This window comes from Rhinopithecus roxellana, chromosome 20 (assembly GCF_007565055.1).
Source record: "Rhinopithecus roxellana isolate Shanxi Qingling chromosome 20, ASM756505v1, whole genome shotgun sequence".
In the NCBI taxonomy this organism is placed as follows: Eukaryota; Metazoa; Chordata; class Mammalia; order Primates; family Cercopithecidae; genus Rhinopithecus; species Rhinopithecus roxellana.
In genome coordinates this window covers 69,918,888-69,988,379 of record NC_044568.1, presented here as the reverse complement: position 1 = coordinate 69,988,379, position 69,492 = coordinate 69,918,888, and the positions used below count along the sequence as shown (strand labels likewise).

Here is a 69,492-nt window from a genome sequence, read left to right as displayed (position 1 = left end):
CCAGCACCTGTCCCTGATTCTGGACAGTGGCAACCCAGCACCTCCCAGGCAGTCTCCCACTACCAGATGGAGAAAGGATGAGACTGTGCAGTGACGCTGTGGGTGCTGTGTGAACCCATCTTGACTAGTCAGAAAACTCCTCGGAACTGAGACCAAATCCCCATGACAGAATTGGGCAGGGTATGATACTTTCTGGTCTAAAGCAGGATATTTTGCAATTGTGATGACACGTTTTGCAACAGAGGCTGTTCTGAGGCAGGACTTCTGGAAGGCAGTGTTTTGATGCCACTTTGGACTTTCTAGGGCAAGGCAGGCTCACAAAGCTTTTGTTTGGAGGGGTTCCAGTAATTTCTCAGAGTGAAAATAGAATTATTGCCCTTGTAATGTCATTTAAGTGTTTAATAATCAAAGTGGAATGGTCATGGGCTCTCTTGTGTGCCCCTGCCATTGGATGTGTGACCTTATTTGGGGGGACATGGCAAATCTAAACACTACGAAGCTGCTGCAAAGGGTCCACTCTCTGCTGTTATTCCTGGAAAATGTGTGGCTCGGATGCCACGATCTTCACTCCATTCCTGGTCACCAGGGGTTTCACTTTCTATGGCATTCACTTCTGCACATTTTGGGATTTCAAAAAATGAAGATTGTATTACATTCGTAATAAGCAGAAAAGATAGCTTTAAAAACTGTTTCAGGCCGGGTGCGGTGGCTCACGCCTGTAATTTCAACACTTTGGGAGGCCGAGGCGGGTGGATCACTTGAAGTCAGGAGTTCAAGACCAGCCTGGCCAACGTGGCAAAACCTCATCTCTATGAAAATACAAAAGTTAGCCAGGCAAGGTGGCACGCACCTGTAATCCCAGGTACTCGGGAGGCTGAGGCAGGAGAATTGCTTGAACCCGGGAGGCAGAAGTTTCAGTGAGCCGAGATTGCACCACTGAACTCCAGCCTAGGCAACAGAGCATGATTCTGTATTTACAAAAAAAAAAAAAGTCTTTCAGAATTAGCTTAACTTCTAAGGGAGTATCAGTCCTGTGCCCGTAAACCATCATGATAAAGAAGGTATATAGTATGTATGCATTTATTTATTTATTTTATTTATTTTGAGATGGAGTCTCACTCTATCACCTGGGCTGGAGTGCAGTGGGAAGATCACGGCTCACTGCAACCTCCGCCTCCTGGGTTCAAGCGATTCTCCTGCCTCAGCCTCCCGAGTAGCTGGGATTACAGGCGCCCGCCATTACGCCCAGGTAATTTTTTTGTATTTTTAGTAGAGACAGAATTTCACCATGTTGGCCAGGCTGGTCTTGAACTCCTGACCTTGTGATTCACCTGCCTCAGCCTCCCAAAGTTCTGGGATTACAGGCGTGAGCCACAGTGACCAGCCAACTATTTTCTTCAAGATGATGAAATGTAGGCTTAGAGGTAGGGTAACCAACACGTTTTGCTTAGGAGCAAAACCCAATTTGCCCAGTCTTAGCACTGAAAGCCTAGTTCTGGGAACCTCAGTCCTGGGAAATTGGGACAATTGCCCACCCTGTATAGATGGGTTACTTGACATACTGAACACGTGTCTAGCTAGGTAGAGGCACCACAGGGCCATTAATTTACTCATAGAGCACCTGCTGTATGCCAGATGCTCTTCTAGGTGCTATGGATACAGAACTGAACAGAAAAACACTACTCGCAGAGCTCACATGCTTTTCTTGCTGATATAAATGCCCTTCAGAAGAAGCCACATTTTTTTTTTTTTTTTTTTTTGTGATGGAATTTCACTTTGTCACCCAGGCTAGAGGGCAGTGGCGCAATCTCACCACTGTAACCTCTGCCTTCAGTGTTCCAGCGATCCTCCTGCCTCAGCGTCCCAAGCGGTTGGGATTATAGCCACCCACAACCACGCCTGGATAATTTTTGCATTTTTAGTAGAGACTAAAATGTACCATGTTGGCCAGGCCGGTTTCGAACTCCCAGCCTCAAGTGATCTATCCACTTCAGCCTCCCAAAGTGCTGGGATTACAGGTGTGAGCTACCGCGCCTAGCCAAGAGCCCACATTCTTATAGGAAAGTGTGAATTGATATAAACAAACAAATACACAATGTATCAGGGAGTGATAAATTGGGGGAAAAACAGCAGAATAATAGTGAGTACAGGGGATTGGTTTCATATTTTATTTTTTATTTATTTATTTTGAGACAGAGTCTCACTCTGTCACTCACGCTGGAGTGCAGTGGCGCGATCTTGGCCCACTACAACCTCTGCTTCCCAGATTCAAGTGATTCTCCTGTCTTAGCCTCCCAAGTAGTTGGGATTACAGGCGCACACCACCATGCCTGGCTAATTTCTGTATTTTTAGTAAAGACAGGGTTTCACCATGTTGGCCAGGCTGGTTTCGAACTCCTGACCTCAAGTGATCCACCTGCCTTGGCTTCCCAAAGTGCTGGGATTACAGGCATGAGCCACTGTGCCCCCGGTTTCATATTTTAATAGGGCACTTGAAGAAGGCTTTTGTGCTTGAACAGAGACCCAAAGGAAGAGGAGTAAGCCAGGTATTCATTTTGAGGATGAGCAGTCTTTGCCTATTTACAGAGTGCAAAAGGGGTAACTTTGTATTTAGTGTTTGAGGAAGAGTGGTGGCTGGAGCAGAAGCAGGGAGGAGGAGTGGATGGAGGGGTTAGAGAGGGAAATGGGGTCGCCTATCAAGTAGGAGGGCTCCCAGGACACAGCAAGGACTTGGCTTACTCTGAGATGAGGGGACACTGGAGAGTTTGAGCAAAGCAGTGACATGACTGGAGTTACGCTTTAAGAAAAACACTCTGGGCCGGACGCGGTGGCTCACACATGTAATCCAGCACGTTGGGAAGCTGAGGCAGGTGGATCACCTGAGGTCAGAAGTTCGAGATCAGCCTGGCCAACATGGTGAAACCCCATCTCTACTGAAGATACAAAAATTTGCTGAGTGTGGCGGCGATGCACCTGTAGTCCCAGCTACTCGGCAGGCCGAGGCAGGAGAATCACTTGAACCTGCGAGGCGGAGGTTGCAGTGACCCGTGATCACACCACTGCAGTCCGGCCTGGGTGAAAGAGCGAGAATCTTGTTTCCGGGGAGGCGAGGGGCTCTGGCTTCCATAAGAGACAAGAGAGGAGAAACGTGAAAACAGGAGAAAGCAATCTATTGTCAAAATGCAGGAAAACGACTGCAGGGCCCTGAGCCAGTGTGGAGGCAAAAGGGTCAGATTCTGGGTAATTTTGAAAGCCAGGCTGACATGATATGGATACATTGTATACTGAAGGGTGTGAACAGGCATCTAGGACACCTGTTTCTGGCCAGATTTTACAAAGGGCCCTTGTTGCTACCTTAAGGAGTTCGTGTTCAATCCTGCAGGCAGCTAAGAGTTTCTGTAGGATCTCCTTCTTAATTTGGACCAACCCACCTGCCTATCCCAGCGCAGATTAATGAGATCTGCTGCCCAGGCCCCTACGCACAGATAACCATATTTGTAACTGATCTTTCTGAGGGCATCTCCTGAGCAGGATGGAAACGGAGGGAGAGGAAGCCAGCTTCCCAAAGTGGGGTGTGGCAGGTGGCCTTTCCTCTGCTGAAGGGCTGCAGTCATGGGGCTCTGAATAGATCCCCACACCACTCACCAATGAGTTTCATTTGGAATGCGGTAACGTTAAACAAGAGGGTTTGTAAAAAATAAAGGCCTACACAGATTATATATTCAGATTATTAAATCTAGGTGGAGAGTACGTGGGTACTCATGTTACTCCTTCAACTTTACTATGCTTAAAAATCTTATAAAGGCCGGGCGCGGTGGCTCACGCCTGTAATCCCAGCACTTTGGGAGGCCGAGGCGGGCGGATCACGAGGTCAGGAGATCGAGACCATCCTGGCTAACATGGTGAAACCCCGTCTCTACTAAAAAAAAAAATACAAAAAATTAGCTGGGCGTGGTGGCGGGCGCCTGTAGTGCCCAGCTACTTGGGAGGCTAAGGCAGGAGAACGGCGTGAACCCGGGAGGCGGAGCTTGCAGTGAGCAGAGATCGTGCGCCACTGCACTCCAGCCTGGACGACAGGGCGAGACTCTGTCTCAAAAAAAAAAAAAAAAAAAAACTTACAAAAACTTTAAAACGCTCTGTCCTACCAATACATTTATAGGGACATGACTAGCAGCCAGGCTTTAGACACGCAGTCCCCGGCCACCAGAGGGCTGACAGGCTAACAAAAGGGACAGAAAAATAACAAAACTGTGTCAGGAAGGCAACTACCCCCCTTGTTTTTCCTATTCTTTTGTTTGGTTTTTGAGACGCAGTCTCACTCTGTCGCCCAGGCTGGAGCGCAGTGGCACGATCTTAGCTCACTGTAACATCTGCCTCCTGGGTTCAAGCGATTCTCCTGCCTCAGCCTCCTGAGTTTAAGCGATTCTCCTGCCTCAGCCTCCTGAGTAGCTGGGACTACAGGCGCCTACCACCACGCCCGACTAATTTTTGTAATTTTTAGTAGAGACGGGGTTTCACCATATTAGTCAGGCTGGTCTCTTAACTCCTGACCTCGTGATCCGTCCGCCTCGGCCTCCCAAAGTGCTGAGATTACAGGCGTGAGCCACCGCGCCCGGCCCTGTGTTCTCTTACCAAGAAGCAGCACTGACACTCTCTCCTTTGAGGCTCCATTTGCTGAATCCTGGCGTCTAAGGCGCTTCCCACTTCCCCTCCCTGCCCCCTGCTGCTGTCATTCCCACGCATCACCCTGTTTTGCAACTGCTTGTTTATGAGTCTGGAAGCCACGAAGTGGTGGGAAATACGAGATTCAAATATCTGGTGGCCGTGTGACGTGGGTAAGTTACTCGATTTTTCTCAGCTTCCGTTTCCTATCAAATGGGTTGTTCTGGGAATTCGGGGAAGTAACAGTGCCGGGCACCGCGGGAGGAACCGCCAGCTGCGTCCCTGGACGTCCCCAGAGCCCGGGGCGGCGCCTGGCACGACTGTCAGGGACGCCTCTGTGGAGAGAACAGTGAGTCCCGACCCGGCACAGCCGACCCCTCCCGCCGACGCCCCGCGGACCCCACGCCTGAGCGGAAGCGGGCGCCACTCCGGGAGTCTCCGGCCCGGCAGCTCCTCCCTGGCCCGGCGCCCCAAGGGGAAGCGGCCTGGGGGAGGAGACGTGCGGGAAGAGCGGCCGAGGATAAAGAGGAAGTGTCCGCAGTGCGCCCGGACGCGGAGAGGCGCTGCGGTCTAGCGAGACCCGACCCGCGCGCAGTTCCCGCCGGGGTCTCGGGCTGCCTGCAGGACGGAAGGGACCCACGGCGGTTTCTGCCGAAAGCGTGTCTTCTGCCGAGGGGCCCACAGAAGGCGCGACAGACACTCCACTCAGACCCCGGCGCCCCGCCCTCACGCACGCACATGCGCGGAACTCTCCCAGAAACACATATCCCAGACTGCCCCGGGAGCACGCGAGCCAATTGGAGGGCGGATAAGCGGGGGCCCACGTCTCCCAGAAGTCTCCGGGTCGCGGCTCTGTTGGTCTGATTGGCAGCCGCGACAGCCTATAGCGGCTTTTCGCCGGAGGGGCCGAGCGCCCTTTACCGGGAAAGAGTAGCTGCGGTTGCTGGTATCCCGGGAGCGGCGCCGGGAAGTGGAGTCGTCGTATTTTCGGGCGGCCCGCGGCCCACGGGGATGGGACGTCCTGGGGCTATGCTGACCTCAAAATCCTTCCACCCCTTATTAGCCTGTCGCCCTTTTTCGTTCACGTTTACAGCAAATATTTTACAAGCGCCTACTGTGTCCCTCTTACCGTGCCACGTGCGAGGATGCACGTGTCAGGCAAGATCCCTGTTCCAAAGCGGCCTACAACAGATAAATGGTAATTACTAGTTATAACAAAGCTGTGAAAGGAACAGATATTTCAGCCTAACAGCAGCACTGCCGTTTTCTCATTTATAATTAGCAGAGGCGGGCTAGAGCAAGGATTCTCAAGCTCTGCCCCCTCAGAACCCTAGAGTACAGTTTCTGAAACTTGTTTTTTTTTTTTGCTTTTGAACAAATCTAGTAACATGCTATGAGCCGGAGAGGTAATGGTTTGGCTCAAAGAAGTCACATGTATCTGGTTTCTTATTTCAGGAGCTTCTTAGGCATAGACCTCCCTCCTTCCCTTCCCTCCCCACCAACTAATGCCAGATCAGCCACTACTTTTTAACTGTTTTACATATTGAACCGTCAAGAAAGAGTTCCTTTGATCCAAGTGTATTGCAGCCCACAAAAAAAGCTTGGAAACCCAGCTAGATGGTCTGTTTTTCTAATTCCTACATTCGATTTAAGTCCTACCCATCAAGATTACTGTCTTCAGGTAAGCATATCGAGGCCGTATTCACCTTCATGGTAGTCTCAGGGGCACTTTCTTACACAAATGATGGTAATCATCCTAGATCATTTCCCTGCCTGCCACACGTGCCAGTTAGTTAGAAACTGTAAACCACTTAAATGTCTGTTACCAGGGCACTGGCTGAATAAGTTTTGGTGAATCCATTCCTTGGACTACACAGCATCCTCTGAAAACTGCGGTGAATTTCTTTTGTTGTTGTTTTTGTGTTTTTTGAGACGGAGTCTCACTCTGTCGCCCAGGCTGGAGTACAGTGGCGTGATCTCGGCTCACTGCAAGCTCCACCTCCTGGGTTCACGCCATTCTGTCACCTCAGCCTCCCCAGCAGCTGGGACTACAGGCGCCCGTCACCGCGCCCGGCTCCTTTTTTGTATTTTTAGTAGAGACAGGGTTTCACCATGCTAACCAGGATGGTCTCCATCTCCTGACGTGTGATGCTCTTGCCTCGGCCCCCCAAAGTGCTGGGATGACAGGCGTGAGCCACCACGCCCGGCCCCAGTGCGGTGAATTTCTGTGTTCTAATGTGCAAAGATGGTCTACGTATTATTCAGTGGAAAAAGCACGTTTGCAGTAAAGTTCAGATAGTATGATCCAATGTTTGTAAATAAGAGAAAAAATATTGTTAAAATTTAAGTATCTGGAGCGAAATGCAAGAAATAAACATGACTATCTCTCAAGAGTAGAATTGGGGGTAGGAGTTGGCCTTTTCCGTCTATGTCGTCTATAAGTTTTAATTTTGTTTTTTTTTGAGACAGAGTCTCACGGTGTCACCCAGGCTGGAGTGCAGTGGCGCATTCTCGGCTTACTGCAACCTCTGCCTCCTGAGTTCAAGCAATTCTCTGCCTCAGCCTCCCAAGTAGCTGGGATTACAGGTATGTGCCACCACGCCCAGCTAATTTGTTGTATTTTTAGTAGAGACAGGGTTTCACCATGTTGGCCAGGCTGATCTTGAACTCCTGACCTCGTGATCCACCTGCCTCAGCCTCCCAAAGTGCTGGGATTATAAGCATGAACCACTGCACCCGGCCCAGATAATTTAAAGAAATACAAAGTGTAACATCTGTAAATTTGTTTAAAGTTTGCAGTGAGGAAGATCTTTCTAACCAAGACAAAAAAGCTGAAAAAGTTAAAAAATTCAAGTAAATAGAAAAATTAGAAAACTTCAGTATGACAAAAACAGCCATGAATATAGTTAAAAGACCACAATGTAGGGAGACCCCATATCTACCCTCCACCACAAAATTAACTGGCCATGGTGGCGTGCGCCTGTGGTCCCAGCTACTCAGGAGGCTGAATTGGAAAGATCGCTTGAGCCCAGGAGGTCAAGGCTGCAGTGAGCTGTGATTGCACCACTGTACTCCAGTCTGGGTGATGGAGCAAAACCCTGTCTCAAAAAATAAAAATTAAAAAGGTGACAGAGAAAGTATTTGTACATACAATAATACCTGAAATGTTAAAGTACTACAATTTTTTTAATGCTCAAAGGCTTAAATAGGCAACTCATGGCCGGGCGTGGTGGCTCATGCCTGTAATCCTAGCACTTTGGGAAGCCGAGGCAGGTGGATCATGAGGTCAGGAGATCGAGACCATCCTGGCTAACACAGTGAAACCCCGTCTCTACTAAAAATACACAAAATTAGCCAGGCATAGTGGCATGTGCCTGTAGTCCCAGTTACTTGAGAGGCTGAGGCAGGAGAATTGCTTGAACCCAGGAGGTGGAGGTTGCAATGAGCTGAGATCCTGACACTGCACTATAGCCTGGGCAACAGAGTGAGACTCTGTCTCAAAAAAAAAAAAAAAAAAAAAAAATAGGCAACTCAGAGAGGAAATACAAAGTACCACGTGAAAAGATGCTCAATCTCCTAGTAATCAGAAACATGACAAGCAACAAGGGGATATTTACTTTTTTTTTTTTTTTTTTTTGAGACGGAGTCTCGCTCTGTCGCCCAGGCTGGAGTGCAGTGGCCGGATCTCAGCTCACTGCAAGCTCCGCCTCCCGGGTTCACGCCATTCTCCTGCCTCAGCCTCCCGAGTAGCTGGGACTACAGGTGCCCGCCAGGTCGCCCGGCTAGTTTTTTGTATTTTTAGTAGAGACGGGGTTTCACCATGTTAGCCAGGATGGTCTCGATCTCTTGACCTCGTGATCCACCCGTCTCGGCCTCCCAAAGTGCTGGGATTACAGGCTTGAGCCACCGCGCCCGGCCGGGATATTTACTTTTTTAAAAATAGAGGTAGAGTTGTTATGTTGCCAAGGCTGGTTTAGAACTCCTGGGCTCAAGCAGTCCTCCTGCCTTGGCCTTCCAAAAGTGCTGGGATTACAGGCCTAAGCCACCACCCCTGGATGAGGGGACATGATTTTTCACCCACTATACTGTCACAAATCAATATGATTGCCACAGTTACCTTTAATGAGCATGCAGACATAGAAGCACTTTCACATCTCAAGTTAGGAGTTAAATTTGTGAAGCTTTTTTTTTTTTTTTTTTTTTTTTTGTGACGGAGTCTCACTCTGTCACCCAGGCTGAAATGCAGTGGCGCAATCTCCACTCCCTGCAACCTCCACCTGTGAGGTTCAAGCGATTCTCCTGCCTCAGTCTCCCGAGTAGCTGGGATTACAGGCACCCGCCACCATGCCTGGCTAATTTTTGTATTTTTAGTAGAGATGGGGTTTCACCACGTTGGCCAGGCTGGTGTCAAACCCCTGACTTTAGGTGATCTGCCCGCCTTGGCCTCCCAAAGTGCAGGGATTACAGGTGTCAGCCACCACTCCTGGCCTGTGAAGCTGTTTTGGAAGGCAATTTGATGCAAGTTTTCAAAATTAAAAATGCACAAGCCTAGGCTAGGCACGGTGGCTCATGCCTGTTAATCACAGTACTTTGGGAGGCCGAGGTGAGCAAATCACTTCATCCCAGGAGTTTGAGAACAGCCTGGGCAACAAAGAGAGGCCTCGTTGCTATAAGAAATAAAAAAATTAGCTGGGTGCCACATGACTGTGGTCCCAGCTACTCTGAAGGCTGAGGTGGGAGGACTGCTTGAGCTTAGGAGGTCAAGGATGCAGTGAGCCAAGATTATGGCACTGCACTCCAGCCTGGGTGACAGAGCGAGAACCTGTCTCAAAAAAAAAAAAAAAAAAGAAAAAAAAGAAAGCACAAGTCTTTTGCTTCAGTGATTCCATTTCTAAGACTATATCCAGTGTACACAAATATGCATGTTTGAAATGTTCATTGGAGTACTGGTTGTTAAAGGAAGCAATTGGAGACAATCTAATGGGGAGATAGTCAATACAGCTGTGGCATATGCATAGTATGCATGCTCTACAGTTGTTAAGAGTGGCAATGGCCTATTCATCTGGACCTAGATAGATATCAAAGGCACACTGCTAATATGTAAAAAGAAGATCTGCAAAATATGTATAGCATGATATGTACATATAATTAATCCATATAGGTACATGAAGTTCCTTAGGAGGCTGGGAGGATGCACAGCATGGAGACATTAGGTGGGGGTGATGGAAAAGTCCCTCTTTTTTTTTTTTTTTTTTTGAGACAGAGTCTCGCTTTGTTGTCCAGGCTGGAGTGCGGTGGCGTGATCTCAGCTCACTGCAACCTTCACTTCCTAGGTTCAAGCGATTCTCCTGCCTCAACCTGCCAAGTAGCTGGGATTTCAGGCGCCCACCACCACACCCAGCTAATTTTGGTAGTTTTAGTAGAGACGGGGTTTCACCATGTTGGCCAGCTGGTCTCGAACTCCTGACCTAAAGTGATCCTCCCCCGTTGGCCTCCCAAAGTGCTGGGATTACAGGCATGAACCACTGTGCCCAGGCCCTCATTTTGTTTGCATACATCTATATTCATTGAATCTTCTACGAGGTTTATTCATGCATGCCTATTGTTCCACTTATCTATTGTTGCATGAAAAACACCCCAAAACTTAATAGTGTGAAAGAGCAGCCCTTTTATTATGCTCACAACTTGGTGGTCTGATTTCAAGCAAGACACAGAGGCACAACTCATCTCGTTCCACAATGGCTGAATCTTCAGCTAAGGTGGCTCCAATGGCTGGAGAACACTGGAATAGTTAAACTGGGGTTGTATATCTGGTGTTTCGATACTTGCTGTCTATACTTGGATTTCTTTTTATTTTTCTTTTCTCTAATTAAGACTGAGTTTGACTCTGTCATTCAGGCTGGAGTGCAGTGGTGCGATCTTGGCTCACTGCAATCTCCGCCTCCTGGGTTCAAGCGATTCTCCTACCTCAGCCTCCTGAGTAGCTAGGATTACAGGTACATGCCACCACACCCAGCTAATTTTCTGTGTTTTTTGTTTGTTTTGTTTTTTTTTAGATGGAGTGTCGTTCTGTCGCCCAGGCTGGAGTGCAGTGGCACGATCTCGGCTCACTGCGAGCTCCACCTCCCGGGTTCACGCCATTCTCCTGCCTCAGCCTCCCGAGTAGCTGGGACTACAGGTACCCGCCACCATGCCGAGCTAATTTTTTGTATTTTTTAGTAGAGACAGAGTTTCACTGTGTTACCCAGAATGCTCTTGATCTCTTGACCTCTTGATCCACCCGCCTCAGCCTCCCAAAGTGCTGGGATTACAGGCGTGAGCCACCACGCCCGGCCAGTTTTCTGTATTTTTAGTAGAGATGGGGTTTCACCATGTTGGCCAGGCTGGTCTGGAACTCCTGACCTCAGGTGATCCACATGCCTTGGCCTCCCAAAGTGCTGGCCCTAATTTTCGTATTTTTAGTAGATATGGGGTTTTGCCACATTGGCCAGGCTGGTCTTGAACCCCTCACCTCAAGCGATCAGTCCTCCTCAGCCCCCCAAAGTGCTGGGATTACAGGCGTGAGCCACCGTGCCTGGTGTATAGATGGATTCCTTGATTCTTCTTCCCTTTGCCTCTGCTGGGGCTGGAGTGTCCCAAATTGCTTCTTCACTCATTTGTCTAGTGCTTACGCTGGGATGGCAGAAACAGCTGATGACTGAACATCTGTTTCACTCCATGTGGACAGCTTGGGCTTCCTCACAGCATGGCAGTTTCAAGTTAGGCTTTTTATGTAATGTTAAAAAATGAAGACTTTTTAACAAGAAATCCAGCCTGACCTATGATTTATAACAACATTCACTGAAATAGAGCACACTATCCTTCATTTATTTTACCAGTCAAGAAAAATGTGCCACCTATTTGGAAATCCTCTATCAGGCCTGTTTTTTCCTTCCAAGTTTCTTATGCCATTACTCAAATTAATATATAGAGCACTAGTTCTCAATTTTGGCTGCATATTAGAATTAATGGGGAGCTTTAAATAGCTGGACTGTGGCCCAGACCACAACTGTAATCCCAGCACTTTGGGAGGCTGAGGTGGGCGGATTGCTTGAGTTCAGGAGTTCGAGACCAGCCTGAGCAACATGGCAAAACCTGTCCCTAACAAAAATACAGAAGTTACCCAAGTGTGATAGCATGTGCCTGTGGTCCCAGCTACGCAGGAGGATTACTTTAGCCCAGGAATTCAAGGCTGCCGTGAGCCGTGATTGTGCTACTGCGCTCTAGCCTGGTGACAGAGCGAGACCCAGTCTCAAATAAATAAATAAAAAGCTTGGCCTGAGGCCCAGACGAAACACATTAGAATTTCTAGGAGATGTGGTAACCAAGAATTGGAATTTTATTTTATTGAGACAGATTTTGCTCTTGTTGCCCAGGCTGGAGTGCAATGGCGCAGTCTCAGCTCACTACAACCTCTGCCGCCTAGGTTCAAGCAATTCTCATCCCTCACCCTCCCAAGTAGCTGGGATTACAGGTGCCCGCCACCACACCCGGCTAATTTTTCTATTTTTAGTAGAGACGGGGTTTCACCGTGTTGGCCAGGATGGTCTCGAACTCCTGACCTCAGGCGATCCACCCACCTCGTTCTCCCAAAGTGCTGGGATTACAGATGTGAGCCACTGCGCTCGGCCAGGAATTGGAATTTTAGAAAGGTCCCCAGGTGATTCTAATGTTGACCAAGGTTCAGACCCTCTGATATAGATGGTGAGTAACTCTTCCATCACCAGCAGCTTCCAGGAGTGTCTCATTAGTGCACAACTGCCAAAAGTGACTATGGGCCAAGTAACTGGTTGGCCATGTAAGCCAGGTCACGGAATTGTAGGAAACCTTGACTGATGGTGAAAGACTGCCTCCTGTCTTTCCCGGGCTGACTCCTGTTCCCCATGGCACCCTCTTCTGTTTTGAAAGTCGCAAGACCACTGAAGAACCTGCAGCCTTCACTCCCTTGTTACAGCCAGAACGATACATCTTTGCATACAGCAGCTGTGGCCAGTGCTAGGTCTGACTCCTACCCTGCCAGTCCTTTCCTCGTTAAGCAAAATGGCTTAAAGGACAGAAAACATGGCACTTTGAGGAATAACATAAACAAATCGTCTGCTCGCTTCCTAGGGGAAGCTCTGAGACCCTACCCACAATCCTTACCCCATTGGAGCTATTTGCTTCAAAGCTTTTCTCTTTAAGAGCAATGAGGGTCCAACATAAGCAGAGCACTTAGGGAAATTTGGCAAACCCTGAATTTCTGGGAGGAAGAAACAGAGGGGTACCCTCAGGAAGGAGGAGGATTGTGGGAGTGTCTGTCTTCACAAGCTCTTGACAAATAGTACAAGTGACTAGGGATTTCTCCTAGCACATTAGAGCAGGCAGGACAGACGGGAGGACCCACCCCTTATGCTCCCAGCCAACCTCCCTGCAGCAGAACCTACAACCTCCTTCTTCCCCTTTCTGGATAAGATTTGTTTCTGAGGCTGGAGTCAGTGCCTTCAAACCACAGCCAGAGGTAACCTTGCTAATTATGCCCCTTTCCTTGATCTTTTTTTGAAATGAAATGGTTCTGTTACCAGTAGAGGGTCTTGACACAAATTTTCCAGGTTCTTGGCGTTTTGAACAAAGAACTGGACAAAATGCACAGCAAAGCAAGGTAAGAATGAAGCAACAAAAGCAGAGATTTATTGAAAATACATGCCACAGTGTGGGAGCCGGCCAAGCAGCAGCTTAAGGGCCTGGATGTAGAATCTTCTTGGATCCTAACACTCCCTATAGGTTTCCCATTGGCCACTTTGTGTTCACTCCACATAAATTAAGTGGAGGCCCACAAAAGTGAAGTTACAAAGTTTCACTTCAGTGGTTGCTTTTTGCAACCAATCAGAGGTACTTTCAATTTACCATCTGCCCGTCAGAAAGGGTGGGCATTGGCAAAGGGAGTAGCCTCTGATCCTTTTGTTACTTATGTGTGGAAAAGTTGGGGTTTTTCTTTTGATTTAGTTCTAGGAAGTCAGGGTGAATTGGCTTTCAGTTCCCTGCCTCCAGACCCTATTCTGCCTCAGTTCAAATACACAAAACCTAACAAATACCTATATGACCACCATCCACAACTAATCAATGGCAGTGTCTATTTGTTTGACTTTTTTTCCTATTTTACAAGAAGCAAAAGCACCTCTGGACTCTCCACCAGACAGCTATGTGCAGCCACTCCAGCATGGTGTTCTCAGGGTAACTAGACTTCTTACACCGGCTCCACGTGCAAGTTCTCCTAGCAAACAAGATAGAGATTTCAAGGCCTTTTATGACCTCACCCTGGAGGCCACACCACATCTGTATTTCATTGTATTTCATTATATTTCATTGGTAGCAGTCACAAGCTGCCCAGATACAAGGCAGAGGGACAGACGCCCCACTTCTTGATGGGATGAGTGGCAAAAAACATCTGTGACCATGTTTAAAACCCAGATTTGGCTGTTACAGGTTTGTGAATTTTTTTTTTTTTATTTTTATTTTTTTTGAGACAGAGTCTCGCTCTGCTGCCCAGGCTGGAGTGCAGTGGCCGGATCTCAGCTCACTGCAAGCTCCGCCTCCCGGGTTTATGCCATTCTCCTGCCTCAGCCTCCTGAGTATCTGGGACTACAGGCACCTGCCGCGTCGCCCGGCTACATTTTTGTATTTTTTAGTAGAGACGGGATTTCACCGTGTTAGCCAGGATGGTCTCGATCTCCTGACCTCGTGATCCGCCCGTCTCGGCCTCCCAAAGTGCTGGGATTACAGGCTTGAGCCACCACGCCCGGCGTTAAATTTTTAAACGTTAAAAATTATTAAAAAAAAAAATGGCCGGGCGCGGTGGCTCAAACCTGTAATCCCAGCACTTTGGGAGGCCGAGACGGGCGGATCACGAGGTCAGGAGATCGAGACCATCCTGGCTAACACAGTGAAACCCCGTCTCTACTAAAAACTACAAAAAACTAGCCGGGCGACGTGGCGGCGCCTGTAGTCCCAGCTACTCGGGAGGCTGAGACAGGAGAATGGCGTGAACCCGGGAGGCGGAGCTTGCAGTGAGCTGAGATCCGGCCACAGCACTCCAGCCTGGGTGACAGAGCGAGACTCCGTCTCAAAAAAAAAAAAAAAAAAAAACCCAGGAGACAAGGTCATGGAAGTGTGTCCCTCCCATTCACTGACCAAGGCGAGGGGCCTCTAGTCCTTCGCTGCTGACCTTCAGCTTCCCTTCCTCTTAAAAACGGGTCCTAATTGGGGAGAGATGGCTGAAGAGTTATCATAAAAATACCAAGTAGGAGCCAGGTGCAGTGGCTCACATCTTTAATCCTAGCAGTTTGGGAGGACAAGGTGGGAGGATTGCATGAGCCCAGGAGTTCAAGACAAACCTGGGCAACATAGCAAGGCTCTGTCTCTACAAAAAAGGAAAAGAGTACAAAGTAGGGCCATTTAGTATGGTTTCATGTTTATTAAAGGTCTTCAGTTTTAGATTTTTGAAGTTATCACCAGTAAAATATCCAGTTGTGGTCTTGTGTTGAGTGTTGAAGATGTTATTTAAATGCAGATATGTAAAATATACCACAATTTTTGTGCTATTTTAATTTTCTAGGAGTCTTAAAAAAATGTGTGGCTACTGAAACTGTGCCCCAAAGAGTTAAAGAAATGAGTAACTAACAGAAATTCTTGAGTCTGCAGGATGGCAGATGAGAAACAACTTGCTGGCCAGGTGCAGTGGCTTACGCCTGTAATCCCAGCACTTCGGGAGGCTGAGGTGGGTGGATGACTTGAGGTCAGGAATTCGAGGCCCGGCATGTTGGTGGGCGCCTGTAGTCCCAGCTGCTTGGGAGGCTGAGGCAGGAAAATCACTTGAACCTGGGAAGCGGAGGTTGTAGGGAGCCTGTATCATGCTATTGCACTCCAGCCTGGGCGTTGCAGCTAAACTCCTTCTCAAAAAAAAAAAAAAAAAAAATTGGAAAAGAGAAGAAACAACTTGCTGAAATGCTGACGAAATGCTGAAATTCCTTCCTTATGAGATAGAAGAACAACAAGCAGAAATCTGTTGGAGCCAATAAGGCTGACTGGAGTCTGCACAGAACGAGCTTGCTGACAGCACAGCCTGAATTTTCACCACAGGTTTCATGCTGTTCCTGAATTCGCACGAGACCCATTGCATAGCCTGAAGAGATAACTGTGAAAGCCCAAGGACTTTCCAGATGTCCTCTTTCCTTCCACTAATCACCTACTAATCTCAGAATCCACCACCTGAACCTTTTCTAATAAAAATAACTGCCTTAAAGCCAACACGGGACAGCTTTGAGCTTGATATTCTTGTCTCCTTGTGAGTCGACTTGCAATACAAAGCTTTTCTTTTTTCAGAAACCCAGTGTCATAGTATTAGCTTCTAGGGTATCAGGCTGGAATGCAGTGGTGCGATCATGGCTCACTGTAGCCTCGATCTCCTGGGCTCATGCGGTCCTCCCACCTCAGCCTCCCAAGCAACTAGGACCACAGGCATTTGCCACCATACTTGGCTAATTTTTGTATTTTTTTTGTAGAAATGGTATCTCACTATGTTGTCCTGGCTGGTCCCATGCTCTTGGGCTCAAGTGATTGTTCTGCCTATGCCTTCCAAAGTGCTGGGAAATGCCTCCCAGACTGGAAATATGGGATGGCTTCCCAGTTGTTAAAACACCCTGATTTGGGAGCTGATTGCTTCTCAACACTAAGGAAAAGCTAAGAGCTGAGTTTGCCTTCCCGTTCTGTTCTCAGGTTTCTCTCCTTATAGAGAGGTTCTGATCATCTACAAGTTTGGCTAAATCTGGGGTGTTTCCACTGATTTCCTAAATGTTTATAGTCTTTTTTTGGTAAAATTGATGATTCAATTTTATTCTCCTCTGAAGTAACAATAGATGCAGAGTTGGACATTTCTTCTGCTTTGAAGAATCTGCATTTTCTCTCCTGATCTCAAAACCTGTAAGAAGAAAAAGAAATTGCAGATATCACCTTGTCCAAGGAGAAAGAGAGAGGCGGAAAATAGAGTTGTATTAAAGTAGTAGAGAAAAAATAGAAACTGCTAAATAGAATCCCAAAGGCTTTTATTCCAAGTAAGGCTGAATTTTTCTTTTCTTTCTTCCTGTTTCTTTCCAGTGAACACTCACCTCTCCTGGAGTCAAGTCATTGTTTCTTTCCTTTGGAATCCTCCTATTCCTGCACCCATGGCACTTCTCTATGCTCCAATGGGAAGTACAGGTCAGGGTTTGGGACTGGATATACTGGTCATAAGAAATACAGGGAACATGATAGTCTGGGTCACACTGATTTTTCCTGAGTTCAGGCTTATTTCCAGGACATATGGCCTCTCCATATTCATTTCCTTCTAAATTAGGATTATTTCACCTGGAGCCTCTAACAGGCAGTTGGCTTTTTTTGAGACAGGGTCTTGCAGTGTCTCCCAGGCTGGACTGCAGTGGCACAAGCTCAACTCACTGCAGCCCAGGCTTAAGGGCTCCTCCCACCTTAGCCTCTGGAGTAGCTGGGACCACAGACATGTGCTACCATGTCCTGATAATTTTTTAAAAATTCTGTAGAGAGAAGGGCTCTCTCTGTTGCCCAGGCTGGTCTTGAACTCCTGGCTCAAGCAATCCTCTTGCCTCGGCCTCCCAAAGTGCTAGGATTACAGGTGTGAGCCACTGTGCCTAGCATAACAGGCAGTTTTTCAACATTAGAACAAAATCTAGGAGTGCAAAAGGCTTACTGCAAAAATAATAAAACAAACATTAGAACAAAAACAAAATAGGGGGAAGATCCTTTTGTGCTCAATTCAAAGCTATTTTCCAATCGCTGGGAAGAGGAGTGAATTAATTCTGCTAACGTCAATGCACTGATTTAGTTTTACCTCATTTTTTGAATATTTTGATAATAAAATTATTTAAGTTAGAACCAAAATATCAAGTTAATCGTCCTAAAATTCTGACTATATTAAAACTGAGAACTATTCTCTTATTGAATCCAAGAGAAGAGAGAGGTAAATGTGGTAAACTATGTCCTGGATTAATTTCAGTTAAGAGACTTTCAAATAAGAATTGGTATCTGAGGCCGGGCGCGGTGGCTCAAGCCTGTAATCCCAGCACTTTGGGAGGCCGAGAGGCGCGGATCACGAGGTCAGAAGATCGAGACCATCCTGGCTAACACGGTGAAACCCCATCTCTACTAAAAAATACAAAAAAAAAACTAGTCAGGCGAGGTGGCAGGCACCTGTAGTCCCAGCTACTCGGGAGGCTGAGGCAGGAGAATGGCGTAAACCTGGGAGGCAGAGCTTGCAGTGAGCTGAGATCCGGGTGGGCGACAGAGCGAGACTCCATCTCAAAAAAAAAAAGAATTGGTATCTGAACTGGTTTGGTTGGCAACCAGCAAAAACAATCTTTACACGTTTGTTTTAGCTGAAGCCTAGAATTAGATTGTCTTGATATTAACCAAAAAAAATATCTAAGAGTGTTTCCATCAATCCAGAAAATTAGTAAAATGTTCCCCAGTGTGGTCTCCCATGTGTCCTGCCATGCCTTCTCTGGCAAAAGTTTGGGTTGTACCCTTTTTCCAAGTTCTTTCTTCTCCCTCCTCATCTCTGACAGTTTACTGGTCTGAAAAAAAAAAAAACAAAACAAAAAACGCCGGGCATGGTGGCTTATGCCTGTAATCCCAGCACTTTGGGAGGCTGAGGCGGGCGGATCACCTAAGGTCGGGAGTTCGAGACCAGCCTGACCAACATGGAGAAACCCTGTCTCTACTAAAACTACAAAATTACCTGGGCATGGTGGCACATGCCTGTAATCCCAGCTACTAGGGAGGCTGAGGCAAGAGATTCGCTTGAACCTGGGAGGTGGAGGTTGTGGTGGGCCGAGATCCGTGCCATTGCCCTCCAGCCTGGGCAACAAGAGCAAAACTCCGTCTCAAAACAAAACAAAACAAAAATAGGTTGGTAAATAGTGATCTAATATGCAAATAGAGGAATACGTCTAAATGCTAACATTATCAAACAATATTAGTAAGACAGTTTGGTTAACGTTAATCCAAAGGAAAATTTAAACTCCAGAACATTTAATCAAAATATAAGTGGAGTAAAATGCGTCATATACCTTTTCATGAAGAAAAGTAATATATTTCATATTAATAAAAATAAAATGCATTTCAAATGAAATGCCATTTAAATTTGCTATTTTTTTATGATCAGATTTCAAAGCTAGGAATAGGATCAAAGAGCATGTGGTACAAGTAAAAGAAAACCCTAAGTCCAGTGCTTTGGGAGGCTGAGGCGGGTGGGTCACCTGAGGTCAAGAGTTCGAGACCAGGCTGGCCAACATGGCAAAACCCTGTCTCTACTAAAAATACAAAAATTAGCTGGTGTGGGGGTGTGGTGCCTATAATCCCAGCTACTCAGGAGGCTGAGGCAGGAGAATCACTTGAACCCAAGAGGCGGAGGTTGCAGTGAGCTGAGATCCTGCCATTGCACTCCAGCCTGGGTGACAGGGCGATACTCCAGGTACTGTTCTAAGCATCCTGTGTAGCTCAGCTCATTTCTTCCTAACCCAGTGATATGAGGTGAGGTGCGTATAGTATTCCCTCAAAATAGATGAGGAAACTGAGGTTTGGTGAAATTACATAATTTGCCTGAGATTACATAGTAAATGTCAGAAAAAAGTGGTTTTGAGGCTACAGTCTAGAATCTATGTCTCTTGAAATAGGAATGTCTAATGATCGTGCCACTGCACTTCAGCCTGGGCAACAGAGCAAGACCCTATCTCAAAAACAAAAAACCAGGAATGCCTAAAACCACCAGAATGGTCCTAGGGAGCAAACAAGATTTTCCAAACTGGACCTTGAGTGCTATCGGGTCGCTGGCTCTGCATTTGCCACGACAGCCTGTGGATCTGTCATCTTCCCTGGAATAAAATAAGAAAAAAAAGGCAGGGCGTGATGGTTCACGCCTGTAATCCTAGCACAGTGGGAGGCTGAGGCGGGCAAATCACTCGAGGTCAGGAATTCAAGACCAGCGTGGCCAACATGGTGAAACCCCGTCTCTACTAAAAATACAAAAATTAGCCGGGCGTAGTGGCGGACACCTGTAATCCCGGCTACTCAGGAGGCTGAGGCAGGAGAATCGCTTGAACCCAGGAGGGGTAGGTTGCAGTGAGCTGAGACTGCGCCATTGAACTCCAGCCTGGGCAACAAGAGCAAAACTCCGTCTCGGAAAAAAAATAATAATAAAATAAAATAAAATATCAGTACTCTTTTCACCTAGTCATCCCAAAGCGACCTCTTCAATCCCATATTACCCTCTACTATCATGGTAACCTCACCTTTGGTGACAGACTAGCTGTGTGACCCCAGGCAAATGACTTATCTCAGTGCCACCACCTGTTGGAAGGGGCTGGTAATAGCATCTGCTTCATACAAACGTGTTTTCTGGATCGATCTGCATATAAGCGCTCAACACACGGTAACTGGTTGTCAGATTCAATCCCAGGACGCTTCCATTTGCGGATCTCACGGCCCGGAGGACCTGGGCTGCCTCACAACTGGGCAGCCCCGCTCACCGACACACACACAAAAAGCCCACAACCGCGCCCAATAGGGAATCGGCCCTGCGGCCCTCCTGCCACTCGCCCCCAACTATCAAAGTCCACGGCGGAGCTGGAGGCAGATCCTGCCCTTGCTGGGCTGGGCAAGAGACTGAAACTTGGAGAATGGCCTGCAGACGCCGCACGTCTCGGGCAGGTTTAAAATCCGGTCTAAAATCGGAAGCAGGTGCCGCGAGCCCGGCCCTGAGCACTCCTCTGGGACGTCCAGCCGCAGAAGAGAGCCCAAAGCCCAGCAGGGGGTCTCCGAGGGACTCGGGGCTTCAGAATCGCCGGGCTCTTGGGCCCTCGCCCAGGGCGCACGCGCAGTCGCGAGGCCGCGCCGCGGACTGCATCTCCCAGCAGGCCCCGCGCCGCAGGCCACGCAGCGCTACTAATTGGCGGGCGGCTACCTCCCTAGCCTCCCCGAGATGCCGAGGAGGCCGCAGGGGCGAGTGGCACCATCTTTAGCCAGCCCAGAGTAGCCGAAGCGGGTGGGGCCTGGCTTGGGGAAGGATTCATAGGGGGAAGCTTATTAACAATTCAGATATCCAGGCCTCGCCCCGACACGGACGCACTGGAGAGCGCGTGGCCCTGGGATCTCCGTTTTCCCAAGGCCTCCGGAGTAATTCTAACCCAAGGTGCCCGCCAGTCACAACCGCCTCGGGCTTTTCTTCGGTTGGATCCAGCGGCCCTGCCCCCAGCCACTCCCAGAATCTCAGGACGCGGCCGGTGGCCACGCTTCTCGTCTCCAATTGGTCCCTCGCTCGTCCCGCCCCCGCTGGCAAATCTTCCCTTCTCATTGGTAGATGGTGAGTGTGTGGCGAAACCTGACCCAGTGGGCGCTGTAGGTCGCAAAACGTGACCCGGAAGTTGGTCACGAGCAGGCGCTGTGGGCTTGTGGACGCCTAACTCCCGCGCTGAGACTTCCGGCGTGGGAGCAGAGGTCTGAGTGCTGCGTGGGTCCCCTGTGGGGTGAGAAGCGCGGCGCTCGGTTCTTGTCTCGGGGAAGTCCTGGCACGGACGGGCTACGGGGCCGGCGTGGCGGCGCCTGGGACCGACTGAGGCCTAGGCGCCGGAGCCGGCCGCGCCTGGGCTGGAGCGGGGCTCCTTGGCGTGGACTGGGAGCCTCCGGCCCTGGGCTGCAGCCGGCGCCGTCTATCCTTACACGGGTTCAGGGCGCCTTCGTAGGCGGGCACGGCTGGTTTCGGGCTAAGGCGCTCTGGAGACCCGACGATGGCGTCGGGCCCGAGCTCCCAGGAACGGGAAGGGCTCCTGATAGTGAAGCTGGAGGAGGACTGCGCCTGGAGCCAGGAGCTGCCCCCGCCTGACCCAGGGCCGAGCCCTGAGGCCTCCCACTTGCGCTTCAGACGGTTCCGCTTCCAAGAGGCAGCCGGTCCTCGCGAAGCCCTCAGCCGGCTCCAAGAGCTTTGCCATGGGTGGCTTCGGCCTGAGATGCGCACAAAAGAGCAGATCTTGGAGCTGCTGGTGCTGGAGCAGTTCCTGACCATCCTGCCCCAGGAGATCCAGAGCAGGGTGCAGGAGCTGCATCCGGAGAGCGGCGAAGAAGCGGTGACCCTTGTGGAGGATATGCAGAGAGAGCTTGGGAGACTGAGACAACAGGTGAGAGAGAGAGATAGCTGTTTTATCTGTGGTTTTGTTTAGCCCCGAGGACTGGGACATTGCGCCCCCGGTCGAATTCAAGTAAATTGCCCTGAGTAGACCTTACATGGGGAAGAACATCCCCAAATGAACAGAAAGCAGTGAAGAGTGCCCTGTTTCCACGCGGAGGCAGTGTCCCTGCAACAGTTAGTGTTAGCCGGGGAGTTAGATCGCCAGCATTCAAATCCTCAATCTGCTAGTACTAGCTTTGTTACTTTGGCAAGTTACTTGATGTCTTTCGGCCTGTTTTCCTATTCGTAAAATGAGAATATTAACATACTTTATAGGGCTTAGAGGGAGAGCAGCGTGTAAAGTTGTGATAACACTACTAGCTTATAATGAGTGCTTAGTACTTGTTAGCTGTTGTTATATTAGGGTCTACGGTCTGGTCTTCTGCAAAGCTGGGCCTCCGTTAATTGTGAACTTTGAAAGATAATTTGGCACCGAGGCGCTGAGGTCATTGGCCCCCAGGGCTACGCCAATTTAGCTTATCCTGTAGTGAGGAATAGAAGCAAGCACCTAGGAAAGGTGGGGAGAGCAGAAGGGAGTGAGGTGTATCTTAAGAGCTGTGTGGGGAAGATGTGCTCTGGGAGTGGGCCCTTTCCCTAATCTCTCCCCCTGCACATGGGATCAAAAAAGCCTTTAGTGTGAACCATTTTTCTGTTTCCTGGGCCCTAAGGGATGGCCTGAGTTCTCTGTTGAAGGCTTGCTCTCAGTATCCTGTACTAATTTCCCTTCCCCTTGGGCCCTGTTGTGATGATGAGTGATGTGGGTTGGTTCCCAGGTCACAAGCCATGGGCGGGGAACAGAAGTGCTTTTGGAGGAGCCTTTGCCTCTGGAAACAGCACGAGAGTCACCGAGCTTCAAGCTGGAGCCAATGGAGACTGAGCGAAGCCCTGGCCCCAGGCTGCAGGAGCTGCTAGGCCCCAGCCCCCAAAGGGACCCCCAGACTGTAAAGGAGAGGGGTGAGGCACAGTTATCTGGGCAGGTGGGAGGGAGGAGGGGCTTGGGGGTTGCCCCCCACACAAGCAGGAAGTCGCACTGGTGCGAAGGAGAAGGAATTTCTGGTTAAGGTTCACACATGTGGAATGAAAGACCTGCAGTTGGTGGTGTGGGTTCTCCTGGGGCTGGGGGAAGGGAAGGGAGTCTCAGTAGAGCCCTTTTTTATGCAGAACAGAGGCAATTTAGAACCACTTGAATGATGAGGGGTTTGGAGTGCTACTCTTGGTATTCCTTCCCTCTAACCCTGTCATTTTGGATATCAGTTTATTAGGCCTCTGGGCAGTTTAGTGTCATCCCCAAAAGCAGAGACTGGGTGTTGGGGAATGGATACTGTGTTTTAATAATCCTTGGGTTGCCAAGAGTTAGGAATGCCATTCTCATTATAATTTCTGTCACCTTCAGCATTATCTGCTCCCTGGCTTTCTCTTTTTCCTCCTGAAGGGAACGTGGAAGACAAGGAGATGACTGGGCCCCAGGTGATGTGGAAGTTTCCATTGTCTTCCCCCAGCACCCTTCCTCTGCTGAGTGTTGGGGGTGGGGGGTTCTCCACATGGAAGGTCCTTTCTCCCTTACCACAGTGTCTGCCCCACTGCTTTGGCTCTTTCACACCTCACTTGTAGACCTGACACCCTTCTTCCCCTATGACGTGTGCTTGGCATCCCTGAATTTTGCCCCTTTAACCCATGATTCTGCTTGAATTGTTCTTGGTGCATCAGGGGCTAAAGGAGATCTTGTGCTGTTTCAGTTGCCTGAGAGCTTAGAGGACGTGGCAATGTACATCTCCCAGGAGGAGTGGGGGCATCAGGATCCTAGTAAGAGGGCCCTCTCCAGGGACACGGTGCAGGAGAGTTATGAGAATGTGGACTCACTGGGTAAGGACTTCTTTTCCAGGGATGATGACTGCGCCATTTCTGACCAGGGTTCTGCCCCTTATTCATTCACCTCCTGGACACAGACTCTGAGTTTTGCCAAGAAGCCTCCACAGGAGACTTCCCTTTGTCTAAAGTTCCCTGTATGAGAGTCATGTATCTGCCAAGTGGCACAGTTGGCACAGGCAGCCCTGGACTGGAATCCCAGCTGCCAGAGCCTAAGGCGAGTCTGAGCCATATGGACTTCCCAGGGCAGAGCAAATCCAGTGCAGTGACAACCTGCCAGCGTCACACACATGCAGTGTCCCAGGATGCTGGGGGGGCTCTAAATGGTTAATTCCTTGCAATTTTGAGATGCTTATTCTTCTGAGCTTGCCAGTGTTTCCTGTGCTCCATTACTGTTTCTGGGCTTATCCCCAAAGACAAAAATTTCAGGCGTAGTGGGATCAACATTCCAGCCTATCGTCTCTCACAGACCATAAAAATTCAGAAAGCGGGGAGGGTCTTCTGGAAATTTGGAAACAATGTATAGCTCTAAATCATAAATTAGGATGCACCTATGTCTTGTACTGTTACTCAGAGTTTTAAAATTATGCCTGCGGAATATGACACACTGACATATGGTTGGATTTAGGTGGAGGATATGCTGATACGTATTGTACAGTTCCCTCAACTTTTCTGTATGTATGAGAAATTCTTTTAATGAAAAGTTTGGGGAAGTCTTAAGACTGTGTGTACATTATGATTATACCTATGTTGAAACACACCAGTAGAAAGACTCACTGCAGGCTGGGAATGGTGGCACCTGTAATCCCAGCACTTAGGGAGGCTGAGATGGAAGGAGTGCTTGATCCCAGCCGTTCAAGACCAGCCTGGGCAATATAGGGAGACCCTGTATCTTTAAAAAAAAAAAAAAAAAAGTATCCTGGTGTGGTAGTGTATACTTTTGTAGTCCCAGTTACTCAGGAGGCTGAGGGAAAAATCTCCTGAGCCAGGTAGATCAAGACTGCAGTGAACTATGATGATACCACTGCACCTCAGCCTAGGTGAGAGTGAGACTCTGTTTCAAAACAAACAAAAAAGACACACTGCACATTGTTTCCATATATCAGGTTTGCCTAAAAAGTATCACGATTATACATTTGTTGACACTAATTCTGCAAACGTAGTCTCGGCTCACCATAACCTCTGCCTCCCAGGTTCAAGTGATTCTCCTGCCTCAGCCTCCCAAGTAGCTGGGATTACAGGCATGCGCCACCATGCCTGGCTAATGTTTTGTATTTTTAGTAGAGACAGTTTCTCCATGTTGGTCAGGCTGGTCTTGAACTCCTGACCTCAGGTGATCCACCCACCTCGGCCTCCCAAAGTGCTGGGATTACAGGCGTAAGCCACCGCACCCGGCCTTTTATTTTTTTCTGCTGTGATGTCCAAAGTTGAACATGGCCCTTTTAGTGAGAGATTGCTAAATAGCAGAAGATCAGATTACAGCTTGTTGGAATTAAACTTCTGTTGGAGTCCATGTTTGCTGGAGGTGGAGGTTTTTGTTTTTCTTTTTGGCACAGCACAGAAATGGCACTTGTGGGTTTTAATCTCATGGTCGTCTTAGAGCCCTGGGTCCTTTTCTGATTGTCTGTTATATTTTCTTTCCTTGGAGTTGCCCAGTCAAATTAGTTCTATTTTGTATTTATGTGTAGAGACAAGGTTCTTTTATGATATTAAATGGATTATTCAAGGAACTGACCATGTTCATTTTATAGTTGTTTTAATTACAGTAGTGTACATTCTCATTGCAAGAAAACATTCCAGCCGGGCGCGGTGGCTCACGCCTGTAATCCCAGCACTTTGGGAGGCCGAGGCGGGCGGATCGAGAGGTCAGGAGATCGAGACCATCCTGGCTAACATGGTGAAACCCCGTCTCTACTAAAAATACAAAAAACTAGCCGGGCGAGGTGGCGGGCGCCTGTAGTCCCAGCTACTCGGGAGGCTGAGGCAGGAGAATGGCGTGAACCCGGGAGGCGGAGCTTGCAGTGAGCTGAGATCCGGCCACTGCACTCCAGCCTGGGCGACAGAGCAAGACTCCGTCTCAAAAAAAAAAAAATTAGCCGAGCTTGATAGCAGGCGCCTGTATTCCCAGCTACTCGGGAGGCTGAGGCAGGAGAATGGCATGAACCCAGAAGGTGGAGCTTGCAGTGAGCCAAGATCGTGCCACTGCACTCCAGCCTGGGTGACAGAGCGAGACTGCGTCTCAAAAAAAGAAAAAAAAAAATCTGGCCGGGCTCAGTGGCTCACGCCTGTAATCTCAGCATTTTGGGAGGCTGAGGCAGGCAGATCACTTGAAGTCAGGAGTTCGAGACCAGCCAGGCCAACATGGTGAAACTCCGTCTCTACTAAAAATACAAAAATTAGCTGTGTGTGGTGGTGCATGCCTGTAATCCCAGCTACTTGGGAGGCTGAGGCAGGAGAATTGCTTGAACCCGGGAGGCAGAGGTTGCAGTGAGCTGAGATGATGCCACTGCACTCCCGCTTGGGCGACAGAGTGAGACTCTTGTCTCAAAAAAAATTGTCTCCCTCCCCTAATTTCTTTCTCTAGAGGTATCCACTGGGGACAGTTTGTGTATATTCCAAGCAACTGCTGTCAGATTTATGGAGCATTCTGTATCTATCCACTGAGAGCAGGGAACAAGACTATCTTTGTTTCCCTACCCTGGTAGAGGAAAGTGGCAATACAGAAATCTGTTTCTTTCATTGTGAACAGAGTCTCACATTCCCAGTCAGGACGTCCCAGGCACCCAGGTGGGACAAGGAGGAAAGCTATGGGATCCCAGTGTCCAGAGCTGCAAGGAGGGCCTGAGCCCCAGAGGCCCAGCTCCAGGTAAGGAATGAAGACGAGTGGCCTGCCCAGCAAGCAGCAAGGTTCTCACAGTTAAGAGTGAGGCATGATTTTGTTTTGTTTTGTTTTGAGATGGAGTTTCATTTTTGTTGCCCAGGCTGGAGTGCAGTAGTGCGATCTTGGCTCACCACAACCTCCGCTTCCCGGGTTCAAGCGATTCTCCTGCCTCAGCCTCCCAAGTAGCTGGGATTACAGGCATGCACCACCACGCCCTGCTAATTTTTTGTATTTTTAGTAGAGTCGGGGTTTCTCCATGTTGGTCAGGCTGGTCTCCAACTCCTGACCTCAGGTGATCCACCCGCCTCAGCCTCCGAAAGTGCTGGGATTACAAGCGTGAGCCACTGTGCCCAGCAGAGTGAGGCATTTGAGGATTTGGGTGCAGGGCCAGCCCACCACAGCTGCCAGAGAGGTACATTATGTCCTTTCCCCCCTGCCATTCTCCATCCCAGTGAGGCAAGTAAGGATCCCAGGGTGCAGAGTTCAAGGAGGCCCTTACTCTTGAGCTCACTTGTCCCACCCTAGTCTCAGCCCTGCTCCATCCCACCAATTCCTGAGGGGCAGAAGCGAGAGGCTCAGCTGGAAAGGAAAATTGTAAGACTGGTCTCGGCTCTGATTCCTTGACCAGTGGCCCCACCCTTTATTCTGATGCTTCTCCAGAGTGTTTTACCTTTAGGAGAGGATGGGAGACTGAGGTAGAAGCAGCCCTTCTGGGCCGCTGACCTAACAGGCAGCAGCAGACAGGTGGGATTTTCTTTTCTCCAGCATAGAAATAATATACGGGTTTGGTGTCTCTCTTTCTACCAGGAGAAGAGAAATTTGAGAACCTGGAAGAAGGTGTTCCGTCTGTGTCCTCTGAGAACACCCACCCTCAGGTGCTGCTTCCTGACCAGGCCAGAGGAGAGGTGCCCTGGAGTCCTGAGCTGGGAAGACTTCGTGACCGGCAGCAAGGGGATTGGGCGCCTCCCCCAGAGGGTGGAATGGAGCAGGCCTTGGCAGGAGCCTCAAGTGCCAGAGAACTGGGGCGACCGAAGGAACTGCAGCCGAAGAAACTCCATTTATGTCCCTTGTGTGGCAAAAATTTCTCTAACAACTCAAACCTAATTAGGCACCAGAGAATCCATGCAGCTGAAAGGCTGTGTATGGGCGTGGACTGCAGTGAAATCTTTGGTGGGAACCCACGTTTCCTGTCACTACACAGAGCACACCTGGGAGAGGAGGCCCACAAGTGCCTTGAATGTGGGAAATGCTTCAGTCAGAACACCCATCTGACTCGCCACCAGCGCACCCACACGGGCGAGAAGCCCTATCAGTGCAACATTTGCGGAAAATGTTTCTCCTGCAACTCCAACCTCCACAGGCACCAGAGAACACACACAGGGGAGAAGCCCTACAAGTGCCCTGAGTGTGGGGAGATCTTTGCTCACAGTTCCAACCTCCTTCGGCACCAGAGAATTCACACCGGAGAGCGACCTTATAAGTGTCCCGAGTGTGGGAAAAGTTTCTCTCGGAGTTCACACCTCGTCATTCACGAAAGAACTCATGAGAGAGAGAGACTTTACCCCTTCTCTGAGTGTGGGGAAGCCGTGAGTGATAGCACCCCCTTTCTTACAAACCATGGAGCCCACAAGGCAGAGAAGAAGCTCTTTGAATGTTTGACTTGTGGGAAAAGCTTCCGGCAGGGCATGCACCTCACCAGACATCAGAGAACACACACAGGAGAGAAACCGTATAAATGTACCCTTTGTGGGGAAAACTTCTCTCATAGATCCAACTTGATCAGGCACCAGAGAATCCACACAGGAGAAAAACCCTATACCTGTCATGAGTGTGGAGACAGTTTTTCACACAGCTCCAATCGGATTCGCCACCTGAGAACACATACAGGCGAGAGACCCTATAAATGTTCTGAATGTGGAGAAAGCTTCTCTCGGAGTTCCCGTCTTATGAGTCATCAGAGAACTCACACGGGTTAGTAACAGTGGGGTTTCTCTTTGGCCCCAGGTGAGGTCGCATATTCAGAGGAGCCTGTTGGCAAGAGCTGGTATTCCCTGCCCAGCCAACCAAATGACCTCTGCATTCTTCAGGTAATTGGGGCTCGTTGAGAGGGAGGTGCAGAGGCAGCAGAGGATTGGCACAAAACTGAAAAGGAATTCCGTCTGCATGAGAAAGAATAGCAAGTCTCTGAGGTGACCTCAGGGTGGAATTCTCTGTTAAGTCCACCCTGCCCCAGGGTGCTCCTGCCCTCTTGGTCTTTTTAGCCAAGGTGTGATTTGGGCACCTGATGTCCAGTTTACCTTAACAACTTTGAGAGTCCATGTCATGATTTTGATACTTCTTCTTCATTTGGGACATTCAGCAGGAGCATTTGGGCTTCTGGGGCCCCTGAGACCAAAGAAGAGGGGCCAAGTGCCCTGGGAAATCAGCTGAAGGTCAACAAAAGACTGGTTGTGAGTTGCAGCTATCCTGAAGGCCCCAGTTGGGAAGCCATGGGCAGTCCAGATGAAGCCACCAAATGCCCTACGATGGCCTAACAGGAGTGCCCATTGGCAGATCACATATGTAAATGTGACCTCAGACAAAAAGGAACCAGAGGACCAAGGGCAATAATAAGGTGGAATTTGCAGGTCAGCCCAGGAATTGGCAGAGGAAGTGGGTGTCCGATAACCCCTTGTCGAGAATGAGATTCCCCCACCCATGTGAGAAAAATAAACAGCTCTGGAGTCTTGTTCCTGACTCCAGAGGAACAAGAGCGTTCCAGGAAAGAGAGATTCCCTGGAGAATTGAAAACGTGGATCCTAGGGGGGAAATTAGGGATTGTGTCTTTCCCTGTTGAAAATGTTTGGATAGGAATAAATATCTTCAGGAAACATACATGTGTGTGAGTCTTCATTGAAAGCCTCTGTCTGGAACCCCAAGTGTTGATCTGTCTCCCCTCTGCCTTGGTCAGAGGCCCTGCTTTCTCAAAGAATTACTGGGTTGGTCAGGAAGATTCTGACAAGGCAGCAGACAGGGAGAGGCAGGTGAGGGCCTGGCAACCTCCAGGCTGGGACTGCCGTATGGTAACAAAAGATCAAGCCAAATGGCTGCTGGGGTGATGCTGTCATAGGGTCTCTAGAAAGTATTCATTCCTTCTGCAGTCTATAGCAGTAAAATGTTTCCAATTCTTTGTTTAGAATGTTTCCATTCTTGTTCGGTAGCTGAGGAAGATCTGACTCTTGGAGGACAGGATATTCTGGTCTTGCAGCTGGTTTCCAGGGTGGACTCTAAGATAGTCCCAGTATAATTGAGTTATTGATTATTAATGGTGGGAAGATATAGGGGATGGCAAAATTATTAAGGGAAAACATTTATTTTTTGGTAGAGATGGGGTCTCACTATTTGCCCAGGCTGGTCTTGAGTTCCTGAGCTCAAGCACTCTTCCCATCTTGGCCTCAAAGTGCTGCGATTACTAGCATTACATTTTAGAATGGCATATCAGAAATAGCAATTCTAGTAGTGCGTATCTGTGGGAAATGGGGGAGTATTCTAATAGCAGGAAATCAGATGCCAGGAAAACACCTCAGGATACGGCTCTGGAGGAAGATATCCAGCTGTTCTTTGGGTGAAAAAGATGAAGAAACAGTCCTTTGGCAATAGGTTGATGGATATAGCAACTGGAAGTCATGGAAACAGCACTCCATTGCTCCTCCTCTCAGCCCTGCCTTAGTTTGAGTTTTTCTTTGGTTGTCTGAGCCAGTTTTTAAATATCTCAGTATTTCTCATTTCTGTAACTTCCTCTTAATCAGCTTGTTCACAGGAGGGGGGCAGTGGTGGTGTGGGGGTAGGGCAGGGAAGTGGAGGCTTAGGATTAGATCAGTGTAGGATCAACAGTGGTGGGAGCAGGAACATACTCCAGTGGAGCAGTGCAGAGTCAGCCAGGCTGCTGATGCCATGAACTGGGTGGAATGTAAAGCTGGTTTTCCTACAAAGCACTCTGGTTAAGATGGCAGTTTATGTGGACAGACTGGAAAGCGCCCCTTCCATCTACTCTCCCTCCCTTGGTAACATCACCCACACAGATCTTATGATGTGGTCCAACTGATGCTTCTCATACTTCGAACACTGCAGCTTGAAGCTAGAAAATGACTCGCAGGTATTTGCCCTAAAAAGGCGTTCCAGTGGAACCCTTCACTCAATCTTCAGTCTAGTTCCCCTTCCAGCAAACTTCACATGTGTAGCTGTTCTTGGCTTGTTTTAATGAGATGGCATCACAGAAAATAAATACATAAAGCAACACCATGCCTGGCATGTAAGAAATTTGTGCCAACTGTCGACAGATGATCCAAAAGATTTCCTTCTAAGCACCTAACACTGACTGAGGTCACTAAGAACACACTGGCAGGAATTTCAGGGACTGATGACATCTCCTTCCCTTGTACTCGTTTCAGAGAGCAGGTCTGATTCCCTTACTGCAGGCCCCCATGAAGTCTGATACGGTTTGACTCTGTGTCCCAAATCTCATCTCTAATTGTTATCCCCACGTGTCAAGGGAGGGACCTGGTGGGAAGTGCTTGGATCATGGGGACGGTTTTCCCCCATGCTATTCTCGTGATACTGAATTCTCCCGAGAGCTGATGGTTTTAAAAATGTGGCAGTTCCCCTTCACTTGCGTGCTTGCTTCCCCTTTGCCTTCCGCCATGATTGTAAGTTTCTTAAGGCCTCCCCAGCCACAGAGAACTGAGTCAATTAAACCTCGTTTATAAATTACGCAGTCTCTGTATCTTCATAGCAGTGTGAGAACTAGGTCACTGCAAGAGATGTCCAAGTTAGTGCTTTTTCATACATACTTTTTTACATTAATACTTTACCCACTAGCGGTCTTGTAAAAGAAGCCAAAACAGTTTGAGTGGCATTTATATCAAAGGGAGACTAGCCCTGGGACAATAAGGACCTCTAGCCCCTAAGTCCAAATGGGTACAAAGGGGTCTTGGGAGATGTGGAGTGACCGTGAGCAGCAGCCACACATCCTTAGCAAAGGTAGCACATGAAACCAGCAGGAAGACTGGTGGGTGAGAAGCAGTGCCACATCTAAGCAGTGTGAAAAGGCCTGGCAGGGTCAGGCTGGGGAACAATACCGACAAAGCCAGAGGTGGGACAGACTGGAAGAGTTTTAAAAGCACTGAATTTTTCAGAAAAACCCATCAGAAGTCACTTTAAGAGTTTTGATTGCTGTAATGAAAGAACTTTTGGGTCTCAGCACCATAATCTGAAATTTGAGGGCTTAGACGCAGCATTTTTGTTTTGTTTGAGATGGAGTCTTGCTCTGTCCCCCAGGCTGGAGTGCACCGCAAGCTTCCGCTCACCGCAAGCTTCGCCTCCCGGGTTCACACCATTCTGCTTCAGCCTCCCGAGTAGCTGGGACTACAGGTGCCTGCCACCACGCCCCACTGTTTTTGTATTTTTAGTATACACTGGGGTTTCACCACGTTAGCCAGGATGGTCTTGATCTCCTGACTTCGTGATCCGCCCACCTCGGCCTCCCAAAGTGGTGGGATTACAGGCGTGAGCCACCGCGCCTGGCCTAGACTCAGCACTTTTTAAAGAAGAGTTTACTGTAGATTCATTACATTAACCAATACAATTTAGGAATGTGCAAAATCATCACTGCTTTAAAACTTGTAATTGTTGTAAATGTTTCACATGCATTTGAAACAACTAAGTATTTTAAGTGTCTTTGTGTTACAGGAAAACCAACTAGCACATTTCTTAGCACTAGGAGACTTAATTTTGGGGGTCAGGAACTCAGGAATAGGTAGATGAATTCAAGCAAAATGCATTTATTTGAAATATTTTCTTTTACTCTTCAGTCTAGCTTGCGAGCATTCCCAATTAAAAATTGACTTCTGTTCTTAAAAGGGCAGTTAATATTTCCTTCTCATCATACACTTATATTTAATAAGAGCAGCTAAACCTTGCCTGAGTGGTACAGTGTAGAGGTACTGGGATGATCTAGGTGAAGTTCAACAACGACAAAATGGTTGAGGAAAAACGACTCAGATCACAAAAAAATTCTGATTTTCCAGTTAATGTTACTGTTCTCAATTAGCTACAGAGACACCTTAAATGTCTCAAAAGATTCCGTCAGAAATCTGGTGGCTCTCAAGCATCCCCAACCTGCTCCAAGGAGAGTAGTATTTCTCCAGGCAGCGAGAAAGGGAAAGAAAAACATTAAGGAGTATCGTTCTGAAGTCCAGGCTATGCTTTTGGACATCATGAGGAATTGCTTGCCCTCCATTCCGTCCAGGGTGGCCAGTTCCCTACTCCTGAGGTGCTGCTGCCCTTGAGGGAGTTCTCGGCTCTGCTGGGCTTCCCGGGAGGAGCCCAGCCCCAGCACCCGGTACAAGGGTGAGTGCCTGGGCTTCTTGGAGAAGTTCCAATCCCCAGGAGTGATTTGCAGAACCAGAGACTCCCTTTTCAGGCTTGGGCAAAGCGGACGACTCCTGCTCCGCATCGGCTCACATGCGGCCGGGCCCACGAGCCTCCTCCAACCGCCGCCCCGGACCTCGGGGCTGCCGTTTCGGCTTCGGCTGTGCCCCCAGAGGCGAAGGCCGCCCTGCGCCCGGTCCCAGCCTTTCCCTCCCCTCTGGCCGGTCCTCTTCCCGCGGACGTCCCGGGACCTGTGCCCAGACCCCTGGGGCCACGATCACGCCCCTCCCCTTCCTTCCCGCGTTCCCGCCCGGGTGGTGTACGGTGGTTCCGGGCCGCACGCACAGCCGCAGGGGTTTCCTCTCCTAGACTCGAGGCGGTGGCGCACCTGCAACCTCTAAAACTCCCCTGCCGGCCCTCGCGGTCTAGTGGGAGGCGCGGAGGGCCGAGCAAGGCGATGGGAGAGCCGAGCGGGCGCCGGGAAAGCGCGGGGCCGCCCTAGGGGCTGGGCCTTTCTTTAAACAGTGGGAAGCCCACAAAGCGTCTAAAGCCCGAGGCTCCTCTTTTTGTTTGAGTTCGCTCTCTTCTGGTACAGGGTCGGGAAAGAACGGAGGGGACAGAAAAGGAAGGCAGGGCAACTGAAGAGGCAGAGTCGAGGCAGAGCGTCAAGCGGCCCTGGACTAGGGCAGGGCAGGGAGGAGGAAGAGTAGAGACGAGAGATCCAGGAAGTGTAGCGGTCAAGACGACGTGGGCCGAGACCCGTCTAATATCGTAGGATGTCCCCCAAGGACCCTGGCCTTGACCTGTCTTTCCTGCTCTTCTCCGCCAGAGGCCCCCAAGGCAACAGTCCAGGGACCTTTCAGCTTGCCTGGGACATCGCAGAGACTGAGCCCCTGCCTCACAAATTTAAAGCCCATCACAAAAGTCACGCACCGTCCTCTCAGACACCTCCCCTGCTATCCAAGTCTCAAAGGCCTTCCCTATGCTCACTTTGGCTCCCGCCCTTACACATCCCATGGTGGTTTGTTCTCATTTTCTTGGTTATTCAGAGCTGAATCTCCAACAACATGCTTATTGTCTAGTACATGAAACAGTTAACAGGAAGTTTCCAGAATCAATGAGTACTTTTGAAAACTGGGGTGACTTTCGGTCACTCTAGGAATTTATTATCACTAAAAAGAATGATGATGTTTGATGCAAAGACCCAAACTAAAAGGAACTGGAGAACTGCCCAGAGTCCTCATCTGCCATTCCCCTCCACTTCCACAGTCCATCCTGTCCCAGGCTTGTAAGGTCTTTCAAAAGAGTTTTGCAAAACAACAAGCAAAGAGAAATTACTGTCCTCGCCCGCACCCAACCCCAGCGTGCGGTCATTATGGGCTAATCTGAAAAAAAAGAAAAAAGCTGCTTGATGTGAAAGGTCTCCCACCTTCCACCAGGCTGCAGACTGAATAAGCCAAGGAAGCACAAATCAAGCCAAAACTGAATGTAAAAAGGATGCCCAGTGGCAATGTGGATACATTTTGTCTATAAGTTCTGGGTAATAAGACAAAAAAGAGATAACTACTGAATTTACAAGGTGAAAATATCAGCAATCACTACTAATAAAAAAGGATCCCACTTACAGCAACAACAAACCTACCTAGGAACAATAAAAAATATGAGAACTCCATTAAATGAAAACTGCACTTACAATTTGAAAGGAGAAAAAAGGAATGTAAATTCTTCCCAATTTTACTTAATTTATGAATAAATTCCCAGAGGGAGTTGGTGTCTGGAGGAGGCTTGAGTAAATTTTATGCTGAAGTTGACTCAGGATAGTAAGAATAGCTTGTATATTTTCAAACATGGAAAGTGGGCATTTGCTTTTTATTAAAATTCACAGGTTGGGCACGGTGGCTCACGCCTGTAATCCCAGCACTTTGGGAGGCTGAGGCAGGCGGATCGCGAGATCAGGAGTTCAAGACCAACCTGACCAACATGGTGAAACCTCATCTCTACTAAAAATACAAAAATTAGTTGGGTGTGGTGGCACATGCCTGTAATCCCAGCTACTCAGGAGGCTGAGACAGGAGCATTGCTTGAACCCGGGAGGCGGGGGTTGCAGTGAGCCGAGATCGTGCACTGCACTCCAGCTTAAGCGACAGAGTGAGACTCCATCTTAAAAAACAAAGAAAAAAAAAGAAAAATTCACATTAACCAGTAATGAAAACAGCAAGATACTAGAGCAAGAGTAGACACCAGTAGTACTGTATTTAGTCACTAATTTTATACTATATTGCCTAGTATTCACCAGTGTAATAGAATATGCATCTCGGAAACAGATTCTTGAATATATGAGAAAGGAAACACTGAAAGCCAATAACTAATTATCCAAAGCAAGCTTATTATTTGCAAATATCAACTCACCTGACACCTTATATTATACTAAATAGGGAACAGCCATAAAGATACCATTCTTTTGGTTACAAAATTAGCAAAAACTAACAGCATAACAATATTCAATGTTGGGATTGGTGCATAGGGAGAAGTACTTTCAAAATAATGGCGGGAATGTGAAAGCAATTTAACAGTGTGTATCGAAGTTTTTTCAAAAGTTCATTCTCTTTGACCTGGTAGTTCAACTGATATGTTACATCCCCTGGTGGAGTATTCAAAAACCATCAAATGTGAGGTTAAGAAATTTTAATGACCTAGGCCGGGCGCGGTCGCTCAAGCCTGTAATCCCAGCACTTTGGGAGGCCGAGACGGGCGGATCACGAGGTCAGGAGATCGAGACCATCCTGGCTAACACGGTGAAACCCCGTCTCTACTAAAAAAAATACAAAAAACTAGCCGTGCGAGGTGGCAGGCGCCTGTAGTCCCAGTTACTCGGGAGGCTGAGGCAGGAGAATGGCGTGAACCCAGGAGGCGGAGCTTGCAGTGAGCTGAGATCCGGCCACTGCACTCCAGCCTGGGCGACAGAGCGAGACTCCGTCTCAAAAAAAAAAAGAAATTTCAATGACCTAAGGGAAACTCGAAGAAATAGTGCACCATGAATGATGGTTAAAAGCCTGAGATTTGGCATTAAATAGAATTTAAGTCTCATGTCTGCTATTTACTAGTTTATGTGACCTTTGTTACTTAATCTCTCTAAATCTGTTTCCTTATGTATTTGAAAAGGGAAGGCATTATTATGAAGACTAACATATATATACAATCCTATACACTCAATAAATGCTAACTTATTAACAAACCATAAAATATGTTAAGACAGTAAGAGGTAGGGTTTTATTTACAATGTAATCTGCCTATTTAAAAAATATATGGTATACACCAAAGTGCTGAGGATATCGTTAGTCAATAGAATTGAGTGCTTTTTATCTTTTTTATATATCCCTATAATCAGCATGTTACTTTCACAATAAGAGGAAAACAAACACTAAATAGGTAGTAACAGAGTTAAGAAAGCAGAGTGTGTTTTATCATTAAATTGAAAACCTAATCTATCCTTATCTTAAAGCTAACTAGAACTAGTCAGCACAGTTTCCTTGTGGTAGGCTATGATTACAAACTAATGCTTTTCGCAAAGGCATTCTACCTTAGATAATCTGGGACAATACTTCATTATTCAGATCCTTGTGTAAAATTTTAAAAAATGAATTTATGAAACAAATTTATTTAAATAAATTTAAAGAAACAAATGTGTTATTTTCAAATTGTAAATTTTATAACCATTATATAAATGGGCACTGATATACAAAATAATGTCAGTTGCTAAAACATGACAATTCACAGCAGGCCTACATCATATAATGGCAGAAATCTTTAAACACAAAATCTAATGATTAGAACCAGAAGTTGAAGGCCCACTGAAGGAGTCCTTAATATTACGAGGCCTAGGTTTCAAAAAGCTACCAGTTCTAGAATGGATTTTACTCTGGAACTGTTTCTTGACTATTTCTTGTTGCATCTCTTTCAGCGTGAAGTGGAATCTCTGAAACTCAGGTGTGGCATCAACAAAGTCAAGAAGGTAGTCCAAACTCTCTCTTACAGCAGATAATTTAAATTCAGCAGTCTGCTTCTCTGTTTCTCCTCCTTTTTGAACAACTTTCTTTATTATTTCACCTTTGGTTTTTAGGAGACAACCCTTTTGTTCATCTCCATTTAACCACACCCTATCATCATCCAACTTAGTTTCCAACTCTCCACATTTTTCAAGAATTTCTCTATAATCCCCATCTTCTAAGCCTTGAAAATCATATTCAGGTTCCTTTTTGTAAAGAAGATTTTCCCATGCATTTGCTATGGTTATTTGTTTTACTTCATCCCAACTTTTTGCCCAGTTAAAAATTGCACTTTTTATATTATAGATTTTAATTTTGGAAACTCCTTTATCTCCTTTCTCCTGCTCATCATCACTTTCTTCAAATATTACAAGACTCTCTTCAAGTTGCTTCCATCTATACAGTCGTTTGCAACTCAAGATCACACCTTGACTCATTGGCTGAATCAAGGTTGAAGTGTTATGGGGAAAGAACATACATTTTATTCGACCATCCTCACTGGTTAGTGATTCAGAGGAAGGATGAGCCGGGCAACTGTCCAGAAGTAACAACGCCCTGATGTCCTCTTCATGAAATCTTAGAACATTAAGTTGAAAATGTCGGACCTCAGGAACAAAGTTTTGAAAAAACCATTCTGAAAACAATTCTCTGGTGAACCAAACACCTTTACTGGGTTTATATATCACAGGCAATGTACTTGTGTCCTCTTTCACACTTTTAGGCAGTTTTGATTTTCCAATAATGATTGACTTTAATTTATGAGTTCCATCTGCATTTGCACATAAAAGGGCAGACAACCTTTCTTTGTTTATTTTCTTCCCTGGTAGGCAGATATCCTTCCTACTTGCCTGATAATTTTCTGGCATTGACTTCCAAAAGAGGTCTGTTTCATCCCCACTGTATAGCTGAGCTAGACACAGTTTCTCCTCTTTGATTATCATGGACAGTTTTTGTCGAAATGGTTCAATGTTTTCAGAAACTGAACTTAGGACTTGTTCCCCACATCCTTTTCGGTTTCCAATTGCATGCCGATTTCGAAATCTAAAAAGCCAACCAGTGCTAGCTTTGAAATCTGTTCGCCCAAAACACTGTGCGAATCTCTCTGCAGCAGCCTGAAGCTCCACGCCTCTTACCGGAACACCAGCTGAGCGTTTCTGTTGGTACCACATGTAGACCGCATCATCTACATCACCATATTTGGCTCCGGTTGTCCTCTTTCTCTTCTCAGCCCCTACTAATGGCATGTCCTGCTTTAGTACAAAGTCTAGAATTAACTTCTTATTTTTTTTAATGTCATAAAATGTTGACTTACTGATTCCAAATTCATCCATTACACTTTTAAGTGATCGTCCAGCTTCAATTCTACTTAGAACCTTCATTTTCTCCTCCAGATTCAGTGTTGTATATTTCCCTCTCTTATTCATACTGAATTTAACTCTGAACAACCAACAGGAAAAAACAAAGGGAAAAGCCTTAATGAACTGGCAAAAAAAAACCCCACATTTTTAAAACAAAACAGCTCAAAGCCCCAGAAGGCATGGGCATTGTATTGGAGGATAATGGACTGAAGAGGATAACCATTGCTGAAGAGTTAAGTCTAGAGGTGGAGGTCTTACGTACTTAGAAAGCTGCCAGTTCCAAAGTCCTGCCTGGCTCTTGCTCCTGCAAGCCATGAGTGATCATTTTTCGGAATGCCACCTACTTCTCCTCTTTTGACAGATGTAACAGCCTCGGTCAGGAATGACAAGAATACCTGCATACTTTCCCTAACTCAATACAGGAAAAGGGACAATATCAAGAGAGGAGGGATTGAACAAGATGTGCTCACAAGAAAGGACCCAGGTGGAATAAGTTTCAATAAAAACTGATGCTTGAGAAGGGAGTGTGAAAGACCCAAAGGCAATGACAGAGTAATCTTGTGTGTAGCAGAGATGCAATGTGGCTTCTCCCCTTCCAAAAAGACCTGATTTTACCTCACTGCCAGAAAAGAGAATGGTGCTTATATTGCTTTGTATACAGTGCTCACTGGGCAGCAGTTCATCTATCTGGATAAGGGCTACAAGGACCCTGCCACTGGGATGTATGGAGAGTTGGAATTTAGGAACAGTTGTACCGAATCTTGAAGTGAAGAAGAAAGTAAGTAGTTTTTGTTGTATGTATGAATGAAATCCAACTTTTATTGCATTCAATATAGTATTCTCAAGCACCGTGCTTTAACTTGAGTGTCTCTTGTGTTTGCCAAGGTAATATATAAGTATGTAAATAATTCGTTAGTGGCACTTTACCATTCTCAGATCTTCTTTCTTGGGAACATCTGATGTATTCTCAAGTGCTATTTTTCACTGAAACTGTTCTCTGATAACAAGTTTCAGAATCACAGTAATTCTTAGAGACGAGCCCAAAAGTTTTACAAATATTTCACCATAGTTAAAACATTTTAAAGATCTGTCCTTTCATTTGCTTTCCTAAATTTACATTGTAAGTAATTACTTTTTATATTTGAGAGTTTGATTTCTCTTCAGTGTTTATTTTACTAAATTTGAACCAAGACTCAACTTTTCCACAGAAGAAATCTAAAAGGTTTCTCTGCTGCTGTTTCTGATCAATTGTTTCTTATAAATCCTGCTGGCAAACTCTTCTGTCCCTCTAGGCCCTCAAATACTCTTTTCGGGTCCTCCTGGTGCTCCCCAAAGCCATTCCAGGTCCTTAGAAATGTCTTAGTCTAGATTAATTTCCTGGTTCTCATTCCAGATACACAACCTCATGGGAAGAAACAAAAACTGCCACTTTTATCCACTCCAGGTGCTATGAAGAAAGAAAAGTATGTCAGAGAAATAAGGGAAATGGCTGGTATCTCAGTTATTCTTCCTCTTATTTAGGGCAGAATCTGGCCCATTCATTCCCCAACTACATAGAATTCTCTCTATCTCTCTTTTTTGAGACAGAGTCTTGCTCTGTCACCCAGGCTGGAGTGCGATGCCACTGTCTCAGCTCACTGCAACCTCCGCCTCCCGGTTTCAAACAATTCTCCTGCCTCAGCTTCCTGAGTAGCTGAGACTACAGGTGTGTGCCACCACACCCGGGTACTTTTTGTATTTTTTGGTAAAGACAGGGTTTCACTATGTTGGCCAGGCTGGTCTCGAACTCCTGAACTGGTGATCTGCCCGCCTCAGCCTCCCAAAGTTTTGGGATTACAAGCGTGAGCCACCACGCCTAGCCCATAGAAATCTCTTGTCTCTCATCTAATAACCCAGAAGAGTCAGACAACTGGTTTTCCTCTAACATTCACTGCAAGAAATGCCAACTATGAGTGATGGAGCATGGAGAAGATTACAAGAGAATATGGTAGTAATTAGGGTGTGGAGCCAATGGCAGGCTAAGATCAAGCAACTTTCTAAATGAGGCAACTATAAGGCAATTAGTAAGTAATAACTCAGAGATAAATCTTGGTTTACTTCTTTCACTTGTAAGTGGAAAAATAAAGTATCTGCTAGCCAATAGCAGCACCATTAAATCCAGCCAGTCACCTAGCAAAAATATTTAGTTCACTATGGCAGTTGTGTGGGTGTCTCAGAATTAATGTATTTGCTTTCAATGCTTCTCAGCTGTACCGTCTTTTTTTTTTTTTTTTTTTTTTTTGAGATGGTGTCTGGCTCTGTCGCCCAGGCTGGAGTGCACTGGCGCAATCTCAGCTGACTGCAACCTCTGCCTCCAGGGTTAAAGCCATTCTCGTGCCTCAGCCTCCCAAGTAGCTGGGATTACAGGCATGCACCGCCATGCTCTGCTAATTTTTGTATTTTTAGTAGAGACAAGGTTTTGCCATGTTGGCCAGGCTGGGCTCGAACTCCTGACCTCAAGTGATCCACCCACACAGGCCTCCCAAAGAGCTGGGATTACAGGTGTGAGCCACTGTGCCCAGCTATGGTCATCATTTCTAAAACAGTGCCCAAGCAAGGGTAGGTGAATGAAACCAAAAGGAAAGGCTCAAGGAACATTTGTGGGCTTCAAAGGATAAGCCACTACGGCAGCAAACCTCACATAAGGAAAATCATCAGTGGCCCTCATTCACTATTCACAATTTGTGCCTTGCATGCCTCTTTTTCCCATGAATCCCTTTTCCATTTTCTTCTCCCTTTAACCAACTTCCTAACTATGTTATGAATCAGGCCTGCCAATGATATCCAAGGGCACTGCTTAGCACTGCTAGCAGAACTTCACTCATTCAACTTAATAAATTCTAATTATATATTCAGCATTGGGCCAGGTGATGAGAATCTTAATGCTGAGGGCGTTACTGTCCACTGGTTCTGACAGACTGAGAACAATACTTACTTCTGAAGAAATGAAGTCCCAACCTGGCTGAGATATTAGGAAATGAACCACTCAGACACATATTCAAGTGACTGAGGCAGATACTCATTATTAAATCTCTGTTTATCTTTCTCTCTCACTTAAAAAGGATCAAGATCTATGCCTAAGATGAGTTACATCCCATCCCATCCAAAAGCAAAAATAGCATAATCACCTGGCAATGGCCTCTCATCTTCATTCTCACCTTAAACTTACCTTAGATGAACTGCCCTAGAAACAAGCTCGGTCAAAAACGCTCAAATGGTGCTCCAGGATTTACTTTCTTAAATGCACTCTTCATTCGCATTCAAAGGACTCCAGTATAAGTTCTACATAAACTCATTTTCTAACTTTTAAAACTCTTCCTCTAAATGCAGCCCAACTCAGTAAAAACGTACTTAAGATCCCACACTCTAATAGTTTCCAGCTTCTAAAGCCTTTACTCCCACCCTTCCCTCTGCCTGGAATGTGTCTCCATTCCCTGCTGTGGACAAAATCCCTGTGGACAAAAGGTCTTTTATAATTTTCCCCAACCCCAAATCAACTTTGATTTTCTTGGAGTTCTCACAGAATTCAGTTTATGTCCTATTCTTACTTTGTGTTAGTGATATTCATGACATTGCCTCAGTCCTTTCAACAGACTGCTTAAGGACAAAGACGTCTTACTCAGCTCTGTAACATTGGCTACACATAGCTGACTTAATAAATAGTCCCTTGACTGGTATAGGCTGACGTTACAAAAACTGGTAATTCGGGAACCACTCATACTGGACTTATTAAATAATCCCTCAACTGGTACAGACTGATTAATTCAGAGATCACCGAACACCCAAAACACTCAGATTCTTCTTACTGTGATTCAGTAAATACGTGTGGAATGCCTGTCTTACCCAGGTGACTATGTTACGCGCTGCATGAGATACGAGATGAAAACAAGGTTCCCATTTTCCAGGGAAGAATACTGGAGTGGAAAACGCAGAGGATATCACAACAGGAGAGCTATTTCCGATTAGCCGCCGCCACTGCTGAGCTATGTGACCCTGAGCAAGGGTCGTTTCTCTGTCAAGGAGAGATAGAAAAAGTACCTATTTCACAGGTTCAAACCTACCTCATAAGAAAAAATAGTTGTGGGGAATGCGTCACGAGACCTAGAAAACGGTACAAAACCTTCGGGGGGCCGTTGTTTCTGAGCTAGCGAGTGGCCCGACCCGGACAAAATGCCTCTACGTCGAGGAGGCTACGACGAACCCAGCAACAGCTCGAGCACTGCCGGCCGGGCCGCGGGAAGCCCGACGACGCAGCGCGCGCAGCTGGGCGGCGACGCTTACCCGGCGAGGCTCCCGGGCCCCGACGGCCACACAGAACAGACGTGGCAGTGCGACGCCTCCCCCACTGGGGACACCAGACGGCGACAGCCACGCGGTAAGCCGGTGCAAGGCCCTCTAGGCTTCCGCGGGTCTGGAGACTCGGTGGCGTTAACCCTTCCCCACCTCCGGGGCCGGCAGCAGTTTCTCTGGCGATGGAGCAGGCCGCTCTCAGACGCCTATAGCCAGAGGGCGGGCCTGCGCGCGCCCTCGGAAAGCGTCACTTCCACTTCCGGCCGGCTCTCGGGCTCTGAGCCTGGATAGGGCAGCGGTAGGGCAGCACCGCGGTCGGACGGCGGTTGCGCGCCTCAGATCGGCAACCTTCCGCGCGGCGGCTTGCGTTTGAGCGTCAGAAAGCGAGGAGCGGCCTCCACGGAAGCCAGGCTGGCCGAGGTAACCGAGAAGCGGCTTCCCCCATGGCTTAGACCCTGAAGTCGCTGGAGCGGCGGCGGCCGCAGGGAGGCAGACATTTTCCGTAGGCGGCGGCCGCGGCGCTTCCGGGCCGCGCGGCTGGATCCTGAGGCGGTGCCACTGTCGGGCTCGAGAAAGCATTCTCTCCCTGCTTTTCGCAGCTATAGTCCAGAGGCGCGGCTGAAGCTTGCTGGGACATTGCCTGCTTGCCTAGTGCCCGGTGACACGCCTGTCGCAGACACAAGCTGTGGCGAATCCGAGTGCTGGCGGGCAGCAGTGCCTGCAGCTGCGCCCTCAGACCCTTTACCGCCTCCGCTGGCATTTCCGTGTGCGGCCGACGTTATGCGGTCGGTTGAGCCTCAGGGCTAGCAGCTTCTGCTGATGCTAAAACACAAAGTGTCTCTGTGCTTCCGGAGCCGGAGTCGGCAGCAGGGAGCTGGCCACTTCTTTGAATACCGGTGGCATCCTGGCCAGAATTTCGGTGCCGTTTCTGCTGGCTTACTTAAGGAAAAGTGAGGCTCACGGCTCTCCTCAGCCCCACTTAGGAGTCTAAATGACCTTTGGAGAAATGTAAAGTCAGTAAAAGTTTTACTTTCATCGTCACCAACTCCTATTGGAGTTCATATTTCGTAAACATCAGCGACAAAAAGAAAATACGACCTGATATTTTGTAAATAAAATATCCTTTCTTACAACGTGATATTTGGTAAACACAGACCAGCTGTGATTTTCTCCAGATCAAGTAAGCACACTTAAAAATTAGTATAGGCCGGGTGCGTTGGCTCGCGCCTGTAATCCCAGCAATTTGGGAGGCCGAGGTGGGTGGATCACGAGGTCAGGAATTCGAGACTAGCCTGGCCAAGATGGTGAAACCCTGTCTCTACTAAAAATACAAAAATTACCCGGGCATGGTGGCGCGTTCCTGAAATCCCAGCTACTTGGGAGGCTGAGGCAGGAGAATGACTTGAACCCGGGAGGTGGAAGTTGCAGTGAGCTGAGATCATGCCACTACACTCCAGCCTGGGTGACAGGGCGAGACTTCATCTCAAAAAAAAAAAAAAAAATTAATATGAATCATCTGCATGGCACCCTTTATGTGTCTTGCAAAGAAGAATGATGAGCAGCTTGTTGCTTACTTGGGAGACATGGTCTGAAAATAGGTTACTTTTTTTACCTTCCTTCTGTAGTACCCCTTCCCCCCACTTTATCTGGGTTTCACTTGCCCGCTGTCAACTGCGGTACAAAAAGTATTAAATGCAAAACTCCAGAAATAAACAGTTCCTAAGTTTTAAATAACTTTTTTTTTTTTTTTTTTTTTTTTTTTTTTGAGGTGGAGTCTCGCTTTGCTGCCCGGGCTGAAGTGCCCTGGCGCGGTCTCAGCTGACTGCAACCTCCGCCTCCCGGATTCAAACAGTTCTCCTGCCTCAGCCGGCTGGGTATCTGGGACTACAGGCACGCACCACCACACCTGGCTAATTTTTGTATTTTCAGTAGAGAAGGTTTCACCATGTTGGCCAGGCTGGTCTTGAAGTCCTGATCTCAGGTGATCCACCCACGTTGGGCCTCCCAAAGTGCTGGGATTGCAGGCATGAGTGACGGTGCCCCGCCAGTTTTAAGTAACTTATTACAGTGTTTTATTGTTAATCTCTTATTGTACCTCATTTATAAATTAAACTATCATAGCAATGTATACATAGAGAAAATAGTATAAGGCAGTTAGATGCTGTTGGGGGTTTTAGGTATTCACAGAATGTACTGGAACTTACCCCCCTTGGATAAGGGGGTACTACTGTATTTTGATCTCACTGTGTCAGCTCTTTTGCCAGTATTCCTACAATGGAAAATCTAAAATGTTGTTTTTTAAGGTGCCTTTATTTTTAGTTTTTAAATTAGGGAGACAAAGTCTTGCTCTAACTCCCAGGCTGGAGTGCATTGATGGGGTCATGGCTTACTGCAACCTTGAATTGCTAGGCTCACGTGACTCTCCCACCTCAGCCTCCTGAACTAGAACTACTAGTGTGCTCTACCATCCTGGCTATTTTTTTTTTTTTTTTAAATTTTGTGTTTTGTAGAGACGGGGTCTTGCTATGTTGCTCAGGCTGGTCTGAAACTCCTGGCTCAAGTGATCCTCCCACCTCGGTCTCCAAAAGTGCTGGGAATACAGGCATGAGCCACTGCATCTGGCCTAAAATGTTTTTAAAGTGAAGGCTTCTGTCTTCATAAGAGGATGACGGGTCATAAAAGTTGTACTCCCCTTACTAAAGACAGACTGGAATGATCTGTTAAAATTTAAGAGAATCTCAGAATGTTTTCCTAATCTTGTTTTCTCCTATTCTTTTCTTATGGGGAAGATGGGATAGGAGGCACACCAGTTAAATCCTTGGAAAATCCCAAAATACCTTTCAGCCAGTGGGTGCCAATTTTCTTACCCACCAACCTTTCCGAAATTGTTTTGCTTTTTATAAAAAAGACAGTTGTCCACTGACATTTGTCTTTTTTGTGCTGTGCTTGAGCTGAATAATAGAAAAGGAGAAAAACAAAGGACCTGCTAGTTGATTTTGAAGAGAAGACAAGACATCTTTTCTGTTCTTTTTTCTCTCATAAGTAGCAAGTGATGAGGGTCATGTGAGTTTCTTATTGATATGTACTTTTTTTTTTTCTTGTCTTTAGTGCTTTTAGGAAGAAGATCCTTTTATTGCTTTTGTACAAGACCAGACGGGATCTCATTTGTCAAACGTGGTACCAATTGGGTGTCTTAACACAGGAACAGAACTTCCTAGAGCAGAATGATGATGGTAGATCTGAAAGTGGCTGCGTACTTGGACCCTCAGATCAGGGCTTTGTGGGAGACCAAGGAACCTGCAAGAGAGAGCTCCGGTGAGAGTGAAAAATCTCCTCAAATGGACAGTCTCGATCCTAACAGCTCTTGCTGGCACTTCCGGAACTTCACCTATGATGAAGCAGCTGGACCTCGTGAGGCTGTCAGCAAACTTCAAGAATTATGTCATCTATGGCTGAGGCCAGAGATCCACTCAAAAGAGCAGATACTGGAACTGCTGGTGCTAGAGCAGTTCCTGACTGTTCTGCCCAGGGAGACACAGACCCAGATGCAGAAGCACCATCCACAGAGCATTGAGGAGGCTGTGGCTCTGGTAGAACACTTGCAGAGGGAATCTGGTCAAACATGGAATGGGGTGAGAAGAAAGATTCCTGGCATGTACAGTGAAATAGGATGCAGGTGGATATAGTAGCGATGGTGGCAGTTAGTTGAGAAATTAGATGGATTAGGTCACTGTTTTTTTTTTTAGGACAGTTAAGGTGGGACTTGAAACTACAGACCCACAGAAAAGTTCACAGGTTTCAGAGATTGTGGCAGATACTTACCTGGTCTTAGAGAAAGAGAGTTGCTTTTGCCCTCTTTGGAGCCAGGGTGAATTGAGGGTGATGGGCCTAGTCTGGCTTGGCCAAGGATACAGGACTTAAGGACTTAGAAACAGAATAAAAGGTAATAGGCCGGGCGCGGTGGCTCAAGCCTGTAATCCCAGCACTTGGGGAGGCCGAGACGGGCGGATCACGAGGTCAGGAGATCGAGACCATCCTGGCTAACATGGTGAAACCCTGTCTCTACTAAAAAATACAAAAAACTAGCCGGGCGAGGTGGCGGGCGCCTGTAGTCCCAGCTTACTCGGGAGGCTGAGGCAGGAGAATGGCGTGAACCCGGGAGGCGGAGCTTGCAGTGAGCTGAGATCCGGCCACTGCACTCCAGCCTGGGCGACAGAGCGAGACTCCGTCTCAAAAAAAAAAAAAAAAAAAAGAATAAAAGGTAATAAAGAGTCAGGGAGGCCGGGTGCAATGGCTCACATCTATAATCCCAGCACTTTGGGAGGCTGAGGCGGGTGGATCACCTGAGGTCAGGAGATCAAGACCAGCCTGGACAACGTGGTGGAACCCTCTCTCTACAGAAATAAACAAATTAGCTGCGCATGATGACAGGTGCCGGTAATCTCAGCTATCCTGGAGGCTGAGGAGGAAGAAGCATTTGAACCTGGGAGGTTGCAGTGAGCCAAGATCACGCCATTGCACTCCAGCCTGGGTGACACAGCAAGACTTCATCTCACAAAAAAAAAAAAAAAAAAAAGGGGGGCCGGGCACAGTGGCTCACACCTGTAATTCCAGCACTTTGAGAGGCCGAGGCAGGCAGATCCCCTGAGCCCAGCCTGGGCAACGTGGTGAAACCCCGTCTCTACAAAAACCATCAAAATTAGCCAGGCATGGTGGCACACACCTGTGGTCCCAGTTACTTGGGAGGCTGAGTTAGGAGAATCACCTGAGCCCAGGAGGTGGCGGTTGCAGTGAGCTGAGATCGCACCACTGCACTCCCTTGGGTGACAGAGTGAGACCCTGTCTTAAAAAAAAAAAAGGGCAGATCCCCAAGGAGAACACAGGAAAACAAGGACATTTAAAGAAAAGGAGAAATTGCCAGGTTCGGTGGCTCATGCCTATATTTTGAACACTTTAGGGGTCAAGGTGGGAGGATCGCTTGAGACCAGTCTTGGGAACATAGTGTGACCTTGTTGCTATGAAAAAAAAAAAGAAAAGAAGCCAGGCTAATGGCACATGCCTGTAGTCCCAGTTTCACAGGAGGCTGAGGTGAGAGGATTGCTTGACCCAGAAGTTTGAGGCTGCAGTGAGTTGTTATTGCAGCATTGTACTCTGGCCTGGGCAACAGAGTGAGACCTTGTCTCTTAAAAAAAAATGTTTTAGGCCGGGCATGGAGGCTCACATCTGTAATCCCAGCACTTTGGGAGGCTGAGGCAGATGGATCACAAGGTCAGGAGTTTGAAACCAGCCTGACTAACATGCTGAAACCCCGTTTCTACAAAAATTACATAAACTAGCTGGGCGTGGTGGCATGTGCCTGTAATGCCAGCTACTCAGAAGGCTGAGGCAGGAAAATGGCTTGAACCCAGGAGGCAGAGGTTGCAGTGAGCAGAGATCGCACCACTGCATTCCAGCCTGGGCAACTGAGCGAGACTCCATCTCAAAAAAAAATGTTTTTAAATATTAGGAAAAATCCAGCCTGGGCAACATGGTGAAGCTCTGTTTCTACAAAAAATACAAAAATTAGCTGGGCGTGGTGTCGTGTGCCTGTAGTCCCAGCTACTCGGGAGGCTGAGGTGGGAGACTGCAGTGAGCCATGACTGCATGGCTGTACCCCAGTCTGGGTGACAGAGTGAGACCCTGTCTCAAAAAAAAAAAAAAAAAAAAGAAAAATAACCAGGGGAAGACTGCAAAAGAAAAGAAAACATAGAAAAAAGGGAAACCAAGATTTGGAAAAAAGAAAAATCCGAACAGAATAGCCAAGGAGAAGAAATGCACTGATGGGTAATGTCCTCCCTAAAGTAGATGAAAGCCTCTACTGCCTTCCCTTAATGGTTGTTCCTTGGCTCTGCTGACAAGTAGGGAGCCAGGGTATGACCTTGGTGGGTGGCGACACATCTGCTGACCTCAGGTCTGCTGGGAAGAATACAGGGCAGGACCTATGTTCGGTGTCAAAATCATCTGGAGGTAGGTTGGAGCCACTCTCCCCTTTTTTCTCCATTCTGTCCCAATTCTCTGAAAACCTGTGGCTATAGGGATAATCAGGCTGACAGGAAAACTTTTAAATTCATTTCTTTGAATTTTAGTGAAAAGTAGAAGATAGAAAACCACAATTGTGGGTTTGAAGTCAAGAGAAAAGGCCTGACAAGACAGCATTAGAATGAGTGGCCTGCCCGGCCGGGCACAATGACTCACACCTGTAATCCCAGCACTTTTGGGAGGCCGAGGTGGGCAGATCACCTGAGGTCGGGAGTTCAAGAGCAGTTTGACCAATATGGAGAAACCCATCTCTACTAAAAATGCAAAAATTAGCTGGGCACGGTGGTGCATACCTGTAATCCCAGCTACTCGGAAAGCTGAGGCAGGAGAATCGCTTGAACCTAGGAGGCAGAGGTTGTAGTGAGCCGAAATTATGCCACTGCCCTCCAGCCTGGGCAACGAGCAAAACTCATCACAAAACCAAAAAAAGATGAGTGGCCTGCCCAACCCTGCTAGTGGCCTGACCTAGACCATATACAGAGGAGTAGAAGCTGCTGTGTTGAAGGGCTGGCAGGAACCACGGTTTGTTTCCTTTTACCCTAGTTTTCTCATATTTGTGTATAGACATTTGTGGAACATTGGTGGCCCAGTATCTTTAAGCCTTTGTCATTTTTTTTAGTGTCTTATACTACTGACAATGTGGGCTGTATACCTGTTGCTCTGCTTCCATCCCCACAAACCAAAAGTAAGTTCTGTAGTAACAAGGATGGGAATTATTTCTAGGTTGCAGTCCATGAGCTGGGAAAGGAGGCATTGCTCTTGGGAGAAACAGCAGAGGCCTCAAGTTTCAGGCTGAAGCCAGCAGAGTCCCAACCAGTGGACGTATCCCAAGATGAAGAATTTTGGAATACATACCAGGGTCTGCAAGAACAGCTCAGCAGGAATACTCATAAAGAGACTGAGCCCGTGTATGAGAGGGGTAAGGAGCTTCATGATAATTTCCTTCTGGGAGCTGTGATAATAGCTTATTCACCCAAAATGTCATGGGCATTTTTTGAATACCGTGCTCTGTGGATTTGTAAAACCAGCTTTGATAGCAGCTATGGTGTCCTTCCAGACAGCAGTAGAAATGCCAGCTGTGGATGAAAGTGGGAGTTGGCCTAGGGAACAGAAATAGCTAAACCACAGAACTCTTCTTGGTAATAATAGCATGAACTCTGTTCCTTAGAAAAGTGGAGAGGAAGGAAAGAAATGGAGTGGGAAGGCTTGGGGGTCACCTCATCCTCATAAAATACAGAAGGAATTGGGATCAGATGGGCTATTAGTGGCAGAATGTGAAAACAATTGTGTACCAGGAAAAACAATAAAAGACAAACTTCATCTTCTTCCATACTGTGGAGTCCCTTAGTACTTCGTTTTAAGATATCAAATTTTGGCCTAACTCAGAAAAATATGAGAGGAAAAAGGGATTTCCCTTTTATTTCTCTGATGAAGACTGAGGAAATGGTTAATTGGAGAACTGGTTCTAGGGGCTGGTGGACATTTGGTTCTTACTTATGAAGAGACTGCTTCAGGCATCACACGCACCACACATGTGTAAAGGTGTCCTATCTGTACTTAAGTCAGGATCAGTATTTTAGAAATGAGCTCAGGATTTTATGGATAAAAGAGATTACTTCTGGCTCTTTTCCCCCCACAGCTGTGCCTACTCAACAGATTATAGCCTTTCCTGAGCAAACACACACCAAAGACTGGACAGTGACACCTGAGCACATCTTGCCTGAGTCCCAGGTGAGCTGTGCTTTCCAGCTGTTTAGGGCTATCTTTCTCTGCTACACACGATTCATACTGTCCAGGAGGGGTTCAGAGGTGTGTTAGTCCCGGGTGTTCTCTGGGCAACTGGGTACCTTCCAGGCTGTGGGCTGACCCCTTGGCTCCTTTTTTTTCTGCCTTCTCACTTAAAAAAAAAACATGTTCTGTTAATTCCTTTATCACCTGGCCTGCCATGCAGTTCACAGTCAGGTGGCTAGGCTGCTTCTGTATAGTGGCAGGTTCTGAGCTGAAGTCCATTCTCTTCTTTAGAGCTTGTTGACATTTGAAGAAGTGGCCATGTATTTTTCCCAGGAAGAATGGGAGTTATTGGATCCCACTCAGAAGGCCCTCTACAATGATGTAATGCAGGAAAACTATGAGACTGTCATCTCTCTAGGTAAAGATTTTCCCTTCCCTTTATGTAGTTGAGTACTCTATTCTTGGCTTACTGAGAAGGAACCCCAGTGAGGGGTGTCTGACTGTTCCAGGAGCTGGTTCATTCCCAACTAGATGGTGTAGGGGAGGGTGTAGGTAGTGTATCTAGATCACCTGGGGAGCTTTTTCCAAATGTACGTGCTGATTGCTTATCCCACATGGAGTTCTTAATCCCTTCCCTCTCTCTTCCACCAAACTTCCTCTTCCATGTCTTTCTTATCTCAGTAAGGGGCACAACCATTATCCAGTTGCTCAAGGCATACAAAGTAACAGTCCTCCTTTGTTCTGATCTTGTCATCATACCCCACTGTTAATTCATTAGCAAGTTTTCTTAGCTTTACTTTGACATATCCTGACTCCAACCATGTCTCAGCTTCTTGCACTGTTAGCATCCTGGTGTAAGCCAGTGTCATCTTGAACCAGGCGTACATGAGTGAGTAGCTTTTTAACAGGTGCCCCTGCATCTCCTTGTGCCTTTACACAGTCTGTTTTCCATACAGAAGCTAGATTGATCTTTTAAAAACCTAATCAGATCATGACATTTCCTTGCCTCAAGAGCTTGTGGTCACTTACATTCAGAAAAAAAAAAGTCTGATATTACCAGGGCTCCAGAACACTCTGCAGTCTGGTTCCTGCTCACCTGTCTCCCCTCATCTGCTACTCAAGCCCTTGCTCAGTCCTTACCAGCCACTTAGCTGATCTCCTTGCTGTTAGTTGAATTTGTCAAGTTCATATTTACCCTCTTGTTTAATTTTATTTGGCACACTGGGCTTCCTGAGTACTTCATTTTCAAATTGAGTACTTCTAAGTTTTGCTCAACTCAGAAAAATTTATATCATGCAAGGGGAAAAAAAAACCATATATATATATATATACATATCTCTTTTTATTAACTTTCCTCATGAAAACCGAGGATAATCATCTGGGGAACCGGTTCTGGGGGGGGTAGACACTTGGTTCTAATTTACAAAGAACCAAGTGGTTACCATATATACCCTTAAAAAGGTGTCCTGTCTTTCCAGAAAGAATCAGGATCTTCTGTATTTTAGAAATGAGCTACGGATGTTCATAGAAACAAGAGAAATGCCCTCTGGCTCTTTTCCACCCACAGCCTTGCCTGCTCAACAGATTTTAGTCTTTCCTGAGCAGACAAACACCAAAGACTGGACAGTGGCACCTGAGCTCCTCTTGTCTCAATCCCAGGTGAACTGTGCTTTCCAGCAGTGTAGGGCTACCTGAGCATGACCTTATCTGCCTTTCCCTGCTGCCCAAGACCCATACTGCCCAGCATGTGCCCTGAGGCATGTTAGCCCCAGAGGTTCTACCCTGGACAATTAGGCTTGGCCCAGAGGGAACTGGGTACCTCCTAGGCTGTTTGCTGACCCCTTGGCTCCTTTTTTCTACCTTCTCCCCTGCCTTTATTTTTATTTTTATTTTTTTCCTCCTTAAATCGTGTTGTTAATTTCTTTAGCGCCTGGCCTACCATGCAGTTCATACCCAGTTAGGCTTCTTCTGCAGTGGCAGGTTCGGAGCTGAAGTCCATTCTCTTCTTTAGAACTTGTTGACATTTGAAGAAGTGGCCATATATTTTCCCCAGGCAGAATGGGAGTTACTGGAATACACTCAGAAGGCCCTCTACAATGATGTAATGCAGGAAAACTATGAGACTGTCATCTCTCTAGGTAAAGATTCTCCCTTCTTTTTGTGTAGAAGTTGAGTAATCTGTTCCCAGCTTACTGAGAATGAACCTCTGTGAGAGGGTCTCACTGTTCCAGGAGCTGGTTGATTCTCAACTAGACAGTAGGGGAGGGTGTAGGTAGTGTATCCAGATCACCTGGGGAGTTTTTTCCAAATGGACATGCTCATTCCTTATCCTATGTGGAGATCTTGATCCCTTCCCTCCCTTTCCCCAAACCTTCTCCATCATGTTTTTCCCATCTCAGTAAGGGGCACCACCATTATCCAGTTGCTCAGGGCGAACAAAGTACTGTCATCTTTTTTTTTTTTTTTTTTTTTTTTGAGACTGAGGCTTGCTCTGTCACCCAGGCTGGAGTGCAGTGGCGCCATCTCAGCTCACTGCAAGCTCTGCCTCCCAGGTTCACGCCGTTCTCCTGACTCAGCCTCCTGAGTAGCTGGGACTACAGGTGCCCGCCACCATGCCCAACTAATATTTTTTGTATTTTTTTAGTAGAGTCGGGGTTTCACCATGTTAACCAGGATGGTATCAATCTCCTGATCTTGTGATCTGCCTGCCTTGGCCTCCCAAAGTGCTGTGATTACAGGCGTGAGCCACCGTGCCCAGCTAGTATTGTCATCTTTTACCCTGATCTTGCCATCATCCCCCACTGTTAATTCATTAGCAAGTTTTCTTAACTCTACTTTGACATATCCTGACTGCAACCATGTTTCAGCTCCTTGCACTGCCAGCATCCTGATCTTAGCCAGTGTCATCTTGAAGCAGGTCAATGTCAGTAGCTTTCTAACAGGTCCCCCGCCTCCTCTCTTGTCCTCCCACAGTCTGTTTTCTACACAGAACCCTGATTGATTTTTTGAAAACATAATCAGATGGTTGCGTTTCCTTGCTTCAGAAGGCTGTGGTTACTTCTTACCATATGTGGAGAAAAATCTAAACTTCTTACCAAGGCCTCAGGACCCTCCATGGTCTGGTTGCTATGGACTTCTTTGCACATGTGTCCTGCTACTGGTGCGCTTGTGCACTCAGTCCTCTTTAGCCACACTGGTCATCTTTCTGTTACTTGAACTCGCCAGGCCCATTTCTACTTTTCCTTTGCCTTGCATACTTTTGTGCCATGCGGCAAAACTCACTTTTACGTTTCTGCTCAAGTATTACTTTCTCAAAGAGGTGTCCCACAGGACCTTATCTAAAATAGCTTCCCAGGAGCAGAATCTTAAATACTCTTTACCATGATTTAGTTTTCTTTAAAACATTTATCACTCCCTGACATTATTTTGTTTATTGATTGATTGTGCCACCCCTATACTGTAATGTAAAGTCCATGAAATCAGGGGTCTTCTTCACTGCTGTATCCCTAGCCCTCGAGCAGTGCCTAACACACCACGGGCACTCAATACATGTTTGTTGAATGAATGAGTGACAGTTTCATACCTTGCAATCTGTAATTAGAGAAATTTCACAAAGTGATTTTGGTCTATTTCTTGTACCTGCATATGAACCAGTAATCTATAGGAATGGTAGAAATCTATCCTAGCTGAGGGCCTGTGGCTAAAGAATAAAGGCTAAATAAAAAGTAACTGTAATTATAATAGTAATCACTCGTGCTTATGATACTCAAGTCAGTGTCCTTCGCATTGGCTCTGCCATACCTGGTCTTATCCAGGCTGAGTCCTTCTAAAGAGTTAATAAGACCAGCTTATATTCCCTGCAACTTCTGGAGCTTGGTTCCCCCTTGGTTGGATATAGGGTATTGATGGCAAAAGAGGGAGAATGTGTACTGGATTCCCATTCCCTATATCCTTTTCATTGATCTACCATAGGTTTATTTCTTAGTCTCTGTTTTGCATAGCTACCTATAAGTATAGCACAGTATAAACATGATACTGGATCTTGGAGTCTATCCATTTAACCATTTGGAGTAACAAATTGTAAAATGTCTTTGGTCATCCTGAAACAGTCTGGGATTAGTGGACCAGTTCACTGTTAAGTTACCAGTCCTTGACCTCATTTTGTCCATTTGACAGCATTGTTTGTGCTCCCCAAACCTAAAGTGATCTCCTGTCTAGAGCAAGGGGAAGAGCCATGGGTTCAAGTATCCCCGGAGTTTAAGGATAGTGCCGGAAAATCTCCTACAGGTAAATATACCATGGGAAGTGGAGAAATGTGCCTTGATACGAACTTTTGCAAGGGCTTAACATTTTAAGCTTTTGTTCCTTTTTTTAAAAAATCATTGAATTTTTCTTTTTATTCCTGTGATTTTCTTGTTCTGGGATACAGATGGGTGATTATGTTTATTCCAACAGGGTTAAAGCTCAAAAATGACACTGAAAATCATCAGCCTGTATCTCTTTCTGACTTAGAAATACAAGCATCAACAGACATCATATCAAAAAAGGCCAAAGTAAAAGTTCCCCAGAAAACAGCAGGCAAAGAAAATCATTTTGATGTGCACAGAGTGGGGAAATGGCCCCAAGATTTTCCAGTGAAGAAAAGAAAGAAACTTTCAACCTGGAAACAAGAGCTGCTCAAACTTATGGATCGTCACAAGAAGGATTGTGCAAGAGAGAAGCCTTTTAAATGTCAGGAATGTGGGAAAACCTTCAGAGTTAGCTCTGACCTGATTAAGCACCAAAGAATTCACACTGAAGAGAAACCCTATAAATGTCAACAGTGTGATAAGAGGTTTAGATGGAGTTCAGATCTTAATAAGCACTTAACAACACACCAAGGAATAAAACCATATAAATGTTCATGGTGTGGGAAAAGCTTCAGTCAAAATACAAATTTACATACACACCAAAGAACTCATACAGGAGAAAAGCCCTTCACATGTCATGAATGTGGAAAAAAATTCAGTCAGAACTCCCACCTTATTAAACACCGGAGAACCCACACAGGTGAGCAGCCATATACTTGCAGCATATGCAGGAGAAATTTCAGCAGGCGGTCAAGCCTTCTTAGACACCAGAAACTCCACCTGTGAAGAGAAGCTTGTCCAGTGTCATTCTGAAGACATTCACTAAATGGAGCTTGACACTAAAATTTATGTAAAACAAAAATCACAAACCTTGAAAAATTTTACATCAGAAAATGGGGGGGATAAACATATGTTTCACAGAAAATAATCAAGACTTGGTCTGCAGCCACTCAGTAGTTTTCTGTGGTCACAGAAGTAAACATTGTTCGTTTTGCATTGATCTCTCCAGTCATTCTTGAACACATCCAGTAGATACATTTGCAGCGTGGTCTTCCAAAACAAAAAGCAATAACATGCATGTTTAATTGCATACCATTCTCTTCACAGTAGCAGGCTTACCAATTTCAATAGTCTCATGAGGCAGAAATGAATTACAATATAAAGTGTTCCAAGAATGAAATTGGATTTTCTTTCTTTAGTCATTGGACACGGTTTGCAAAGTTGAACATCATTTGAGTTCCTTCTTGAACATTTTGGCAACTTCTGCTCTTGGATCCTGTTATCACAGTGATGAAATCATGTTAACTTAACCACTAGGGAATCTTCAGATGAACTATTAATGCACTAACTTATGTCTCTCTCATTGGTGATGTTGGGAAAACAGAAAACATCTCTAGTGGAATCATGGGTAAACGGGTTGGAATTTGTAGCCATGGAACATAAGATGTAAAGAATTTTCTGCAATAAAAGAAACTAGACTTGCAATGTCAGTAGGATAAAGCAGGTATAAAAATTCGTACTTGCCCAAGGCCTGAAAGAAAATTAGTGGGAATTAAGATCAACTCAGAATTTTGTTTATTTATTTACTTTTTAATTGGTTTTTCTTTGTTATTAAGAATGAGAGACTTGGCCAGGCACGGTGGCTCACGCCTGTAATCCCAGCACTTTGGGAGGCCGAGGTGGGCGGATCACGAGGTCAGGAGATGGAGACCATCCTTACTAATATGGTGAAACCCTGTCTCTACTAAAAATACAAAAAATTACCCGGGATAGTGGTGGGCGCCTGTAGTCCCAGCTACTTGGGAGGCTGAGGCAGGAGAATGGCATGAACCCGGGAGGCGGAGCTTGCAGTGAGCCGAGATCGCACCACTGCACTCCAGCCTGGGCGACCGCGTGAGACTCCGTCTCAAAAAAAAAAAAAAAAAAGACAACGTTTGTATGGGAGTTGGAGTGTGTGTGCTGCAGACAGGATCCTGTGGCTCATTTGGCATGGAGACCTGGACATCTAGTCAGGAGGAGATGATTCCTAAATAAAGCGTTTGGGAACTGGTGCTGAGTGTTGGGCGAGGATAAGCAAATCCACATCCATGTTGTTTTGTCCTACACTGTAAGCTCTACCTGTCTTTGTTCTTTCCAGCACAGCATTTAACAGCAGCCTCAGGTGATAAATTTGATGGATTGCCAAAAGTCTGTATAGCCTATGGATTTTCTTATAACTTGCTTATTTAGCTACAGCAGTGACTCAGGTGCATTCCTTTTAGAGCTCTTAGGTATATCAGGAAAGGGGTTAAATGACCTCTTCCAAACTGCTTATTTATTTATTTATTTTGAGACAGAGTTTTGCTCTTGTCACCCAGGCTGGAGTGCAATGGTGTGATCTCAGCTCATTGCATCCTCCGCCTCCCAGATTCAAGTGATTCTCCTGCCTCAGCCTCCAGAGTAGCTGGGATTACAGGCGCCTACCACCACGCCTGGCTAATTTTTTGTATTTTTAGTGGAGACGGGGTTTCACCATGTTGAGCAGGCTGTTCTTGAACTCCTGACCTCAAACGCCCACCTCGGCCTCCCAAAGTGCTGGAATTACATGCATGAGCCACCATGCCCAGCCTACACTAATTATTGTTTCTTAAGTACAGCCGACTCTGGAGCTCTGGTCTGCATAGCTCTTACCCAGCACATTCTTTCTTTTTTTTTTTTTTTTTTGAGACAGAGTCTCGCTCTGTCGCCCAGGCTGGAGTGCAGTGGCTGGATCTCAGCTCACTGCAAGCTCTGCCTCCCGGGTTCACGCCATTCTCCTGCTTCAGCCAGCTTCCCGAGTAGATGGGACTACAGGCGCCCGCCACCTCGTCCGGCTAGTTTTTTGTATTTTTTACTAGAGATGGCGTTTCACCGTGTTAGCCAGGGTGGTCTCGATCTCCTGACCTCGTGATCCGCCCATCTTGGCCTCCCAAATTACTGGGATTACAGGCTTGAGCCACCACGCCCGGCCCCCAGCACATTCTTAACCTAAGACCTCCAGGATTCTGTTTCTTTTCCCAGATCATGTGTGGCTTGCTTTCTGGCACTGCATTCATTCATTCTGGTCAATTTAATGAAGGCCTATGATGTGCCAGGCACTGTCCTATACTCTGAGGACACAGGAGTGGCCAAGAGACAAAATTACATCCCCTCATGGAACTTGTAGTGAACAGTAAAAATAATGGTTTTGCTTTCCTGCTCCTTGCACTAAGACGAGGTTATGAAATAGTTTTGGTCAATGAGTTGTGAGTAGAAGCAGCCTCACTTCTGGCTGAAGCTTTTCTTTTTTTTTCTTCTTTTTTTTTTTTTTTTTGCTGGTACAAGACCAGTGCTCTCCTTTCCTGCCTTAATCATGGAACCACATACAGAGAGAGGAGCCATGAAATCAAAGCAGTCCAGAACACTGAGCCACTGCATGGAGGGCGGCTATTCCCGAGAGTCTCCAGACTGATAACGGACTTTGTGAGAACAAGAAATAAACATTTGTTCTGTTAAACCACTGAGACATTGGTGGTGTGTGTTTCTGTAGCATAACCTGGCCTATCTTTTTCTTTTTTTTTTTTTTTTTGAGACGGAGTTTTGCTCTGTTGTCCAGGCTGGAGTGCAGTGGCGCAATCTTGGCTCTCTGCAAGCTCTGCCTCCTGGGTTCACGCCATTCTCCTGCCTCAGCCTCCCGAGTAGCTGGGACTACAGGTGCCCACCACCACGCCTGGCTAATTTTTTTTATTTTTAATAGAGATGGGGTTTCACCTTGTTAGCCAGGATGGTCTCCATCTCCTGACCTCGTGATCTGCCCGCCTCAGCCTCCCAAAGTGCTGGGATTACAGGCGTGAGCCACCGCACCCAGCCAACCTGGCCTATCTTAATAGAGCTTAGAAAAGGGCAGTTGGGGGAGTGACTCTTCTGCTGGAGCTCTGGAACCTTTCCATTTTCATTCTACCTAGCCTTTGACCCTCAAAAGAGATCTGGCTTCCCACGGATGCTAGACTGAGCTGATGCAACACTAATGGGACCACGTAGGAGCTCCCAAGATTGTAGATGATAGGGAAGGAAGACGTTGCTGTCTGGGACAAATCTTACGGGAGGTCAGTTCAAGGGGACAAGACAACCCTCCTTTCCTATCTGGCCCACTTCCCTTATTCTTTGTCTCCCGGCACGTTGCCTAATGCACAAAACAGGCATTTCTCTTGATGAATGGGCTGTGGTGGGGGGTAGGGGGTAGGGATTGCCTCCTTCATGTGAGTGCAGATTTCAAAGAATGGTTTGTTAACTACCTCTGTCGTATATTCAGTGAGTTGTGCCTCAGAAAACAGATGAGATACAGGGCAAAAGCAAATTTGCCCAGATCAGTGTAGACAGTAAGGTGTCTTGTCTTCCTGGACTAAGGGATGATAGACAACTGGGGAGAAACTTGGGCAGGGAGGCAGGAGCAGGACAGTTCCAATTGTGGAGTGAGAATCCTCCAGGGGGGAAGTCATAGCTTAGCCAGTACTCAGCTGCTGCGCATAACATGATGTCTAATAACCTTGGAATTTGTGGGGTGGGGAGTGGAAGAAGGGTTTTCTGTAGCTTGAGATGAGATTGGATTACTAAAATGATATCAGATGATATGAGAACAGATTACTTACACCATGATAATAAAATCTATTGAGGCTTGCTTTAAAAATGAAATATGAGAAACACATAATCCTAGGTTTAGCCTTAAACATTAGTACTAAAGTTCTCACAAATATATCCTCCATAAACCAGCAGATGATTTCCAGGAAACAAGAAGGATGCTTTATTTTAGCATGTTCAGATAGCAGCTTTACCGTGGCTTCACAGTTATTTCAGAGAACTGTATCATTGACCCCGTCTAGTCTCCTGACCTCTCCCCTGCACTATTCTAAGTACAGTGCTGGGACCATCCCAGACCTAGAGTTCTCCCTGCCATTAAGCAGACTGGAACCTTGAGCTCACCTTGAGAACCTCAGATACATTTTATTTTTGAGACAAGTGTCTCACCTGTTGCCCAGGTTGGGCTCACCATAGCCTCAATCTCCCAGGCTCAAGCAATCCTCCCACCTCAGCCTCCTGAGTATCTGGGACTCCAGGCATGTGCCACCATGCCTGGGTTATTATTTTTTTGTTTTTAGTAGAGACGAGGTCTTGCTGTGTTGCCCAGGTTGATCTTGAACTCCAAAGCTCAAGTGATCCTCCTGCCTTGGCCTCCCAAAGTACTGGGATTACAGGCATGAGCCACCATGCCCAAGCTCAGATATCTCAGATGGAGGGGAAGAACAGGAGGGCTTAGAATCAAACTAAATCTCAAAACTGAAACTCCTAGGGTTTCTGTTAACTTTTGAAACTACTAAGAACAGTGTTGAATGTCTCAGGTGAGTCTGTGGAAGAATGCCCAGCAGCCTCTTTTATCCAAATGGACAATTGGTAACAAAAGATTGGAGTTCATAAAGGATTTTCCAAATATTTGTTGAGTCATGCCACTGAAGCATTTACTCCTGCATTTCCTGGTTACTCCTCCCTGTCATGTATAATGAAGGCTGCCCTGTTACTCTTCTCTTAGAGGTTTTCTAGTGCGTAAATACTTGCTGAAACTCTCCCCACATTCTTTCTGTGGACTGAATTCTCTCCTGTATAGACTCTCTGAAGTGCCCTCAAGTGGGAAACAAAAAGTTTTGCCCATACTTCACGTTTTTACTGTTCGTCCCAGTAGAAATCCACGCAAACAAAAAGCATACTTTTGTTTCTGAATCTTTTCTACACTTGTCGCTTTTTCTTTTGTGGGTTCACTGGGGACCAACGCGAGGGCACTGTTTGAAACATCAACCAAATTTGCTACGTGCCTAGGATTCCTTCATGTATTAATCCTCCACTGGGCAATGGTAGATGGGCTGTACTGAAATGCCTTCTTCAGTCAAGCATCTGTAAGACTTTTCTCCTGCACAGTTCACCCAAATCTGATAATGCATGTACTTTGCCTAAAGCAGTTCCTCTAGTCCGAATCCCTCCTGTGAAAGGAATTAAGCAAGCTACCTCTTGCACTGCATTTCAGATTTTCAGATTTAGGAAAACTATCTGAATCACTTTTCATTTCTGCCACAGTTCGGATAATGAATCTTGAGTTGCACCAATCTTAGTGCTAACATTAAAAATTAAGCTTTACAGTGTTTGGATACGATGCACCTTTTAGGAAAAACTAAGAAAGCTTACTGTTGAATTTTTTTTTTTTTGACAAGTTAACATTTATTTTTGGGCCTTTCTTCCTATGTGTATTTCAAGTATTTTTCAAAACAAGTCCCCAGGAATCTGCAGATGCAGTTATGTCCCCGGGCTTGGTCGAGTGCTCCAGGAGTCTTAGGGAGCCTTGTACAAATGCCAGAGTTACTCATTTACCAACATTAAACCCTAGGATGGAAGATGCAACAAAGCAGGACTCCTTCAGCAGACGAGGCGGCAGCCAATGTAGAAAACGCTGGAATTTTTCCTTGGAACTGGACTGTGATGAGAGGTACTTGCCATGAACATAAGCTACTGTCTTTTCTTTAACCCTTCCTTTCCAGTTTTTGAAGATAAAGCAGGAAATAATCTCTGAAGATACTTGATAAAGAACCTCAAAAAAAAAAAAACAAACACACATGCTTCCACTTCATTGATAAAAATTTACTGCAGTTTTGGCCAGGTGTGGTGGCTCACGCCTATAATCCCAGCACTTTGGGAGGCCGAGGTGGGCAGATCACCTGAGGTCAGGAGTTCGAGACCAGCCTCAACATGGAGAAACCCCGTCTCTACTAAAAATACAAAATTAGTTGGGCGTGGTGGTGCATGCCTGTAATCCCAGCTACTCGGGAGACTGAAGCAGAAGAGTTGCTTGAACCTGGGAGGCGGAGGTTGCGGTGAGCCGAGATCGTGCCATTGCACTGCAGCCTGGGCAACGAGAGCAAAGCTCCATCTCAAAAAAAAAATTTTGTTTTTTACTGTAGTTTGGCACCTGGGTCTAGTTCAGCTGGCAGATGAGCTGATTGATGCATTCACCCCAATAACCAGGTGTGCCCATCTCCTTGAGGAAGCCCACTGTATTTTTGGTAGCATGATGGGCCACTGAGAGGTGGAAAGGGCACAAGAACCATGAGATCTGGAAATGCTTCCCTGGGAAGGCAATTTCATGAATGAGGTCTTCCAAGCAAATGACACCAAACTTCCCCAGGTGCTCCTCAATCACTGTGTTGTCTGTCAGAGGGATGGTCTTATTCTTGACCTTGGCTTGTCCATGTTTCAGAATGAGTTTCCAGACAGACTTCAGATTTGGAAATCCCCAGATCAGATAAGTGTCCACTAAACACAGCATTTTTAGGTTCTGGGGGGGTGACTTTTACAAAGACACCACTAAAAATTTTCTTTAGGCGAAGTTTTGCAATGGTTCTCTGCACCAGTAAGTTCACGCCATTAATCCTTTTGATGTGTACAACAAAGGTCAAGGAATGTTTTTCTGGCACTTCCAAGGCACGAGGTTTCACTTTAGTCATCTGAGACACACATTGTCACATTTCTGGAATCATGTAGGAATGATTCCAGTCGCTTAAACCTGAACCCTTTTCCTTTCCACTGCTCCTTCTTTAAGTCTTCCTATTTTTCAGGAGATTTTCTGGAACCAAAGGGATTTTTCTTTGCTCTTGCTCCGCCATCTTTCTGGTGTTGCAGCTACTGATCCTTACTGTTGAATTTTTAAAACCAATAGATATACTTCCACCATAATTTTCACACTAAGCATTTGTCCATGATTTGTACAATCAACTGAATGATTTCAAAGCATTTGAAACAATCAAAAAGTAAAGGATCTTTACTGTTCACAAAGACAAAATTAAATATTTGTAACATTAGAAAAATTCCTTAAAAATTTAGTATCATAGGAACAACAGCTTGTTACACAAAAGAGTTAGGAAACAATTTTTTTTTTTTTTTTTTTTTGAGACAGAGTCTCACTCTGTCGCCCAGGAGGCTGGAGTGCAGTGGCGCGATCTTGGCTCACTGCAAGCTCCGCCTCCCGGGTTCACGCCATTCTCCTGCCTCAGCCTCCCGAGTAGCTGGGATTACAGGCGCCCGCCACCTCGTCCGGCTAGTTTTTTTATATTTTTTTTTTTTTTTTTTTTTTTTTTTTGAGACGGAGTCTCGCTCTGTCACCCAGGCTGGAGTGCTGTGGCCGGATCTCAGCTCACTGCAAGCTCCGCCTCCCGGGTTCACGCCATTCTCCTGTCTCAGCCTCCCGGGTAGCTGGGACTACAGGCGCCGCCACGTCGCCCGGCTAGTTTTTTGTAGTTTTTAGTAGAGACGGGGTTTCACCGTGTTAGCCAGGATGGTCTCGATCTCCTGACCTCGTGATCCGCCCGTCTCGGCCTCCCAAAGTGCTGGGATTACAGGCTTGAGCCACTGCGCCCGGCCTAAAAAATTTTTTTTTTTGAGATGGAGTCTCGCTCTGTCGCCCAGGCTGGAGTGCAGCCCAGATCGCGCCACTGCACTCCAGCTTGGGCAACAGAGCGAGACTCCGTCTCAAAAAAAAAAAAAAAAAGTTCTAGTCCTTACAGAAAGTCACTTAAACTGTTTTGGCTTCCTCATCTGGAAGATGAAAATGGTAATGTAATTGACTTAGTAGGGTTGCTGTAAGTATGAGTTAGTGTATAAATGTTTACAATTACGCATGGCACGCAGCAAGCGCCACATTTTCTATCAGGGCTGTTCTCACCTAACCGTAAAACAGGAAGGGTACCCAGCTGGATCCGGGCCCTGGGTTCTCAGGCATTGTGATTGGTCCCAGCATATGACGCAAGGCGGGTTTCATTGACGGAATTGCTGTCAATTAGCGAAGGGCGGAAACCATGCAGAGAGGGCGGTCCTTTAGTGCCACAGTTGGCAAGACTCGCTCCTGGCTTTTTAGGCTTAGCTACTGCGCATGCGTCTTTCCGTCTTGCAGTTCCCGGCGTGCCCCGCAACAGCTTCCGGCGTGCTCCGCAAGGGCTTCCGGCATGAAGCAGTAGAGAAGATGGCGTGGTAGGCGCGTCGCGCTCCTGAGGGCCTTTTCTGGTGAGGTGGGGCTTAAGGGTTGCCGCTCCGCTCTCTGTCCTGAGGCTGTCAGATTGCACTCTGGGTTCCTGGACGCAAAAACTCGGAGTGGCTGCGTGATGCAGAGTGAACTGGGCCCTCTGGGGACGCGTGGAGCACGAGGCAGCCCGGAGTGCCTGCCTTGTTGCCCTTCGGAGCTTCCGTCCCTTCGGGTTCCCCAGTGGGGCCTCCTTTAAAGGGCTCGGTGACTCTTGCTCTTCACGCTAAGAAAACACTTGTTTCCTAAAGCTCGACTGCGCCCTTGTGCTGAGCGGTGGGGACACGAAGACAGCACAGAAACGCTGTTTACCCTCAGCGAGACCCTAAACTGTTGGAGTGGATAAACCCACCAGAAACAAATTACAGCGTTAGGCGAGTTAAGATGGAGTACCCTGAGAAACGTTACAGACAGGACCGGAGAGTTCAGAGGATCAGGATGCTTCAAGAAGATGGGGGTAGTGGTGTCATCAGTCCTCATCCTGGGGTTTTTGTCGTTGATGGTGCACTCCTTGAGGACATGAAATTTTTCTTCGACGTTTCCGATACCTAGGCTCGGGCCCTTCCCTGGTTGGGCGGGGTAGAGACCAGCTGTTTCTCGTGTTTATTATCTATGGAAAGGATGAATTACGTCTTGGCGACTTCAGGAGGGAAAATTTTGGTGAGCAAAGGCACTAATATGTCCCTAGACCAGGGGTTCTCAACCAGCGCCCCCCTCCCAGAGCACAGTTGATACTCTCTGGAGACAATTTTGTTGTCACTACCGAGTGGTGCTACTGTCATCTAGTGGGTGGACACCAGGGTTGCAGCTAAACATTCTACAAGGTTCACAGGGTTCCTATCCCACTCCCCACCCCCAAGAACTCAAAAAACGATCTGGCTCAAAATGTCAGTGTGCTGAGGTTCTAAACCCTACCCTAGAATGACAGCGGAAATGGAGAGTGCAGATGTTGGAGACATCTCAGCCGGAGACTGTATTGAGGGTTTTGTCTCTCTCTCTCTTTTTTTTTTTTTTTTTTTTTTTTTTTTTTTTTTTTTTTTTTTTTTGAGACTGTATCTCGCTCTGTAGCCCAGGCTGGAGTGCAGTGGCTCGCAATCTCGGCTAACGGCAAGCTCCGCCTCCCGAGTTCACGCCATTCTCCCGCCTCAGCCCCCGGAGTAACTGGGGCTACAGGTGTCCGCCACCATGCCCGGCTAATTTTTTTTATATTTTTAGTAGAGCTGGTGTTTCACTGTGTTAGCCAGGATGGTCTCGATCTTCTGACCTCGTGATCGGCCCGCCTCGGCCTCTCAAAGTGCTGGGATTACAGGCGTAGGCCACCGTGCCCGGCCTCATTTTGTGTTCTTAATAATGCTTAAGTATTTGATGCGCAGTTGGTTAATCAGGTCTGATGAGCCCAGTCTTCCTCTTATTTTTTCACCCATTCATTCATTTGCCAGGTATCTATTTAGCACTAAACACTATTCAAGATGCTAGGATTCAGCATTGAGCTGAAAAACCTTACATTCTTGGGCGGGGGAGTTGACAGACATTAAAACTTATATGTCAAGTAGTAATATATGCTATGAAGTTACTGCAAGATGGAGTTTCTCTTACTACCACCACATACCATTTATTTACTTCCTTCTGAGTGCCAAGCACTGGCCTGGATACTTTACTAATATCTCTACTCTTTTCCTGTATCCTGCAAAGTGGGTATTATTTATTTATTATTTATTTTTTTGAGAAGGAGTCTCTCTCTGTCCCCCAGGCTGAACTACAGTGGCGCAGTCTCGGCTCACTGCAACCTCGGCTTCCCGGGTTCAAGCGATTCTCCTGCCTCATTCTCCCTGTGATTACAGGCACCCGCCACCACGCCCTGCTAATCATTTTTGTATTTTCAGTAGAGACGGGAGTTTCACCATGTTGGCCAGGCTGGAGGCTGGTCTCGAACTCCTGACCTGCAGTGATCCTCCCCCCCCTCCCCTCCACCCCCCGCCTTGGCCTCCCTAAGTGCTGGGATTACAGGTGTGAGCCACCGCGCCCATCCCTGCAAGGTGGCTGTTGTTATCCTCAGATGATGAAAAGCGGATCATAGGAGTTGAATAATTTGCCCCAAATCACTTAGTAGGGAGTTGAGCTTGGACTCAAACCAGATTCACCTGAAGGATAAAGTCTGTGTTATTTCCACTAGTTAACATTGTGTCCTATATGCACAGCTGAATTGAATGGGATGAGAAATCTGTACCTTCTTTGCTAGGGTTAAGAAAGTGGAGTAGAAACAAACTCACACTGACCTCTTTCTGTTTCCAGAGTAGAGTTTTTATCAGAACTAGCAGGAGGTGATTCTTCAGTAGTGCTCCTCGAAAAATGGTAGTAGTTATTTATTATGATAATATTCATATATTCTGCTATAAGAAGTGGGCAAATAAACCTGCGGCATATTCGATGTTTAAGCCTGAAACTGACTCTGATTCTCCTTCTGTTAGTTCAAAAGGGGCTCGGTTAGTTTCTGCTAGTGTGGAGATAAATCATATTATGGCTAGGGGTTATGATGGTAGAAGCAGTGAGAGTAATTTTTGCGTTGTGATGATAGGTGCATGTAAGTTAAATGAGCCACTTATTAGTAGAACTGATAAAAGGACAATGGCTAGAGTGACTTCATATGAAATTGTCTGGGCTACAGCTTGTAATGTGACGATTAGTGCATAATTTGAATTAGATGCTCATCCTGATCATAGGATAGACGGCTAAGCTTGATGTGGCTAGTATAAATAGGAGGCCTATATTAAAATTAGAGCATCTGGTATGCGGAGGGAATTTCACAAGAGGAGAGCGATCAGAACGGCTAGGGTTGGAGCAGTAGCATAAAGGGTAATAGTAGACGTTGAGGGACGTAAGGGTTCTTTGATAAAAAGTTTTATTGCATCAGCAAATGGTTGAAGCAGTCCGTAGGGACCTACGGTGTTAGGTCCTTTGTGTAATTGTATGTAGTCTAAGATTTTTCATTCAATGGGTATAAGGAATGCTATAGTGATTAAAGTGGTAATAATAAGTAGGAGAAGATTGATTATAGGCATATCATTAAGAAAAGGAGTTGAGGCCGGGCGCGGTGGCTCAAGCCTGTAATCCCAGCACTTTGGGAGGCCGAGACGGGCGGATCACGAGGTCAGGAGATCGAGACCATCCTGGCTAACACGGTGAAACCCCGTCTCTACTAAAAATACAAAAAAAACTAGCCGGGCGAGGTGGCGGGCGCCTGTAGTCCCAGCTACTCCGGAGGCTGAGGCAGGAGAATGGCGTAAACCCGGGAGGCGGAGCTTGCAGTGAGCTGAGATCCGGCCACTGCACTCCAGCCTGGGTGACAGAGCGAGACTCCGCCTCAAAAAAAAAAAAAAAAAAAAAAAGGAGTTGAACCTCTGATTTTAAAGTTTTAAGTTTTATGCAGTTGCTGGGTTCTGCCATCTTAAAGGCTGTTCTTGGGTACGGTGTGTGATGATTTGTTAGATTGAGACAGCATCATTTATGGGGGCAAGGGTGCTTTGTGGAGTGGGCCCTGTTTCTCTTGTCCTTTTGTACTAAGGAGAAATGTTAAATAGATAGAAACCGACCTGGATTACTCTGATCTGAACTGAGATCACACAGGACTTTAATCACTGAACAAACGAAACTTTATTAGTGGCTACACCATTAGGATGTCCTGATCCAGCATCGAAGCTGTAAACCCTATTGTTGATATGGTCTCTAAAATAGGATTGCATTGTTATCCCTAGGGTAACTTACTCTGTTGATCAATTCATTGGGTCATTGTGTGCTAACTCGCTTAGACTAGTGTGGTCTTAGTTTAGGTTGTTTGGAGGTTGAATTATTCCGAGGTCACTGCAACCACATTTTAAATTTTTTAAAATTTTTTATTGTTTATTTACTTTTTCATTTTTTTAAGACAGAGTGTGGCTCTGTCGCCAGGCTGGAGTACAGTGGCGCGATCTTGGCTCACTGCTGTCTCTGCCTCCCGTGTTCAAGCCATTCTCCTGCCTTAGCCTCCTGAGTAGCTGGGATTACAGGCACATACCACTACGCCCAGCTAATTTTTGTATTTTTAGTAGAGACAGGGTTTCAGCATGTTGGCCAGGATGGTCTCCATCTCCTGACCTCGTGATCTGCCCGCCTCAGCCTCCCGAAGTGCTGGGATTACAGGCATGAACCACTGCGCCCGGCACCCCAACCAAAATTTTTAATGCAGAGATAGTAGGCTAGGGCCTGTAGGTTTTTTTTTGAGTTTCTATTTGCATTAATGAATGAAATCTCCATAGGGTCTTATGAGAATCTTATTTGTTTATACTGTCTCTTCACAGATAGATCAGTTTCACTGATTGAAAGTAAGAGACAGCTGAACCCTCGTGTGGCCATTCATACAAGACCCTATTTAGGGAATAAGTGATTATGCCACCTTTGCACTGTCAGGGTACCGCAGCTGTTGAATATATGTCACTGGGCACGCATTGCCTCTAATACTGGTAATGCTAGAGGTGATGTTTTTGGTAAACAGGTGGGGTAAGATTTCCCGAGTTCCTTACAGTTTTTGTAATCTTTTCCTTAGAGCATACCTGTGTTGGATTAATAGTATAAATAATAGGGTGTTTATTATTTGTTAATATTAGGCTGTTAACTGTCAGTGGATTATTCTGGTTTGATGTAAGCAATACAATGGAGAATATCTTCATGTTACTTACATTAACATTATTGCTTCTATTAAGTAATAGATTCGTCTAATGTAATGTTAGGAGTTCAATAGAGTGATTAGGATTTAAAATAATTGATGTTGAGCTTTAAAGCTTTCTTTTTTTCTTCTTTGTTTTGAGATGGAGTTTCGCTTCTGTTGCCCAGGCTGGAGTGCAATGGCACAATCTTGGCTCACTGCAACCTCCGCCTCCTGGGTTCAAGCGATTCTCCTGCCTCAGCCTCTCGAGTAGCTGGGATCACAGGCATGCACCACCACAGCCGGCTAATTTTGTATTTTTAGTAGAGACGGAGTTTCTCCATGTTGATCAGGCTGGTCTCAATCTCCCAACCTCAGGTGATCTGCCCACCTCGGCCTCCCAAAGTGCTGGGATTACAGGCGTGAGCCACCATGCCTGGCCTTAAATGCTTTCCTAATTGGTGACTGCTTTTGGGCCAACTCTGGTGGTAATATTTTTTACTCTCTGGAGGAAAGTCATTTCCTAGGGTCTAAAGAGCTGTTCCAAAGAGGGACAATATTAAGGATGGGAGGTTTGTCTCCTATAAAATGCATCCTTTCTCCTCTGCAAGTTATGTTCACCTGGTCCTGCTCTGAATGAGAATACCCTGGTTCCTGAAAGGCCTGCTCTGTAGTGGAGGGATTGCAATGCC

The 69,492-nt window shown here is 46.7% G+C and overlaps 3 protein-coding genes, 1 long non-coding RNA gene and 1 pseudogene across 21 annotated transcripts; 3 read left to right on the top strand and 2 right to left on the bottom strand.

Annotated features, from left to right (window-relative positions):
- Positions 1–12,239: 12,239 nt before the first annotated feature.
- LOC115895205 lies at positions 12,240–15,842 on the top strand. The gene is made up of 3 exons (XR_004055362.1): positions 12,240–14,163; positions 15,293–15,454; positions 15,721–15,842. It is a non-coding gene; the product is annotated as an uncharacterized LOC115895205 (long non-coding RNA).
- A 5,028-nt stretch (positions 15,843–20,870) lies between these two features.
- Positions 20,871–29,588, top strand: ZNF263 (zinc finger protein 263). Of its 4 annotated transcripts, none has more exons than XM_030924573.1 (6): positions 20,897–21,917; positions 22,741–22,921; positions 23,400–23,434; positions 23,704–23,830; positions 26,583–26,699; positions 27,522–29,588. In XM_030924573.1, exons 1-6 carry the CDS (start codon positions 21,531–21,533, stop codon positions 28,688–28,690), a joined length of 2,016 nt encoding a protein of 671 aa, XP_030780433.1. In that variant the 5' UTR covers positions 20,897–21,530; the 3' UTR covers positions 28,691–29,588. The 4 variants fall into 4 exon arrangements, with proteins under 4 accessions (XP_030780434.1, XP_030780433.1, XP_010374358.1 ...); XM_010376056.2 differs by having other exon boundaries at positions 20,900–21,917; positions 23,361–23,434; XM_030924574.1 differs by lacking the exon at positions 26,583–26,699 and having other exon boundaries at positions 20,871–21,917; positions 23,361–23,434.
- Positions 29,589–36,809: 7,221 nt separating this feature from the next.
- TIGD7 (tigger transposable element derived 7) lies at positions 36,810–43,125 on the bottom strand. 9 transcript variants are annotated; one of them, XM_030924564.1, is made up of 3 exons: positions 42,627–43,125; positions 38,481–38,605; positions 36,810–38,402 (listed from the first exon to the last, which is right to left on the bottom strand). In XM_030924564.1, exons 1-3 carry the CDS (start codon positions 42,629–42,631, stop codon positions 36,943–36,945), a joined length of 1,590 nt encoding a protein of 529 aa, XP_030780424.1. In that variant the 5' UTR covers positions 42,632–43,125; the 3' UTR covers positions 36,810–36,942. The 9 variants fall into 9 exon arrangements, with proteins under 9 accessions (XP_030780424.1, XP_030780425.1, XP_030780422.1 ...); XM_030924565.1 differs by having other exon boundaries at positions 36,810–38,399; XM_030924562.1 differs by having other exon boundaries at positions 36,810–39,973.
- On the top strand, positions 43,031–56,495 carry ZNF75A (zinc finger protein 75a). 7 transcript variants are annotated; one of them, XM_010376058.2, is made up of 7 exons: positions 43,031–43,275; positions 45,964–46,487; positions 49,657–49,852; positions 50,573–50,664; positions 50,956–51,082; positions 54,841–54,951; positions 55,120–56,495. In XM_010376058.2, exons 2-7 carry the CDS (start codon positions 46,080–46,082, stop codon positions 55,797–55,799), a joined length of 1,614 nt encoding a protein of 537 aa, XP_010374360.1. In that variant the 5' UTR covers positions 43,031–43,275; positions 45,964–46,079; the 3' UTR covers positions 55,800–56,495. The 7 variants fall into 7 exon arrangements, 4 of the variants coding, with proteins under 4 accessions (XP_010374360.1, XP_030780431.1, XP_030780430.1 ...); XM_030924571.1 differs by having other exon boundaries at positions 43,141–43,275; positions 55,177–56,495; XM_030924570.1 differs by lacking the exon at positions 43,031–43,275 and adding an exon at positions 43,842–44,035.
- A 5,530-nt stretch (positions 56,496–62,025) lies between these two features.
- On the bottom strand, positions 62,026–62,731 carry LOC104672301 (annotated as a pseudogene).
- Positions 62,732–69,492: the final 6,761 nt, after the last annotated feature.

Bases quoted from the DNA above. Each gene is read 5' to 3' on its own strand.
- ZNF263 (XM_010376056.2), top strand. From the start codon at position 21,531: ATGGCGTCGGGCCCGAGCTCCCAGGAACGGGAAGGGCTCCTGATAGTG. The intron at 22,922-23,360 runs GTGAGGCACAGT...TGTCACCTTCAG, and splicing joins CCAGACTGTAAAGGAGAGGG to CATTATCTGCTCCCTGGCTT. The intron at 23,831-26,582 runs GTAAGGACTTCT...CATTGTGAACAG, and splicing joins TGAGAATGTGGACTCACTGG to AGTCTCACATTCCCAGTCAG.
- ZNF75A (XM_010376058.2), top strand. From the start codon at position 46,080: ATGATGATGGTAGATCTGAAAGTGGCTGCGTACTTGGACCCTCAGATC. The intron at 49,853-50,572 runs GTAAGGAGCTTC...TTCCCCCCACAG, and splicing joins TGAGCCCGTGTATGAGAGGG to CTGTGCCTACTCAACAGATT. The intron at 54,952-55,119 runs GTAAATATACCA...TTATTCCAACAG, and splicing joins TGCCGGAAAATCTCCTACAG to GGTTAAAGCTCAAAAATGAC.